General features: G+C 32.7%; 7 protein-coding genes, 1 long non-coding RNA gene and 1 pseudogene across 11 annotated transcripts in view; 4 read left to right on the forward strand and 5 right to left on the reverse strand.

The window, feature by feature from the left end:
• Positions 1-296: 296 nt before the first annotated feature.
• LOC11414076 (pentatricopeptide repeat-containing protein At1g12300, mitochondrial) lies at positions 297-1,983 on the reverse strand. The gene has a single exon (XM_003620100.4). It carries the CDS (start codon positions 1,906-1,908, stop codon positions 511-513), a length of 1,398 nt encoding a protein of 465 aa, XP_003620148.1. The 5' UTR covers positions 1,909-1,983; the 3' UTR covers positions 297-510.
• A 3,450-nt stretch (positions 1,984-5,433) lies between these two features.
• LOC11414653 (succinate--CoA ligase [ADP-forming] subunit alpha, mitochondrial) lies at positions 5,434-10,543 on the reverse strand. Its single transcript, XM_003620102.4, has 6 exons — positions 10,032-10,543; positions 8,062-8,232; positions 7,280-7,403; positions 7,050-7,111; positions 6,407-6,488; positions 5,434-5,889 (listed from the first exon to the last, which is right to left on the reverse strand). Exons 1-6 carry the CDS (start codon positions 10,422-10,424, stop codon positions 5,750-5,752), a joined length of 972 nt encoding a protein of 323 aa, XP_003620150.1. The 5' UTR covers positions 10,425-10,543; the 3' UTR covers positions 5,434-5,749.
• A 792-nt stretch (positions 10,544-11,335) lies between these two features.
• Positions 11,336-18,507, reverse strand: LOC11414654 (plastid division protein CDP1, chloroplastic). The gene is made up of 12 exons (XM_003620103.4): positions 18,045-18,507; positions 16,661-16,774; positions 16,409-16,546; positions 16,187-16,291; positions 15,970-16,092; positions 14,719-15,087; positions 14,461-14,556; positions 14,172-14,288; positions 13,617-13,682; positions 12,765-13,538; positions 11,839-12,029; positions 11,336-11,718 (listed from the first exon to the last, which is right to left on the reverse strand). The coding sequence occupies exons 1-12, from the start codon at positions 18,300-18,302 to the stop codon at positions 11,637-11,639; spliced, it is 2,433 nt and encodes an 810-aa protein (XP_003620151.3). The 5' UTR covers positions 18,303-18,507; the 3' UTR covers positions 11,336-11,636.
• Positions 18,508-22,998: 4,491 nt separating this feature from the next.
• On the forward strand, positions 22,999-23,301 carry LOC11420193 (auxin-induced protein 15A). Its single transcript, XM_003620104.2, has one exon. The coding sequence runs from the start codon at positions 22,999-23,001 to the stop codon at positions 23,299-23,301; it is 303 nt and encodes a 100-aa protein (XP_003620152.2).
• A 1,203-nt stretch (positions 23,302-24,504) lies between these two features.
• On the forward strand, positions 24,505-33,660 carry LOC11422248 (DNA-binding protein RHL1). 3 transcript variants are annotated; one of them, XM_003620105.4, is made up of 12 exons: positions 24,505-25,039; positions 26,968-27,078; positions 27,456-27,542; positions 27,626-27,855; positions 28,367-28,479; positions 28,774-28,931; positions 30,392-30,431; positions 30,518-30,567; positions 30,676-30,724; positions 31,810-31,844; positions 32,955-32,999; positions 33,151-33,660. In XM_003620105.4, exons 1-12 carry the CDS (start codon positions 24,710-24,712, stop codon positions 33,175-33,177), a joined length of 1,275 nt encoding a protein of 424 aa, XP_003620153.2. In that variant the 5' UTR covers positions 24,505-24,709; the 3' UTR covers positions 33,178-33,660. The 3 variants fall into 3 exon arrangements, with proteins under 3 accessions (XP_003620153.2, XP_024641905.1, XP_013452845.1); XM_024786137.2 differs by having other exon boundaries at positions 30,395-30,431; XM_013597391.3 differs by lacking the exon at positions 31,810-31,844.
• Positions 33,661-34,356: 696 nt separating this feature from the next.
• On the reverse strand, positions 34,357-40,211 carry LOC11415075 (probable metal-nicotianamine transporter YSL7). 2 transcript variants are annotated; one of them, XM_003620106.4, is made up of 6 exons: positions 39,678-40,211; positions 37,382-37,536; positions 36,762-36,859; positions 36,527-36,661; positions 36,141-36,330; positions 34,357-35,665 (listed from the first exon to the last, which is right to left on the reverse strand). In XM_003620106.4, the coding sequence occupies exons 1-6, from the start codon at positions 40,132-40,134 to the stop codon at positions 34,562-34,564; spliced, it is 2,139 nt and encodes a 712-aa protein (XP_003620154.1). In that variant the 5' UTR covers positions 40,135-40,211; the 3' UTR covers positions 34,357-34,561. The 2 variants fall into 2 exon arrangements, with proteins under 2 accessions (XP_003620154.1, XP_039682600.1); XM_039826666.1 differs by lacking the exon at positions 39,678-40,211 and adding an exon at positions 37,926-38,399.
• An 11,061-nt stretch (positions 40,212-51,272) lies between these two features.
• Positions 51,273-52,845, forward strand: LOC11417669 (probable pectate lyase 16; annotated as a pseudogene).
• A 5,906-nt stretch (positions 52,846-58,751) lies between these two features.
• Positions 58,752-66,734, reverse strand: LOC11417286 (uncharacterized). The gene is made up of 7 exons (XM_003620112.4): positions 66,458-66,734; positions 64,333-64,461; positions 64,184-64,230; positions 60,712-63,372; positions 60,172-60,276; positions 59,853-60,027; positions 58,752-59,339 (listed from the first exon to the last, which is right to left on the reverse strand). The coding sequence occupies exons 1-7, from the start codon at positions 66,458-66,460 to the stop codon at positions 59,136-59,138; spliced, it is 3,324 nt and encodes a 1,107-aa protein (XP_003620160.1). The 5' UTR covers positions 66,461-66,734; the 3' UTR covers positions 58,752-59,135.
• A 2,775-nt stretch (positions 66,735-69,509) lies between these two features.
• LOC11417287 (uncharacterized) overlaps positions 69,510-71,443 on the forward strand; it is a 2,789-nt gene continuing 855 nt past the window's right edge. The window contains exons 1-2 of the long non-coding RNA XR_003012886.2: positions 69,510-70,592; positions 70,872-70,922. This is a non-coding gene — a long non-coding RNA (uncharacterized lncRNA). The remainder of the gene's footprint in view (positions 70,593-70,871; positions 70,923-71,443) is intronic.

Consider the following 71,443-nt stretch of genomic DNA (forward strand, 5'->3'; position numbering starts at 1 on the left):
GATTCTGAGGGGACAACTATATTTCATGAACTTTCTAGCTCTCAATACTTCTTTCAAGGCATATTTAAGTTGATTATGAAGTTGTAATGAGGCCATAGATACTCATTATGCAGCAATTTCATTTAGCTAAATGTGCACACCAAGTCCTTCTTACCCATATGCTGGCTATCAAATCATTTGTTAAGGCAACCTTCCATTGAAATTAGTCTATATAACAGTTCAGATCATTCAAAGTTTCACTCAAGATAAATAAATAAATGTAATTCAAAGCAGAAAGGTATACTAACATCCAAATCTGCAGATAAGAGGGTGCACAACTTTCATAATTGATTGATGGAACTCTCAATGAGGTAAGACAATATCATATAGAGAAATCGAAATGGAAGATATACGAGAAGTATAAAGGTTTTGGTAAACACAGTAAACAAAAACAATAAAAAAGTTTATTTTCCACTAGCAGAGGCAAGTACATAAAATGAAATGATGTTATCAAATAGTTTCAGTCTTACATTAGATCTCGCACTCACGATGAAGTTTCTCTGCCATATCATTTTCACCTTTTTTGAACAGAGAAAGCTTAATTAATTCATAAGTTTTAGCATCTGGAATGCATCCATTCTCTTCCATTTTTGACAGCAAGGCCGATGCTTCATCAAACAAGCCCTTCTTACAAAACCCATAGAACATAACGATATATGTGACGACAGTTATATCATAGCCCTTGACTAAAAGATCCTCAAAAATATTCCGTGCATCCTCCAGTTTTCCACTTGTACACAATCCATCAATAAGAATAGTGTATGTGTGCATATTTGGTCGAATACCTTGGTCTTTCAATTTTGTTAATAATGCAACTGCCTTGTCAACCCGATGGGTTTTGCATAAAGCATCCAATATAGAACTGTAAGTAACTATATTAGGTGGTTGACCTCTATCATGCATCTCATCCACTAGCTTCAAAGCATAAGAGATTTTCCCCGATTTACAAAAAACATCAACCAATATATTAAAAGTATACACATCCGGTTTGATGTTTTCCGATATCATTTTATTAAACAGATCAACTGCATCTTTCAGTTTACCAACAGTGAAAAACCCACTAATTAAAGCACTGTAAGTAACAACATTGGGAGAAATTCCCTTAGAAACCATTTCAGAATATAAATCAAAAGCATCATTAACATGTTTATCTTTACACATACCATCGATAATGGTACTGTACATTACCACATTAGGCTGAACCAATTTACCATCAACTCGTCTGAGCAAGTCAAGGGCTGCTCTTGTTTCTCCTACCTTACATAAGCCATCGATCAAGGTCCCATAGCTAATTTGGTTGAATTGAAATCCAAGCGCTACCAGCTTGTCATGAAAGTTCAATGCTTGATGGATCTGACCTTTGAGACAAAGACCCTTGATGAGTGTAGTGAAGGTTATGGTATTGGGATTATAACCCATTTTGAGAATCTTTGCGAAAACAGAAAAAGCAAAAGGGATAAGACCCAATTGACAGAAACAATTGATGAGAATGTTGCAATTGACTAAGTTAGGTTTAATTCCTCTAAATTCCATTTTTTTAGAAAGGTAAAGAACAGTGTGGTAATGTTTGGATTTGACAAGGGAACCTAAAATCTTATTGAATTCGATTGCGGGAGGAGTGGGATTCTGACGAAGCAAGCAATTGAACAAAGAAACAGCATCATCAACATCATTATTACTATGGAATGTGGTTGAAGTTGAAGAATAAGGAATCAAATTTATTTTTGAAGAAGAACAAGGAATGAAATTGAAATGGGTATTTTTAAGAAATTGAAAAGAAGGAAACTTTTTTGGAACAAAGTGAGAAACAGGAACAACATAGTAACTCGGCAACATCGAAGAAGAAGAAGAAGAAGAAGAAGGAAACATTGTTGGATGTGTAGTTGGTAACTAGGTTAAGCTCTGATACTTCAAATTCAAAATGAATCTGGATCCCATTTGTATTTTGCACCGATATTTATCCGATAGTTGCAGATACGTTCAAATTTCATTATAATTTTATTAAAAAATTAGCATTAAAATATAATTTTTTGTCATAGTCTAGTATGAGTTTTTTTTTTTTTTTTGACGAAATAGGTTTGAATTTTTATATTCTTTTTGAAATTGAAGTAACACTTTTATTTGTAGATTATTATATAATAATATCAAAAACTTAATTTAAATTAATAAAATTTACAATTTTTTCAAAAAAAAAATGCATAAATACAATTACAAACAACTCAAAAAAGTTAAACTCAAGCTTACTATATGTAACAAAAAAAAAAAAGTAAATAGTCAATTTCCCCCATGAAATTGTAGGTTTCGTCAATTACTCCCTCTGAAATTAACAAAACTTCAATTACCCTCTGAAATTGCATAATGTTAATCATATACCCCCTCCGTCAAATTTTTCTGTTAACTGTTTACGGTTATGATCAAATATCCCCCTGAAATTTTGCACTTATGTGCAAAATGCCCCCTAAACTTGAAATTTTTTTTTTTTTTATCCTTGACTCAAAAGATATTAAAGGCAAACAATTAACAATTATTGATCATATAAATCTTTATGGAATGTATGTTTATGCATCTATTTTTTTTAAAATTTAGAAAAATCCAACTTAATTGTTTTATTGTTTTTTTAGAGAGATTTAGTTGTTTAATTGTTAGTCGTCTTATATTTTTCACCCTTGTCACAATGAATAATTTTGATTTGATAATAAAAATATCTGAGGGTAGGGAATACATAAAAGTAAACTATGTTACGATAGTAAAATAAATAATCTAGCAAATAGTTTGCTCTTGCCGTTGTTGTTTCAATTAAAATAAAATTAGAAAACAATTTTTAAAAACAAAAATAAACCAGCAAAATATAATTCAATTTTTTTTTTGAAGACATCTATAAAAAGAGAGTTTAATTAGTAAAGCATATTTGGTAAAAGCTGAAATTGCTTTATTGTCATCACTGAAGGAATATTTGGCAAAGCATATTTAGAGTTATTTGATCTTACAACATAAAAACTTGTGCGTGTGTTTAGTGGAGCATGGAAAAATAGTTTATGACATACCCCCATAAATTGTTTTCGAGTTCCAATGAGCTTATAGAAACATGTTGTATAAAGCTTATGCAAAATTTACCCTATCAAGTATCAATATCATCCTTGATTGTAAAAACAGTTCATAAACTCCAATAAAAACAAATGCTAGACATAATTAAGTTGATTAATGAAGAGATTAAATTAAACGGCGAAATTATCATATATTTATTCAGTTCAGTATGCTCGACTAATGATCCAATAGTTCGATCAATGACCTTATCAGATCAATGATTGGTCCAATTTTTAAACAATGTTAAATGTTTTAAACATAACTGTAAAAAATTATTCAAAATCTTAGAATGTAATAGATGTATTTTATCGACTCAGCAATACACATCTACGTTGTTTTCGAGTTCCTTTAAAATGTTTAATCAGCATGTTTTTTAAGGATAATATAAGATGTATTTTATCGACTCAACATCTACATTTTTTCATTGTCAGGTCCCACCAAAGACCAAAAGTGAAGAAATTTGAAATAATTGAGGTTGAATACCTTTTTTTTTTTTGCATAAAAACGAATAACATCCAAAAACTAAAATTTAAGATAAAAAAATTAAACTAAATATACCTAAAAAACTAGCAAAATAAATCACCATAATGTTGAGACTTTCGTGTGAACCTACATTGAGTTGTATCATTACATTACGCTAAGAGCAACCACATAAGTGAGATTATTATCACATCTTCATCCAAAGTCTTAAGACAATAGGTATATGAGTCATCTCACTTGTATGTTGTTCAACAATTGCTTTTTCATACAATGTGGAATTTTAACTTAAACTTAACTCGTTAACATATCTTCATTAAGTGTGATGCTCTCCGTGTGGGTGATCCACCACCAAGAACCACTCCGCTCCCCCACAATGTTGAATAAGAATATGACATACTAGTAGAATTGTGCTCACAAAGTCATTGTTCTTTACAATTTTAGCCACACATATGACAAATGTTTAAATCCGCCCATGCATCCATCTAAAATCTAAAAAGATCATTAAACTCCTTACTGTCAACAAAGATATTAATTTCGAAAAATCCAACTTAATTGTTTAATTGTTTTTTTAAAGAACTTAATTGTCGCAGTTAATATTAATTTTGATAATGATAATAATTATTCCATTTAGTTTTTCAATCCTTCTAACCTGCAATACAGTTTCTCTTGCATGAAAATATCTTAAGGAAAGGAATAGAGAAAAACAAACTATGTTACGATAGTAAATAACGAGATCTTAAAGATCAAAAGATTAAAATTAAAAGTATTAATGAGATCTTTCGTGGATCATCTATGATATTGGTCCACCTTAAATATTTTAAATTAAAAATTAATGGAGGACCATCTTTATTAACAGAATTGAACTGGTTTGTCCACCATGAATGAAAATCAACGAATTGAACTGGTTTGTGACCCTTCAATCATCACCATGAAAGAAGCTTGACACACTCAAATAGTGGAAGCAGAGAAATTTCTCTATTATTAAAAATTCTTGCATTTTGCTCTTTCCAAGTAAAAATCATTTGAGAAGAAGAATCGATTTAAAAAGTAAAATGTCAAACACATGTTTTTACTATTAGACTCGTTTTTAGATAAGTAAACTCATCAAACTAAAGGGATGCGCAAAATATATGGTTTAGTGGATTATGATATCGATAAAATAAACTAAACTTCACTGGAAAAGACCCAAACTAATTAAACAACTCATGATTTCAATTAACCAAACTTAATTTAAAAAGCCGGTTTGAAGTTTTTTGAACTCTCATTCCAGTAGCTAAAATCATAAAACTTTGAAATGAATCACATTAATGATTCAATTCAGCATATGCTCATCAACACTTCTAAACTTCTATGCAATAGCTTATAAATCAAAAGCATTTTTAATTATTTTTAATCCTAAATATTTTAATAAATTATTTTTAATCCAAATGATTTGTCTCTTCAACCCAATCACTTCTTTATTATAGACCACATACATCACTTAATAAATGAATCTAAAATACAAAATTTTGCTTATAATAGTGACCGAAGGGTGTATACTCGTGTGTATCCGTGAAATATCTCATGCACATCCAATAAAATAGTTTCTAAGGAAAAAAATATTTACATTATACTTCTAAGATGTTTCACGGATACATTCCCACTTTTAGAGTTATCTGAGTATCATAGAATAAACACTTCAGAGTAAATAGCTCTGGAATTTCATTGCTGGCTCATCTGTCACAAGTTACTAGCACGTACAAATAAAATCATTGCGGCGTGTCGATCAACTATGTCTTAAGCAAATTATTATAGTACATGTATCTATAACAATCAACGGGGACCCAAACATTGGTCGGACGAAAATATGTAGATCAAATAACTGACCAACCTTGCAGACAATAAAAATTTGAAGCTGTTTGAAATTCATTGCAAATTAACTACACATGTTTACAAACCAGCGCCACAAGCTGGAGCTCAATTGGAATGTATCGAATTTCCGGAAAAAGCATCTTGAATTAATTTTATTCTAAGGCGCTTCTCATATCTTAGAAAAATAAAATAGAAAAAAAAATATCCCATTACTATCAATGGGAATCAAGTATTTTGACCATGTTGTAGTCAAATCAAAACCGAAGTGACTTGATGAAATTAAATTAACCTCAAACTATTGCACTAAGCCCTTCTGCTTGAAAATTTCAAACATGGCAGCTCCAATTTTAGCTGGGGACTCCACAACTGTCACTCCAGCTTCCCTGAGGGTGCTGATTTTGTCTTGAGCAGTACCCTTGCCACCCGACACAATAGCTGCACAAGCAAACCAAGGTTGCACAATTAATATCAAATGAATCTATACATGATCTAGGGAGAGCCAATACAAAAGCTGAAAATGCTTTATTGTTATCACAAAAGGAATATATAGTAAAGCTTATTTAGAATTAGACTTGGTATCTTATTATAACATAAAAACTTGTGCAAGATTTTAGTAGAGCTTAGAAAAAAGTTTATGACATGCCCATAAAACGTTTCACTCTCCAAAGAGCTTATAGAAACAGCATGTATAGAGCAGAGCTTATGCAAAATTTACCCCCATATCATCCTTGATTGTAAAAACAGCTCATAAACTCCTATAAGACAACTGCTAATTGGAAAAGGACATAATTAAGGTGTTCATTCAAACACCCATAAACATGATCAAATATATATGCAATCTTCCCATGCTAAAATTCAAGATCAATACTGTATCATATGTCAAGCAACACAATCAAGTGATATTTTCTATGACAGGTCATCATTTCCAAAACTTTAGAAAATGAAAATTTACCTCCAGCGTGTCCCATACGACGGCCAGGGGGAGCAGTTAATCCAGCAATAAATGCAACAACAGGCTTCTCAGTCCCACTTTCCTGAATAGTGAATCATAATATATTAATATCAATTAAAACTCTAGAAATAGTCTTTTGAAAAGACAATATGATACCATGAGCATGTGTTTGTTCTCTGCTTTCGTATAGAACATAAAATATCCAGCACAAATAAATATCACATTCACAAGATAATAACCCCTAATGAGAACTTAAATTTAAATTCTCATCCACCAAAAGAAGATTAACATCTAAATATCACATTCACATTAAACAGATCTTTTGCATGTTCATAGCCCACTACAATCAAACCCAGAACTAAAGTTGGGACCTTTAACAGGCACACTTACAATGGATCACAGTTAATGAGCATTATGGAGAACATATGTGAGAACAAGATCAAATGATCTAATGTAAAAAAAAACTTATATCCAATTTCTCTGTTTGATGAAAAGCTTTATATCCAATTTTTATTTAAGTACCTCCCATGTAAGACAACTTCAGGGATATCCCTTCCCCACAAGACAAACTTAATCAAATTTTTATATACTGATAATCAAGTAAAAGACAGAAATTTATGCACAGCTAACAATTAAGAGGGACCTTAATTAGAGCAGCAGCATCCTCTTCTGCAGTTCCTCCTATCTCTCCTATAAGAATGATACCTGAATTACAAAAACAAACAGTAATGATTAACGACCATCCCATTAATCCAACAGGAATAATTCATTAGGAAAATAAAGTAAGAAACTATGGACAGAAATCAACATTGTTTCATTGACTAATATAATAATATAGGTAAGGTGACACAATAAAATGCATCAAAGACGTACCTTCTGTTTGAGGATCTGCTAGGAACTTTGTAAGACAGTCAACAAAGTTTGTTCCATTGAAGGGATCTCCTCCAATACCCACACATGTGGATTGTCCAAGGCCAACAGCAGTTGTTTGGTAAACCTGAATAGTTATAAACAAATACATGGCTTATCCATGGGTAACCATCGTACGGTATGCATCAAAAGAACTTCAAATTTCAAATGGTATTAACTCCCAAGATAAGCCTGGTACTCAATAAAAGACAACAATAAGTTTTTTACTTTTCGAAAGATGCAAATAAATTTGAATAGATGAATGAAAGTTGAGGTTTTCTTTTTAAAGCATAAAACTATAAATTGATCGAGGGAAAGAAAAACAAGTTGGTAATTATGTTTGAACTCTGCTGTGGAGGAGAAACCACACAGATGATAATATGACAAGTGCACAAGATTCACAGGGATGTGTGGTCACAAATTCATGTAAGAAAAGTGGCTTAACGCAGATAGAACTAACTCCAGTGCAATGCAATATGAATGTGGCAATATTTTCCTTGATATATCATCAAGGCATCATCACCAATGAGAAGAGGCAATCTCATTCTAATGTTATCAATGGTGGATGGCTTAATATGACAAAATGCAATTGCAACCTATCGTACTGCCATGGTAGGCGTTCCTTCACAAGTTGCCTATGAAATTTGGCAAATAATCCCAACACAACATGGCCAACATTTAACAAAACTGTCTGGCTACTATTAAAAACTTCAGTAGTCTTCCTAACATGAAAAACAAGGACTCACCGCTTCATATGTCAAAGTTCCGGAACGAGAAACAATTCCTATGCGTCCAGGTTTATGAATGTAACCTGGCATGATACCGATTTTACATTCCCCAGGCTTGATGATACCAGGACAGTTTGGTCCTATCAATCGAGTTTTGGACTGTCTGTTGAGTGCTGCTTTAACTCGTACCTGACACAAAAAAACTTAAACTTCAGCCACTACATTGATATTAGAAGCAGAGGGCCAAAAATAAATTAGACAATCCATGCCGCAACTGGCTAGAGTTACATACATGACATACCCAAACTCATTTACAAGGCACTATGAAACAAACAAGACATTAGACATTGGTCAATTTTATCAAAAGCCATACATAAATTAAAGGTTCACACATGACCAATCTAATCCCAGTCTTCCACGAATAGACAAACAAACATCAGACCATAAAATATGGAACCAAAAAAACAGGTGTTTAAGAGCTATTCATTGAAATTTGAAAGTAAACAAATTTTGCACAGACACATTATAATTCAATATTTGTCACATAAGATTTCATGTTAAACTTTGCGAACACCTTGGAAGTAAAATATGATTGAATGTTTTAGATTGTCACTACACCATAATTAAACTAAAAAATAAAATAAGAAAACAGAAAACCTTCAATCCCATTGCACGTTTCACAAAAAAGTTCGCAACTGAGACACAAATTTGTCTTTCCCATACAACCCCCACCCACACCATTCAAGTGAAACTGAACGCTTTAGCCCACCCTATCTTGCAATTGCAACGTTACTATCACCATAAAATTTATGTAGCACCTACACTCCATTGAGTCTATATCTCCAAATGGAAGTGTCTATTAAATGAAGAGGATATTAACCCTGATCCGTCACCCTAACACTTTCTTTCAATAGATCAAACAATACATATTAACATATAATAACAACAGATTTATAATAATTGTCACATATGGTTACGTTCAATCACTTCCAATTTCTCAAATTATTGTAGATGTCTACGTGTAAGTGTTGGTACCAGTGCTACATAGCACAAAATCCACTGTAGTCACCCCAACCCTATCTTGCACTAGATCAATCAACACATATCAACCAAAGACAATAACAACATAATTATAACACCACCATTACCAACAACAACAAAAACAACCAAGAGAGTAACCATTTCAATTACTTCCATTTTCTTAAATTATTACTGACGTTTACATGTCAGTGTTTCATTGCACAAAATACACTCTAGTAACCCCAACACTTTCTTTCACTAATCAATCAACCCATAATAATTAAAACAACAACAAAACCAAATCACAATTCCAAATAAATAAATAATCTCAAAAGGAGTAATCATAGCTACCATATTGGTATGTGACAGAGACATGATATTGATACTTGTGGTCACATTCAACCACTTCCATTTTCTCAAATTATTATTACTGGTATCTGTGTCGTATATACGTGTTTGTGTCATGTCTGTGCTTCAAAGCTCAAAATGCAACTTAGGTCACCCTAACCCTTTCTTTCACTAGATTAATCGACACACAATAATTGTAACAACAACATCAACAAAAAAAAAAAATCATAATTCAAAATAGATAAATAAATAAAAAAGCTCAAAAAGAGTAATACATGGTTGCATTCAATAACTTTCATTTTCTCAAATTACTACCGGTTTCACATCACAAAATTCATTTTATGAAGCAGGGATACGAACACGGACACCTGACATGACACGGATGCCGACAACGCTAATAATTTGAGAAAATTATGTAATACAGTGTAATTACAAGCGTCGGTCGGACCCGGGACACGCCTAATCCAAGGATTGTCCGTGTTACATAGCTTTCACTAGATCAATCAACACATATTAACCTATAACAACAATAATTACACTAGCAACAAATAAAATAAAATAAAATAAAAAAATCACAAAATCAAATAAATAGAAAACAAAATTCATCTCAAAATAGCTACCATATCATGTTGAGGAATCCCTTCAGTAATACAAACAACAAGATCCAACTCAGCTTCAACCGCTTCCATAATAGCAGCAGCAGCAAAAGGAGGAGGAACATAAATAACAGAAGCATTCGCTTTCGTTTCAGTTTTCGCTTCCGCAACAGAATTGAAAACCGGAAGCCCTAAATGTTCCGTTCCACCTTTCTTCGGAGTAACACCACCAACCATATTCGTTCCATATTCGATCGCTTGTTCGGTGTGAAACGTTCCGTTTTTGCCTGTTATTCCTTGACAGATCACGCGTGTGCTTTTGTCGACGAACACCGCCGGAGAGGGGGTTGATGAGAAGTTGCGGCGGTTGTTGGAGGCGATTGATGAGAACAGTTTTGTTACGCGGTGGAAAGTCATCGTGTGTGAAGGTGAGATTTGAGATCAGAAGTGAAAGTGTGATTTGGGTTTGTTTTTAGGGTGTTTTGATTTTGTGAAAGAAACCCTGTGCCTCCTTTCTGGACTGACTATCTATTTTTTTGGGAGAATATTGAAAATATGTAATAAAACGCACAATTAAATATATTTTTATTTTTATTTTTTTGGTCTAGAATCAATATATAAACTAATTTTTGGTATTGCTTAAAAGAAAATCCCGTCAACTTATTTTTATAATTTAAATTTTTTGCATAGAGAATAAAATGTCACCTAGTTGATATATATTTGTACCAAAATATTCTCATATTTTATTATTAACTTTTTCAATGAAAGTCTAAATACGTCGCTACAAATACATTCCTACATTCTATAAAAAAAAATAAAAAATAATGCATTCCTACATATGTTTTTATATTAGTAACAAGATAAAATTAATGAATTGGTTTTTGAAGGATAAATTAATGATTTTAGTACTTTGTAGCATGCAACTAAAAAACTGGTGAAAATTTTGTAGACTATAACGGACTGGAGAGTCAATGTGGTGTTGGTAAGTGAAAGTAACTCGCCCTATGATCAATTTTCCGTAGAGTCACAGACTCACAGTTTGAATCCTAGTGTAGTCACCAACATTGAAAAGACTAAAAATCAAAGGATAAAATCATGTTCAAACAATCAAAGCAGAGATTATTTCCATAATGAATCAAAAGGGTAAGAAATGTGAGATACATGTGAGGATCGCAAACACGATGAGAGAGCAGGTCCTTAACGCAACACAGTTCGAAATAGACACCAAATTTTCTGACACCTCAGTATTGGCGCTAGCTTGGTGTTAAATAAGAAAAAGACACGATTGTGGACGCTCTTAGTGCACAATGGACTCTTAACTAAATAAATAAATAAAAACGAAAGTGGGAATACTATTGACATTGAAGAAAGAGACTTGCTCAAATTCCTTTTGTTCACTTTTCACACTACAAAGAAAGAATTGCTAATCACATAATTTTCTGGTGAACATCTACAATTATGTCAATCAATCAGTTTTTTACAGGAAATAATCAGAAAGAAGAGTGTTATCATCTGCCTATACGTAGAATGCTATGAATTTAAGGTTCCCACTTCCCAGAAAATAAATTTAGGAAAGGAACCAAGTTAGCCTCAACTTCAGTTATCCTGGACCTGGTGTGTGTGTATATATCATCGCGTTTGAATATCAGCTTCACAGAACTTCCATGATCCATCATCTTGCCTCTTCACAACATACTTAACTTTGTAAGTGCTGCAATTAATCATTAAAAAAATGGTTAATAAAAACAGTAAAATGCATAAATGATATTATTAGTGTATTAACAATAGACTACTGTTCAGTTGTTAGTTAAGCAAGAGAAGCTTGTCTTACCTATAGTAGTTTGGGTTCTTTTGCTGAGAACTGTCAACAAGTTCAGCTGCTTCCTCTAAAAGGGCTTCTATCTCTGCTATGTCTGATCCATTTCCATCTGATAGTATGTCGGCTCTAAGGACAGACAGTTTTAGCAAAAGAAATCTCCAGTGACAAGATTTTTCTATTGCAGCATCTGCCAAAGCTTGCCACTGTCAAAGATAACATAAAAACCAATAAGTTTTCTCCATGTGATGCATAGTCAACATGAACATGAAAATTCTCAAGAATTAAGTCATATCAGCAATCAATAACTATTGACAATTCTTATTTCCAAATGTTACTTTGTGTGGGAGTCTTATTATTCAAACCCTCCAATAAGATTGAACACGCTATTGAGTTGTCTGTCTATCCACAAGTTTATTAGCTACAGTGTAGGAGTCAAATTTCTCTAATAAGCCATCTATAATACCAACAACATTAATTTTCTAAAAATATGATCATTCATATTAAAGTTTTTTGTGGTGATTAATTTAAATTGAAGACATTTTTTTGGAAGCAAATAACAATCAAACTGCCAATGAAATGGACCTGCATATAGCTGGTTTGTTATGATTTTCCTTTCATAAACCAACAAATTTTAAGTATTTCAAAGCCCCAGATAATCATGTATGTTATAATACTCATCATAAACAAACAAGAAACCATATGATAGCGTATAACTTGCTCACTTAATAGTTAAATAGTCTATAGATTGATGAATTTGTTATGTTACTCATCATAAACAAACAAGAAACCATATGATAGCGTATAACTTTCTCATTTAATAGTTAAATAGTCTATAGATTGATGAACTGAATGATCGAACAATAGACGGTTGAAAATTGAAATGATAGTTGATTATAAAAAAAGTGGTTAAAGAAGACTGCAGCATCAGCATGCATTACCTGAGCAAGCATAGATTCGTCAAGGACATCAGTTAGGCCATTTACTTCATGGCTAGGCCCCAAAGCTTCAGCTTTGATTGTTTGCCATTCCCTAATAAGGGTTTCCGCTTCTTCCACAGGCATCAGCCTCCTATACACATTAATAGGGGAGGATGATGAGGTAAGAGTGCTGTGTAAACCACTTCGGCTTTCAGCATCTGGCCGGCGCAAAAACTGCATCTTAACCATTGAAATAAGTCCCTTCAGTTTGTTGCCAACAGAACTTCGCCTAATATAGGTAGGGCCTACAGTGTAGTTAGCAGATGAATTTGTAGTCCAAGAAGTAGAAGTGTGGGCTTTTTTGAAAGCCAAGTTAGAACCATTCTTGCCCAGGTTCATTCCCAACAACTTCATACAAGCAAATGCAATACAACCCAATATGGTAATGTGTGTTATTCTTTCAAATACTTGAGCACGAGTGAAGTGATTATTCCAAATTCCATTGTGATGAGTGCTAAGGTTCCTTTTCACTTTAACAGTTTGCTCACTTTGATTGACTCCGTTTTCATTTTTGCCAGATAGCAGTGAACCCTGCAAATCAGTAGGAGTCAGCTGCTTGACAGCAAACCCCAAATTTGAGGAAGAACTCATATATGAGCGAGGTTCCTCAAAATCTTTTCGTTCTACAGAACCAGATGAGGATAGAGGCCTATGACATATAGTAGGAAACATTTGTGGAGATCCTTTAGAATTCTTGCTTCCAGAAAATTTCTTTTGAGCATTAAAGAAATTGGCCTGCAGAGATGAACATCTGTAAGTAACATGTCAGAATCAAAGCAACAAATTAGTTTCGTTCACTATAGTTGATCTTACCAAAGCTGGAGAACAACCTTTAGTATCTGGATATAAATCAAGCGCAGAATCCTTCAGCCACAGTTCCTGCCAATTCAGCAAAAAACTCAAAATTATATCATAGAACCTTAAAATAAAGGATAAAAAGAAGTTCTTGAGCCATCGAATTTTAGCTGTTATCTCATGTAAGAATATAATATACACTGAAGAAATATTTCCAGAAGCTAAATAAAAGCTGAGGTATTTTCTCTCAACAAAATCTCATTTTCAATTGAAAAACTAAAAAGAAATGAATCTTAGCATACGGCGTTTAGGTTAGACTTCACTGTCTTTACATAAGCATAAAACTATTCCAAAACACACTAATTTTGAAATCCATGCCTCGATTAATAGCACACAATGAGAACATAGGGCGCTAGGGTCCTCAAGAGAGTCAAGACTAAAAAATGGGAGGAAATGGCATCACTAAGGTCAGTCAAGAAATTTGTGTAATAAAGGCACCTAAGCATTTTCAACCCACGTCCTGAAGGAAAACAAAAATAAGAAACTGAATGAACATGATGACAAGAGAAATACCAATGATGGGTTTACAGCTGAAGAATCCATTATTGCCTTCCCCAAGACTGAATTACGTTTTGGATTTGAGTTCAGCTCAAGCTGCTTGAGCTTTTCAACTGCCTCTTCCTCTGTGCCCTAGATTGAAGATAACATTAATGAAGCACGATGTTGTAGAATCTCGCAGAAAATTGGAAAGTTGGAAAGAAAGAAAAAATATTGCTGCAGGAAACCAAGATTCAAATACAAAATGTCTAAATACTTCATAACAGCAGCTCCAATAATTAAGGTTAAGACGATAAAAACATACCAGTCCAAGAAGGAATAGGCAAAAAGCTTCTTCAAATTTTAGATCAATGCCCTCTGAAGCTATCAAACATTCGCATATGCTTTTTGCTTTGTTAATCTGCATATAATTTATAAAAAGACTTGGTATCAGGATGAAATTAAGAATGTCACTGTTTGAGTACGTAAGCCCAAAAAGAGTACTTATGATACAAGGAGTATAGAAGGGATATTAAAATGCTTATAAGCTTTGAAGGAAGGTATTATTGAAGAAGGTTATTACCAACTCTTTTTGCTTGCTGGAAAATCCAAGTGCCATATGAGCTGTAAAAACTCTATAGAAACAATTTGAATCAATTACTATCCTTAGATTCTGTGATTCAATTGTCTTCTTATTCTTTCGCATCACAGCTAAGCTATCCCAAGGAAGAAGATCAACTATCTCATTAGCCAGTAAATTGTGAAATGCTTGGCTTAGAAAAGAAGGCCAGTCCTGTACTTGGCATGAAGCTTCAACATCAAGACCCTGTCTAAGCAATTCGCGTAAAGCTGCAATTGCTCCTCGTCTTCGTTCAACATTTTCAGGGGTATTTGGCACACTCAATAGCTCCAAGGTGCAGGCGGGGGCCAGCTCTTCAAGAGATTCTTCAATCTATACACCATTAAAAGCATTCTCAGGGTTGTTCCATGCATAATATACCGACATGGAATGTGATAATACACAAGATGGATGAGGCTAAAGTCTTTTAAATTGAATGTGGTTTCCAACCATAATTGCACAATGGTAAATTCTCCAGCCAAAAAGATGATATAAAATATGAAAATGACATGAACATAGAATTGATAGAAATACGAGATAAGTATACGGTGTTCCATGATAAGGTTGGATATTCAGGAAGCTGATTTAAATTATCTGTTATCGGAGCTTTTTAAATTATAGAAGCAATAAATCTAATATTGAAATAGAAATGATCATCTTCACTAAATAAGTACACCACATTATTCCTAGACTTCATGGAAATTCCCAATGTTCTTGAATTAGAAACAAAAACTAGGGATTACAACAATTTTACACCTGTTTAATTAATGATTCCTTTTTCTTTGTAGTTGAAATGAGAGGTGGAGTTTACAGGCTTATAGCCTAATCTTTTCCTGGTAAAATACTACATTTGTCCCTAAATACATAAATATTAGACCCTGTTGACTAAATCATGAAGACTAAGAAAGTTGAAAGTAGTATTAAATTAAATTTATTAACAATTGGTATAGTTTTTCCAAGTTTACCCTTTATGAGAGAGGGTGAATTTATCTTTCCCATGACAGTATTTATTGTTTATTAGTTGGTTCTAAAAAAGGTGGAAAATTAATAAGAAGTATTATGCTGATAAAGAAATAATTAATACACTTCAAAATTTGAAGGGGACCCATAAAAAGGGACATGATAATTTCTCAAGAGGAGCCTATGTTTAGGGTCTGAGGTAATATATACTAAGCAAACCAGTCAGTGAATATACACTTAAAAAAAGTTTCACACCTGAGATAAGAGTGTCATTTTTGCAAGAGATGGTTTACTTCTTAGAAGACACTGGGCACGAGCAAGAGCTTCGAAACCTTGAGATACTTTGTTCTTCTCAAAGCCAATTTTCGCAACTGTACACTTCAATAAGACACCTATGATAAGAATAGGGTATATAAACAAGACTGTTTTAAATTCAGATAGTAATTTTCCAACCTCTGTCCATATGTCTTACCTCAGCTAGTGCCATAGAAAGAACTAAATCATCTGCATATGGCTTCGCATCTTGATGCTGAAGACTCGTTCTTCCAATGTCCAGCACAAGCTTTGATTCTCCAATCTGAACAGAAGGAATAGAGAAGTAGAAGTCAAATATTTCCAGAAAACAGGGAGAAATTAATACACGGTCATCGGGAAGAAAAAAAATTTAAAAAGACCAAGTATGTGCCAAGTGTACCTCTTGAAGAAGGCATAGAGCACCGGGCAACCAAGACCAAGGAATACGAAGGGAAGGTTTAGGGGGAATCTTTTCCTTCAGGTTACCAGCATACTCTGGCTCAAAAAGGAGCTTATCCCTAACATCCATCAGAAGATCCTGCAAAGTAATATTAGATGAGAGCAACAAACAACAACAACAACTCAGTTACTTTATCTGCGTCTCTAAAACCAATTTTAGCAAAACATAATTAGTTAGTGGTGACATCTATACCTCGCGAGATGCAACAACGCCCATTGTGTAACCTTCGTCAATTTCTGCATTTTTTAAACTCATAACTGCCTTAACAATTTCATCTTTCTCAGCTCGATCAGGAACGCCAATAAGCTGCAAAATGAACCAAGTGGTCTAGAACAAATCTCAAAACAATAATAAAACACTCATCATAACTAATGAATCGTCTCAAACACCAACTCCTTCATAACATGGAAAACAAAAATGCAAAGGGTGGATATGTTCAAACTTAGTTGATGATATAAAACATATGGAGTTATCCAATCATATTCAACGAGCCAAAATTGCAGAATAAAACTACCCCTAAATCTATGTTTATAGCTTGTAACTTTCTTTGGTCTCTCCTTTACCTCTAATTATAAGACTATGCACGCTCTCCTCATCTACTTCTAATCTACAGGTCTTCGCCGAACACATCTCCATTTTTTCTCTAATAATTTCATTTCTAATCCTATCTTGTCTAATATATCCATTTCTTCCTCCATTGTAACATTCTCATAATCTCATCACTGCAGCAATAAGTTTACTTGTTAGGTATTTTACCATCCAACATCCAATTTCATAAAACATCATCCGTCTTATTATAAATGAATACCAAAGATTTCTTTAAGCTTAGAGTTATTTCTCTATCACATGTCAGTTATCACCTATGTAGCACCAACACTTCAGATCAAAAACATGCACAAATATCTAACATGTGTCAGTGCCTGCGCTGACAATCTCATCATTACAACAATAAGTTTAGTTTCTTGTTAGTTATTTTACCTTCCAACATTCAATTCCATGCAACATCCTTTATCTTATGATAAAATAAAGAGAATTAACATCAAGTTTTATTTTAAAGCTTGAGTCATTTCTCTTTAACATATCAAATATCACTTATGTAGCACCAACACTTCAAATCAAAAACATGTACCGGTATCCAACATGTGTCAGTGTCCAACACTAACACGGGTGTTTAAATACAATCACTTCTATTTTCTTAAACTATTACCAGCGCCTACATGTCTGTGTCTATATATGTGTCATTTCTAACATTTCAAATTGAAGACGTGTATGAGTATCTAACACGTGTCAATGTCTGACATTGACGCATGTGTTTAGATACAATCACTCCTATTTCCTTAAATTATTATTACTAGTGCCGTGTGTCTGTGTCATGTCTAGGGTCTGTGTCAGTGTTTCACCGGGGCGGTCATCACTCCCAATCATTCCTCCAATTCATCAAACTCACTAAGATCCTATCATTAACATCTAATTACTTCGCAAAAATGGCGATGATAATTACAATGACGAATGAATAATCAAACAAATTAAACACACAAACACGCAATTAAACTAACAAACACCAATTTGCAATCACCTGATAACACGAAACCGGAATTTCGACTGTCGATTTCAACACTTGATTTTCAACAATGCGATTATTATTACTATCACCAAATTTCAACTTCCTCCGTTCAAGAACAACATCACTTTTCCCAGCGTGAGAACAAACACAAAACGCAGAACCACAAAATCTAGAACCAATTTCTCCATGTGAACCTGGAAAAGGAGCTTTCGTGATGCGAGCAACGCTATACAGAGAAGGACCGATCACTGCAGCATTAGCCAGTGCCATGAGCGAACTCTCATTCCCCTTTCTTCAAAACCCTAATTGTTCAGTGAAATTTCAACATTGTTGAATTGGAAATTCGTAACACATTGGTTTGAGTTTAGAAATTGTGAAAAGTGATTTGGAATTTTTGTTATGAAGAAGAAAAGAAGAAGTGAAGAATTGGGGGAGAGAAGTGTGTGTGAAAAACGTTGGGTGAAAAAGAGGGAGATTACGACAAATTAAAACAAGTAGTAATAATTATTGTGGATTTTTTTTTTCTCTTTCGTCTTAATTAAGAGTTAAGATCCTCTCCATTTATTATTCTCTCGATTTCATCCATTCGAAAAGATATAGATAAAAAAAAATTCAAAAAATTAAAAAGTAATTAATGATGGTGGGATCCACTTAAAAGTAGGACCCTGTGTCTATCTCTCTCCAAATTGCATACTCCATTTATTATACCAAATGGAGAGGATTGTCGAATTAAATTAACTTAATACATTGGCACGGGATATCTAAGATCAGTCTCGCTTAAGTTGTGATTTTGTGTTATTATAGATCACTGCTACAACTAGACTAGTGTTATAAGCGGCCCAAAGATAATCGTGCTACTACAAATCATCGTTGTAGTTGGACCATGGCTATAAGGGGTCAAAGAGGATAATGTTACACAATGGTTGAATTAAATGACCATGTAGATTGTGTAATAATGCATTAGCACACACGATATATTATATCTATTGCACTTAAGTGATGATTTTGTGTTACTATGGATCACTATTATAACTGGATCAATGTTATAAGTAACCCAAAGATGATCGCGCTACTACAAACCACCGCTATAATTAGACCATGGATACAAGGGGCCCAAAGTGGATTGCGTTAGACAATGGTCGAATTAAATTAGTCTGTAGATTATGTAATAATGTGTTAGCACACGATATCTCACATCTATCGCACTCAATTAATGATTTTGTGTTATTATCATTGTTATAAATGGGATTTTTATCTTTTCACTTCAAGAATTGTTCCCTCACACCCCAAAAATACCGAAATACCTTCAACGACAGTTAACTGTCGCTCTCTACTAAAATGCCTTTCAACGGCAATTAAATTCGACTAATTCATTGAGCAAACGACATTTAGCTGCCGTTTAGGGTATTTTAGTATTTTCAAGGTGCGAAGGAGCAAAATTTTATGTAAGATGACTAGAATCCTTGTAATTGGAGCAATGATATAAGCGGCCCAAAATAATCACATTTTATAAAGGTTGGATTGGATAAGCTTATACATTGTATAATAATGCATTGGCACACTATAAATGCATATGATCTGCAGAAAAATGAAGGACATGATAGCTCGATTTGTGCAGTGTTTGATTGTTAAACTATTTCAAGGACAAGACAAATTGGGGTCAAGGGTAATGACATGTCATCTTACGTTATTTTCAACATATTTTTCAGTCATTTTATTTAGGTTTTGATCCAATTTAGAGGATATTTATAACAATTGTCTATGGTTTTTGGAACTTTTTGTAACGTTTTCATTTTGAGTCAAGCAATTCTAGTTTCCCCAAAACCAAACAGTTCTTAGGTTTCATGATGTAATTCAATGCAAAATAATGCAAATTGACAAATCAAATCATCTCAAGAGAATTTGGGAAGACAATGGATGATGATTCAAAAAGCATCTGAAGACATTACAAAGAGAATAAATTCTACTTCGAGTCTCAGGACAAGTTACAAGGAAGAAAACACTCAGAAAGACTAAAAAAAACCCAAAAACACGCTGTTGAGTGCTGATGTGACACCCAGGGTGTGCGAAAACTGCACTAGCGTGTGAGGTGCGCCTCTAGGTGAAAAACAACAAAAAAGACACAAGTAAAATACGTTTATGCCCCCAGCGGCAGTTAACAGCCGTTCAAGAATACGCCGGCAATTAACAACCGCTGGAGCCAGCGGCAGTTAACTGCCGCTCTCACTAGTTAGCAGAATCGGTGCAGCCTGCACTGGTTTTTTCCAGGAAATTTGTCTTGTTTTACCTATAATTTCGAACGACAATTCAGGAGGAAATCAAACCGAAACAACAACATCAAGCAATCACAAACATCAATATTTCATAGTTTATCAATTATTCGGTAACATTACACAAAACCGATAATGCGTTAACGTTTCACAATTGTTTGAAATCCATCAAATTTTTCACATTGTGCAACACATTACACGTAATGTACATTAATTACTAATAAATGCGAAACTCAAATATATATATATATATATATATATATATATATATATATATATATATATATATATATATATAGTTAAAGGTTATTACATATCACCCAAAAAATTAATCATTACATTATATATCCAAAAAATACGTCGGCACGTATCGACTAAAAAACAGATTAACACCGACCAAAAAGTGTCATATTTCATCTAACAAAAGCAAATAATCTAAATGTTCCAGAACATCTTCAAATTCTTCATTTTCTTTAACTGGAGTGTCATCAAACATAATTGGATTGTCTTCATTTGTTGGTTCTTTTGGTGGAATCGGTCTCTCTTTGTCCTCAATCTCCATGAGTGCTCGGAAACGATCGTGTTGATCCAAGAATTCATAATCCCATGTTTTTGCCTCATCGCTCCTATGATTTCTCCACTCCGTGGATGATGGAGGTAGTGGACAACCAACGAAAGAAGGACAAAATGATTTGGGATTAAACCAAGGCAAATCATGTTTCCACACATCGGGTCGAAAATAAATGAGCCGTGTCCACTTCGTTGTCACGAAGTTTCCACACATCGGAATTGACGCTTGAAGCCTCAACTTTAACGGAAGCTTCGACCTTAGCGAGAGCTTCAACCTTAATGGAATCGACAACTCTAGGTTTTCGATCACCCGCATTCTCAACCTTATCTATAAATAAACAACATACAATTACTAAACTAATTAATAAACATGTATCTAATATCATATAATAACATAAACAAAAAAAAAACAAAAGGAAAAAAAATTGAAATTTTTTTTTTGGGCAGTAGCACTGCCATTTGACAATTTTGAAAAAATTTCTAAGTTACCAGCGGCAGTTAACAGCCGCTCAAACCCAACGGTGGTTAACTGCCGCTCAAGCTTGTGACAGTACAAAACAAAATAACCAGAAAAATCAATCAAATGTAATGGATTTTAACGTTGTAATACCTGTTATTTGATGCATATTGTGTGTAGAAACGTCATAGCAATCGATCAGCAATGATTTGGAAGCAAGATTTTGACAAAAAAAATTTGATAAGGGGATTTTTTTTTTTGGTATGGTATTGGTGGTGTAAGGTGATGAATGAATAGGAGAGGTAGGGGTTTTCTGGTTTTTGGGGGAAAAACCAACGGCAGTTAACGACTGCTGGGGGCATAAATGTATTTTACTTGTGTCTTTATGAACTTTTCTATGTCAAGAAAACACTTTTCTTTTCTCTTGCAAATTTGAGGAAAAGGCCTAGTTTTTTTAGCCCAAACCCACTTGAAAACCAGCCTAAAAATACAACTTTTTCAAAACATGAAAAATGTATTTAAGACTCTTACGAATATGAGTGTAAAAATGCATGGTCATGCTTAACTAAGTTAATACGAGATATTGAACTTCCTTAAAAAAAATGAGATATTGAATTTATTCTTTACTCAATATATTTCAAAACCAAGAAATATAAATATTGAACTATACATAGATTACACAATCTATATGTTGTTTTTTGTTATAGGCATAAAGGGAAAAGAAGTAATTATATCCATTATAGTTATCACATAAAAGTGTTGTCAGGTCACATGACATTCTTGTCACTTGGATGACACTTATGTGTCGATAATTCCTATTTATTGTATATAATATTAACTTAAATATGTATTATTTAATATGATTACAAATGTTACGAGAACATACAAGGTCTAGCACAAAATACAAATAGATGAGAAAAAAAATTATAAATAAATAAGTCAGCCTTTTTTTTTTTGTCAAAGAGGCTTATTAATAAATTAATAACAAAGATATAATGTTGAAATTGTTTGAAAACACACACACACATATATATATATATAAATGTGTGTGTTATAAAATGGTTTTAAATAAAATTAATGATTTTATTTTGAAATTGTTTCAAAAAGAATGTATTTTGGATTCAAATAAAATTAAAGATATGATTTTGAATTTTTTTTAAAAGAAATATATTTCAAATTTAAATAAAATAAAATACATGATTTTGAAATTGTTTTAAAAAATATATATTTTATTTAAAATATTGAAAAGGTGCACATAAGCGAATTTTTTCAAAAAGTATATGTTTTGGATTCAAATAAAATCAAAGATATTATTTAAAAATTGTTTTAAGAGAAATATATTTTAGATTTAAATAAAATGAAATATACGATTTTAAAATTATTTAAATATGATCTTGAAATTGTTTCAAGAGAAATATATTTTGGATTTAAATAAAATGAAATATACGGTTTTAAAATTATTTAAATATGATCTTGAAATTGTTTCAAGAGAATTATATTTTGGATTTAAATAAAATCAAATATACGGTTTTAAATTATATAAAAATATCTAAGAGATGCACATGAGTGAGTCTATAAATAGAATTCGCAGGGTGTTTAATATCATACCACTTTACAAAAACCATAACTAAAATTATAATCTCTTATATTGTCACACGAAATCCACACAATGGCTCCAACAAATCCCATCAAAAAATTTCTTAAGAAATTTTCATGTCTAGGCAAGAAAACACAAGTTAACAATGATCGTCAATGCCTTGATTCAGATATTTCCCAAGGCTACATTGCTGTGTATGTTGGAGAAAACAGAATCAAATATGTTATTCCAATTTCTTTTCTACATCAACCAGTGTTTCAAAACCTTCTCCGTCAAGCTGAAGAAGAGTTTGGTTTTGATCATGATCGTAAGGGTCTCACTCTTCCTTGCCGCCAAGATGTTTTTGAGTCCATTGTTTCTAGTTTGGATAGATGAAAAATGTTGTAGCTGCTTCGTAACTTTATTTTTTTCTCTCTCTATATATTAATATTCAAATAGATGCAACCTTAAAATGTGTGAGGTTAGTATTTTAGAATAAATTTCCCAAAGAATGAATCTTTGTGGTTTTAGATTGTAATCTAATTTCTATCAAAGATTACTAGTTAATTTCAATTAAAAAAATATATGATTTACTAAAATACTAACCTCACACATCAATTATATGATTTAATACATGGTTACTAGTTAATTTCTAATTTCAAGAAAATATATGATTTACTATCAAGAAATTACTATCAATTATATTGCTAGTTAATATCAATTAAAAAAAAACCTCTGGTTAACCCAAACAACACAAATTTGGCTCTTTCTTACAAAGAGAATCATGTTGTCACAAAAAAAAGTATTATTCTTTCCTATGTTTTCTTAGTGTACCATGCACATATTTATATTTCGCAAGTTAGTTTTTAAAAAATTCTTCTTCTTTCCTAACGTGTTGAGCTTTTGAGTGAGCACCAAGTTATTATGGTATTTTTGTCATTAAATAAATTTGTGAATAAGCAAAGAAAAACAATCGTAAATCATCTTCTATGTGTGTCCTCCTTCTCTTATCGTCAAAATTAAAGGAAGGAAAACAATCATAAAATCATTATATGTTTTCGTCACCTTCATTTCAACAATCATAATAGGAAATGAATATGCAAGATGATTTATAATAAAATTTATATAATAAAAACAAAAGTACACACTTCTTATTTTAAATTATTCGACATGTCTCCTTGCAAGCTTAACTCTGTTAGTAAAAACAATATATTGTATATGTAAGGTCTGAGATTCAAACCTCAACTACCAAAATAATTATTCAACATGTCATTGCAATTAAAGTTGATTATAAGTTATAACCATCACCCTAATACTAATAAGAGTTGTTGTTTATTATTACAATACAATTTATGAGCCTACTAGATTGGAGATAATATAATCCATGTAAGTGGTTTCATTGTCATACAAACACAACCTAATTTATTTATTTATTTTTATAAATTACATTGACTGATAAGCTTATAAATAATAAAAAGGAATTTATTTATTTGCATAAACTATATTGTATAAACTCAAAATTAGCATAATCGAAACAATAATCCAAATTTATAAGTTAAATTAAAACATAACATTAATTACAATCATTTTGCACTTTACTTCTTGTTCATAGGGAACCCGGTCTATTTCAAGCGAACATACTTGTCTGTTTTTTCTTCCTTCTTCTTCAGCTGAGTCGAGTGGAGTGCAACTGTCTCGTCTTGACTAAGTCATTTCCCTAAATCTAAACCCACTCTTGTGTTATTAAAAGAGTTCATTCTCATTCCCGCGCCATATCACAGAAGAAACAACGTTGAATCCAAAAATGGCACGACCAAAAACGAAGAAGAAAACACGCAGCGACGAAGAAGCCGACGCAACAAACCCAGAAACCATAGAACGCAAGAGACTCAAATCCTTAGCATTTTCAAACAACGTGCTTTCAGAAACCAAAGCTAGAAGTTCAATTCACCTTAATCCTTCTTCCATTGTTGCTAAACATCATGGTAAAGATATTATTAAGAAGTCTCAGAGGAAGAGTAGTAGATACCTTTTCTCGTTTCCTGGTTTGTTTGCTCCTATTGGTGGTGGGAAGATTGGTGATCTTAAGGATTTGGGAACCAAAAATCCAATTCTTTACCTCGATTTCCCTCAGGTTGTTTTTTACTTTTGTGTTTTAAAAATTCAATTTTTCAGGGTTTTTGGTTGTGGGTTTGTTTTGTTTTTGAGTTTTGAAGTATGTATTACAAGAAAATTGGGTTTGGTTTATTAATTTTGTTTGTTTGTTTATGATTTGATTGTTTTGAGCTATAAACCACTGACACGGATATTGGATACGATACTGACACGTGGACACTGATAATAATTTGATAAGATAGAAGTGATTGAATGTAATTGTCTATGTCAGTTGTTGTGACAATCAGAAATTGGACACTTTCAATTTGAAGTGTCAGTGCAACTACTACATAGGTTTAGAGTGTAACTCTACTTTCAAATCAAGACTAGGAGATTTTGTCAGCTTTATTAATTTTTTGAATGAGGATTTGATTGTTTTGAGATATGAATCACTGACACTGATTGGACATAGTATAGACATTAGACACTGATATGTGGACACTGGTAATAATTTGAGAAAATGGAAGTGACTGAATATAACCACTTGTGTTGTTATGGTGTTAGTTGGGGACGCCTTCTATTTGAAGTGTTGGTGCTACATAGGTTGAGTGTAACACCACTTGCATAAGCATTGGGCACGATGTAGACACTGATAATGAATTGATTGAATGTAACCACTTGTGGCATTGTTGTGTCGGTAAGACACTGGATACTCCTTCAATCTTAAGTGTTGGTGCTCCTTAGATTTTGAGTGTAACTCTTCTTGCACATTAATGCACACGACACAAACACTTATATGTAGACACTAATAATAATTTGAGAAAATAGAAGTGATTGAATGTAACTGCTTGTGTCGTTGTTGTGTCGGTAAGACAGCAGACACACCTTATGTCTGAAGTGTTGGGGCTTTATAGATTTTGAGTGTAACTCCTCTTACACATTGGACACGGCGTAAACACTAATAACAATTTGAGGAAATAGAAGTGATTGAATTTAACCACTTGTGTCGTTGTTGTGCTGGTCAGACACTGTACAAGTCTTTAATTTGAAGTGTTGGTGCTACGTAGGTTTTAAGTGTAAATCTACTTGAACAAACATTGTACACCACGCAGACACTGTACACATCTTTAATTTGAAGTGTTGGCTACTACGTAGGTTTTGAGTGTAACTCTACTTGAACAAAAATTGTACACGACACAGACACTGACATGTAGACATTAATTTGAGAAAATAGAAGTGATTGAATGTAATCACTTGTGTCGGTTAGACACGAGCCACACTTTCAATCAAGTGTTGGTGCTACATAGGTTTTGAGTGTAGCTCTACTTGCAATTCAGTCATTTAATTTGACTGTTTTACCGGCAGAAATTGTGAGCAACTTATGAAGTTGTTGTAATGGATTTGACAATTTTATTTTGAGGAATGCTATTTCCCACAAAATGCAATTCCACGAATACCACGATCAAGTACAAATTTGCTATCACAATTTTTGTTTAATATAAAAAAAAAAATACACAAAAAGCGGATTTTGTGGAAAACATGGGGGTGGTAGTGTTATTCGCAGGTTTCGTTTTTTGTGATTCGTAGTAAAAAGTATTTCCCTTTTATTTTTATTACTATCAGTTAGCGTGTCAACTGGAATTGTAACAGGAGAGTTGAAGGACTAATAAAAAACCAAGTTTGCCGGTGAAATATGGGTTTAATTTGACTTATTGCAGGACTTTCTGACTGTTGTTTAACGCAAGTCCTACACAAATTTGGTTAATTTGCCTTCTCTGTTTGTTGTCAACTAATCTGACAGGCTCACCTGCAAGTGGCATGCATACCTGGCTGCAATTAACAAAACTTACTTAACTCAGCTAAATGACAACTTGTTGATCTAAATCTTGTTGAACAGTTTCACTTCGTTTGTTTTGTTATGTTTTATATTGGTAACTGACGATGTGTGTTTTCACTTTCCCTCTACAGGGTCGAATGAAGTTATTTGGGACTATCTTGTATCCAAAGAATAGGTACTTGACTCTACAATTCTCCAAAGGTGGAAAGAGCGTGATGTGTGAGGATTATTTTGATAACATGGTTAGTTTTTTTACCATTCATGTTTTCGTTATTATTTGTTTTTGAGACATGAACTAGAAGAAGGTATATTAGTATTCAAATTATAAGGGGACTTGGTGAAAGAAATTTCTTGTGTGCATATTGACTTTCCTTTTAATATATTGCGAATGTAACTTCATTACGGATTTCTTTCTCCTTCATATAATATGCATATCTAGATCTAACAATGCTTGTACTCCTCCCATTCCTTTTTATCCTAATTTCTTGTTGGTCTAGGAATACATACTTTTTGCATTCTTTTTGCTTCTTCATTTACAAATTTGTATCTTCTGGCACTGAGCTTTGTGAGTATGAACACCCACATTCCTTATTTACGAGCAATGTCTTGATTTTACTAGATTGTATTTTCGGATGCATGGTGGATTGGGACGAAAGACGAGAACCCAGAAGAAGCCAAACTGGAATTTCCCAAGGAACTGTATGAGGTTAGGAACTTTTGGAATGTAATAGTTACCTAGTCATAAGAAGGAACATCACTTAGAAATGAAGTCTATATTCTTGGTTTCAGGGAAAACAAACTGAACACGACTTTAAAGGGGGTGCAGGTGCAGGTGCAGGTGCAGGTGCAGCTTCCGTAGTTAATCATGGTGTTTCCAAAACCAAAATAAAACGTCCAGAGCCAGAGTCACCAGAAACACCTCTTGAAGAAGATCTATCAGACAGTGAAATCGAATTAAAGGATACAACAGAGTTGGTTCCAGTTCGCCAGTCAGCGAGAACTGTAAAGAAATCATACAAGTATAAGCTTCTTCTATTTCGTTTACTTGAGTCTGTTGCTCTCCAAAATAAAATCATGAAAAATTAATTTTTGTGCAACAAAACAATATTCTTGCTTTTTAGTTGTTGTTTTAAGGTTATCTACACATACTATGAAAACCAGTACATTTTGTTATTTTTAATGCAATTATTTGTCTTTTTCCATTAGTCTCTTTAACTATCTATTATATCTTCCACCTATTTACCTCTCTGCAATAAATAGTTAAGAGAATTCTTGACAAAACAATAATTAATGTTACATTGAACTTTGAAAAAACAAGTAAAAAGATACCAACATTTTCTATAAAAGTGACATTTAAAACACGCATTTCTCATTTGCTGATAGGGCCAAAGGCCCATTGTTCCAAATTTTTTTAATGTTTAGTTTTTGTGTGATTGTTTTAGGTTTGCGTTATTTAACTTTAAGTGGAACGTCTGATGTAACTAAAAGTTGTATCAAAGTCATACTCATATAGTTCTTTTGTTTGGCCAGATTTGCAGAAATTTCTTCTGGTGATGATTCTGGTAAAAGCAGCCCCGACCTTTCTGAACATGAAGAAAAAGCGGTAGAAGTTGATACTGATGCAAATGATCATACTAGCTCAAATATCCTTAGTGTCATTTCGGCATCCCCGTAATACTAGTGTTGAAAAATGCAAACTGTACCTTTTCTTGCATTTTTTATGTAAAATCTATCCTTGAATTTTGCATTTATTTTTACAGGTACAACAAAAGGACCCTTACAGTTTATTAGTTGATTGGATAACAATTTCAGTTTTATTTTTGTTTTGATCCTTTTTTTTTTGTTACAGACAATCAACCTGAAATTTAGAACTTCATTGATCTTATATTCTATATTATCAGGAAATTTATATTTTATCTTCCTTAATTTAAGAGTACAGAAAGAAACTGCAGTTATTGACATTGACGATGAGGATGATGCTCCAAAAGATCAACTCCCTGTGGAAAATAAAGAACCTGCTTCAGTGTCAAAAGCTAAAAAAGGGTTACTTGTGCAGGCTACTATATCCTCATTATTCAAGAAAGTGGAAGTAAAGGTATGCTTTTGAAACTGTTTGTGCTAGAGTTGGGACTTAGTAACTCCGAATAAATATTTTTACAGCCCATATAATTTTCTAAAGGGTTAATGGTGCTTTACCCCCCTTGTAATATAAGTCATTTTTGGTTTTCCCCCCTGCAAAATAATTTTTTTGATTTACCCCCCTGTAAAATATATATTTTTTGGAATACCCCCCTAATAGGTCATAAAAAAACGACTTTATTTTTTTTTTTGTTTTTTTATGACCTATTAGGGGGTATTCCAATTTTTTTTTTTTTTTTTACAGGGGGGTAAATCAAAAAAAATATTTTACAGGGGGAAAAACCAAAAATGACCTATATTACAGTGGGTAAAGCACCATTAACCCTTTTCTAAATGTATAACTCTTTTGTTCATGCCAATATTAGATTCCTTTCTTTTAGTACATCAAAAGAATTATGTTAAATTGGGGTATCTAAGATATGGGATGCTTTGAAGTTATGTGTTGGCTGTATCGCTAAGAAAAAGTTTATCTTGATCCATTGATAGTCATTGAGAGATGCAGATATAATACTGCAGAGAGTTTAAGAAAATCTGAAACGGATATTTTTGAATTCTGAAGTGCTGGCTTCCAACCAATTATACGAGTATAGTACTTATAGACCAAGTTATCATTAGAACTGTAACTCGCAGATTCTGTTACTAATAGAATCCAATTACTAGGTTGCAGTATGATCGATCATTCTAACAAGTATAAAGGCCCAGTCTGCAAACCAATGAGCCCAAGGCCCATTACTACATAGAAAACACCAGAAATACAATTTCACAAATATACTTCTGAGGTCTATTGGTGTGCTAATCAAGGTGTGATAGAAGGAAGCATATTTAAAACACAACGAGTCTTTGCTTGCCAAACCTGCCAGTCATTAATATCCTTGAAATCGGACACTCTGCTATCAATTTATTGCGTGTACTTGGTTTTGTGGTGTCAAAAATTGATATTGAAATGAATTGATTATGCAAAATTGATATCTACTAAAAGTGAGTTGAATGTAAATTCATTTATGTTTGGATGCATTCATGTATAACGGGTTGGTCAATAAATTCGAGGCTAAAATTCAATTGTAGGGGCAAAAACTTCAAATTTTAGCTTCAAGTTAGAATCAACTCTGGAGGTAAAATCAATTCTACTTGAAAATATCCTAACATGTCAAAATCAATTTTACACCTCTAGAATCAATTTTGATTCCCCCAAAAGTGGAACCAAACATACACTTTATCTATTTGATCAAACCTTTCTAAGGATAAGCATGTGGTTCATGATTGTTTATATCTACCAAGTGTTACTATGATTTGGAAGACCTTAGTTCCACTTTAGTTTTGCACCTTATTAAATTGAATCTAAATCATTTAAATTTGCTTTCTTTAATGTTCAATACCAGTCAAATTAATCATCTCACAAAAATCTTATATTTTCAGAAGGCTGCAGCCAATCCAAAGAAATCTCCATCATCAAAAGGTTGTTTTTTGTTCCCAGTCTCTTTATATTATTATGAGAATGGTTATGAGAATTGAATATAGTTTTATTTTTTTTTATTTTTTCAGCTTCTGGCCAGAAATCGCAGCCTGCTGGTTCGAAAAGAAAGATTGAACTGGTTGATTTTTTTTAATTTGATTTTCTTAATCTCTTTTTCTTCATTAATTGGCTACAAGCGCTTCGTGTTGTAGTAAAACACCAACTGATTTATTGTCTATTGTTGTAGGATGAAGGACCCAAGAAAAGGGCAAGAAAGACCAAGGACAAAAATCCAGGTGAATATACTTCTTTTCTGTTTCTTCTAATGGTTTTGTGGTGTTATCATTATAAAAGAGCAATTCAATCTAGATTATTTTATGCATCTTCGGATCATTGGTCAGACTACACAGGGCAAAAATGTTTGCCCCTCATTGTACCAAAACAGAGAGAACACCATGAATTTGGGCTAACAGTGAGAAGGAGCCAACCAAATATAAGCTAGATACATGATATTGGAGCTGTCTTGTGCTAGAAATAATCTAAAACTTGCGAATGAATTCACATTTGTTTGGATCAGTGTAACATGCCTCAAGCATCAATACATGATACTTAATTTTATCGAGTTCAAGTTACCACAGCGATTGATTACTTTTAAATTTGTTTGCAATATTATGATCTGGTAAGGATCAGTTTTAGGCCATTATTTTAGATATATTTAGAATAGCAATTGGGATTCCTCCTGGGACTTCTTCTTGTAGTTACTTAGGCTTTGTTTGGGAGTTTGGAGGGGAAGGGAGGGGAGGGCTTTAGGGGGTTGGAAATATGTAGAAAAATGGACAAAAAATTCACATTTTTTGAAAGAACAGATTTTTAGAGAATGATAAACTAATACTTATGATTAATATACTTTTAATTTTAAGAATATTATAAGAACATAGATTGAATTTGAAAAATTCGTATAAACCCTCCATAACCCCCTAAAACCCTCCCCCAATACAATTTTTGAGTTACCCCAAATGAGGGGGATTTTTTATTATGAGTAAAAAATTATCCTCCAAAGCCCTCTCCTCCCAATGTCTTCTATTTCTTCCATTTGCTCCTTCCTTTTTTCCAAAACCCTCCCCTCCAAACTCCCAAACAAAGCCTCAGTCTTTCATATAAAATTGTGTCTGGTAAATGCTGTCAGACCTACACAAACTTCTGCCTTTGTATATCATCAACCTAGTTGTTGTCATACCTCATTAAATATTTAAAATAGTTGAAACCAGCCACGTGTTCTCTTTTCAGTTGATTATCAATCTACATTAATTACTTCTTTTTTTCTTATTAAGCTGTTGCATAAATGAAACTTGGAAAAACTTACCATGTGTGTAAATTTTAGGTGAAAAAAAGAAGGCAAAAAGCAAGGATAGTGAGGTAAAATTTTTTCATTCTTGGAACTTTATGCCGTTTTGTCTGTGTGGGTTTAGCGATTGAATCTTCTTTCACTGTGTTCTTATGTTTCATGCTTGATCAAAATGCTACACGACCCAACAACTGATCTTAAGGAAACTTGTGAACTCTTTGAACATAATTGCTACAACTAAATTCTCACATTTTTTTTTCTTAAAGTTTTCTGTTTTAGTTTACCTATAGGAATTGGGAACATTCTTAAACTGGTTTATACATATTTTAAACCAATAGCTTAGTTCAATTTGACCCCTTGGCAATTTTGTACCTTTACTCACAGCTTGACTGTTTCACCACTCGAGTTTTAATCTGTACGTCTGTATTGGCTTTCTATTCTCTTTCTAACATCCTTGTCTGGATTAATGTTTTGGTCCATGCTTTTTATACTGTTGTTCAGTTGAGCTTCCAAACTCTTAACTCTGTATACAATTCTGAAAATTAACTATTCTTAATGTCTCAAGGGTCATGAGTGGAAAGGAGACAATACATTATACATTAGTGTAATAAAAAAAGAAAGCAAACATAATGTTTATCTTTAGTTTTCAATTTATATCAAGATCATACAATTGTTACCAAGTTTCTATGGATAAGGTGGTTTCTCACAAGTGCGACGCCCCAAATTTCTATGTATACATGTATCAATAATACCTGGAGAAATTATACTGTTTGATTATCTGTATTGTCAGTCGTGGATCAAGGAAAATAGCAGTTTGGTCAAATTCCGCCACACAACAATGCTATAGCGCCACTATAGCCGCAATTTGACTAGATTTTATATTAAATAGTGTATCCCAGAACAATAGAGAATTGTTCAAATTCCACTACGCTAGAGCGCTATATCTGCTATTTAACACAGTTGATTATGATTGTGTTATATGTTCCATTTTAGATTAGCAGTGCTATTATGTTACAAGTAACCCTATATTTCCATTTTCCATTTCATTGAACTCTTTACTCTAGAAAAAACTATCATCTGTCTTATACAAGCTCTTAAATTTCTTTAGGAAATATGAAATGTTAAATCAGTCTAACAGTTTTCTTTGAGCCGGGAGTTTGACATTTACATTATGGTTGTAGGTTGAAGACGATGATGACATTGAAGAGTTTTCAAACGCTTCAGAGGTATTTCTTCCCAACTTAACACTTACCTGACATCGCATACATTTAATCTCACAAATATGATGCTGTTTTTTTTACTGTCACTAGATTATAGCTGGTACGGAGTTGAACCTTTTGATGTTACTGATTATGTTTGTAAATGTTCTATTTTTAGGATTCTGACGAAGATTGGGCTGCTTGAGAATGTGATCTAGGTTGTGACTACTAAGCACAAAGATGACAAAGCTTTGCATAGACACAACCTTCATGCATGCATATATGAATGAGAGAAGATATTCCATGGTTTTATGATGGGGAAAGAATGAAAGTTTATCAATGTTTACGAAACTCGATCTTTATCTCACATATGATGGTTCAGTTGATTTGGTGATATACTTTCGATTATCTTGTGGAGAGTCAAATGCACGCTACTCTCAAGAACTTGTTTGATTAATACTTCATTAGATAGCATCCTTGAATTTTGATAAATTGATCTCATAATTTAGTCTCCATAACTGCGCATGAAAAATACACGGTATATTTTAAAATATACTGATTGCCTGAAGTTATATGTAATGTCTTGTAATTTTTTCAAAGGGTGCAAAATTTGTAATAGTTAGGTTTGATTCATATAAATTAGTCATGTCTTGGACAATTGTGAGCTTATGAATTCCTTTGCATATAATTTATTTTGTGCTTCCTCACATCAAATTTGATGAATAATCCAGTCAACTATCTGAGAAACATATGAAAGCTATGAAGATCCCACCAAAGTATATGTACAATACATTGAAAAATATCACATGATCATATGAAGAACATTTGAATTAATGACGTTTTGTGAACCCAAAATGGCAGTCAAACATGCAAACATATAATTTATTTCAGACCAACTTGGTATAACATCAAATTGGATCCTCTCCTCCACAGTTCTCTACTCTCTTCTCTACTCTCTGACTCTCTTAATCTCACTCTCTCTCGATAATTTTATTACTTTTTAATGAAGATAGTGAGATTAAGAGAAAGATAGAGTTAGGAGAGAGATGTAGAGAAATAGCGAAGGAGAGGATCCAAACCTGTATAACATACATAATACTCTTCCTTTGGAACATAAAAAAGTTCTTGAGATACCACTAAGGTATATTCAGTACATAAAAAAGTCCACTAAGTGATTAATGACTTTCAACATACTGATCGGAAGAACCCGAGTTCCAATCTGGATGGAACAATTATTGTTTAGACTTTATTCACCTCTAATCATCCAATTACTCAATTCTCATTCCCTTGAGAATTGGAGGTTTAAGACCTAAAACAAAGTACATTGAAAATTTGGTGTTCAGAGGAATCATATCAGAAATAAAGATGTTTTAGGAACCCCAAATGGCAATCAAATCATGCAAACATATTTCTTTCTAATATCTCTGATATAACATTCATTCAACAAAAAACAATACTTTTTCTTTTCTGTGATCTATTCAACTATATGACTACTGAAAGTTAAGAATTGCAAACTTAAAGTATAATTTGGCAGATTTACAATGCATCAACAAGCTTTCAAACTTTCACAAGATAACAAGCCTAATTAATTAATTTCCTAAGAAAGTATCAACCCTATCATTCGTGGACCTTGACAAGAACTTCATGCAAATGGGAGGCTTAACTCCAAAAAGAGCAAGTATTGAAGCAGGAAGAGTCCAAATTCCATCACCACATATCAAACCAGAAGCAACAGCAGGTGCAAAAGCATCAGCCTTAGCCTTGTCAACCTTTTCCCAAATAAACAATATCAAACTTCCAACACACATGTCAATGGCAAAATAAGGTCCTAAATAGAAAGGTATTGCCATAGCCATTGGAAGTGGTATGAACCTCCCTACCTTACCAACCAAATCCTTAATCAAGTTTACAACAATCGCGGCACCAAAGAATATATAACAAAGCAAGAGGCAATTATCCGGTAAAGAACTGAATCCTTGTACTCCAAGTATCGCCATGTTGCGGTACACAATTGCATAGGGAGCAGGGTATTGACTTTTATGTGTTCCTAGGTCAGGAAATGCTTTGTAGAAAATCCAAAAGACACAAGGTGAAATTATACACCCCATTGTTGTGCCGATTATTTGGCTCACAAACATAGATCGCGGCGAAGCCAGGGTAAGGTAGCCGGTTTTGAAATCTTGCATAAGATCAGAAGCTGTCGCAACGATGTTCATCATGACTCCACAGGCTGCAAGACTAGCAAGAACTCCACCATGTGATGCACCAGCCCATGCTCCGATTGAGAAAATGGCTAGTTTTCCATAGGTTGATGCTAGGGACCAATCTGTTAGTCCACAACCATAGGCATTGCAAAATGCTAAGGTTGGAGCAATTAGGTATATAACAAGTATGTAATACCATTTTAGTTGAGGGAAGATGTATGGCAATGTGGCTGTAGAGATTGCAGCAATAGCAACATATCCACTAACTGCAAACAATGTAGGAATCTGATCTTTAAGAAAGAGTTGTTTCCGGCGCTGATCGTCGTAAGATAACTCAGGACTCGAGGGAGAGTCTTGATCCGCGACAGGTAGAGCATCTTCCCTTCGTTTGTCCCGGAGTTGACTATACAAACCCAATAAGGTATGAGTTAGCACCTTAACAAAGTTGTATAGACCATCTCCAAGGATCATGGCTATGGCTATAAATACCTGCAGAACTCAATGGTGTAAGGTGAAACAAATTAACCGGTAGACCTTAAAATAGTATGCAAATTAACACACAAATTTGACAACAAATTAGATGGTTCGCACAGTTAAAATACGCAATTAATTACATTCAATGGATGGTTAATGAACATATCAACTAGCAAAACGTCGCAAATTATTAACCAGCCACTGAACACAGTTAACCACGATTTTCATGTGTTCAAATAGACATGATATTCATTAGCCATGATTTGTAATCAAATATGCACTTACACATGAAAATCTTGGTTAATTATGTTCAGTGTATGGTTAATGAGTTGCGACACCTTGTTATATTCATTAACCATCCACTTAACTTAATTAATCACATATTTAAACTGCGTCAACCATTTAAAATTTTGTTGAAACTTCTGTATCAAAATATCATTTCTCATGCCAAATATAGTGGCACTGGAAGTGCTTTGCATATGAAACTTACCCTGTAACCTTGGATTCCTTGAAGGTTGCTGGGACCAAGGCCTTTTTTGTACCAATGACCCTCTCTGGTTTCTATGAGAGGCCACATTACTCCCCAAGAAAGAACTCCTCCAAGGAGAACTGATACATTAATGATATATGGACAAATCATTCCCACACCAATATAAAGTGTAGAAAAATCAAAATAAAACCTGCAAATAAATAAATTTAGATTAATACCCCAAATTAGAATGAGACAAATAGTTTAAACGAAGGGTAAAACTGAAAGAAAAAAAACGTCACACGAAAAGTTGATATTCCCTTTCTATATAGGTATAGATTATGCAGATTTTCATCTCAAGATGAATAAGTTTGATTGAAAATGGAGATGTGAGTGTGACAACATACTTGTTTTCATATGCTTTGAGTCCTAATGAAGGGAAGGCTTGAAATCCACACCCATCAGAAGCTGTATAGAACCATTGAAAGAAACCCCATAAGAAACTAAAACTGAAGAATTTTCCCAACAATTTCACTTGCTTCCTGGAAAAGTAGAAAAGGAAAAAAAAAATTAAATTAATTGAAAAGTCTAACATATCATGAAGTCACTTATAATGAACATTGAGTATGGTACAGTGGTTACTTTGCTAGTTTGGCTCCTTGAGGAGTGTGGAAGCTGTTGATGAGATGAGCAGTTGCAGTACCACTTGGATATGTTAATTTGAAGTCAATAACCATTATCTACATCCATTAACATAGGCAACATTTAATCAAGGTTACTGATAGTAATTGCGAAAGAGATTACGAAGCATCGACACGGACACAAATACGACACTAATAGTAAAATGTCGACACCAGCAATAATTTGAAAAAATGCAAGTAACTCAATGTAGGATTTGAATTGTCTGTAATCAGCGATTGACACATTCACGTAGTTAGTACATTGGTGGTCGTTGAATCAATATTGGATGGTACAAATTCCAATCTTAGTATTTCAGTTTTTTTAAAAGAATCAAAATCTGCATTAAAACTTAAACCGTCTGATTTTGATCCAACTGTCACCTTCGTGTTGACTGCATAAATGCGTAGGATTACTAACTGCAGACAATCCAAATCCATATAATTACAGGTGTCGGTGTCACATCATTGTCTAACGGGCAATGACACGTGTTGGACACACTTTCAATCTAAAATTTCGACTTAAAATCAGTTTTGAAATACTAACAAACAATGCAGAATCAATGTTTCAAGAATATTTTATACCTTTCTAAGAGGCACAACTGAGAAGAGTCCCAAAAAGCTAACAACAAAGAGAAAAGCAATTATCCATCCCAACTTAGGATCCTTAAAATCACTAGTGTCTGAGGATTGAGTGGCTACATGTTCACTCATACCAAATAGGTAACTTCCAAATCCTCCTGTTCATACAAGTGAATCACAAAATTAATTTCATCAAATTAGAACAATGATGAGATCAACAAAACATAAATATTTCTAGATTATTACAAAATTAAGTTTCCTTTCACATGTATAACATCAAAATCTCATTCTAGAGTTTTTGTTTGTTTTTAAATCCTATTTTTTTAATAACTATGACTATGTTGTCAATTGCGGATTGCGGAAAATAGCCATTATTCAAATTCTGCTATACTGTACTATAGCCATTATTTGAACTTATAGGAAAACAATAGCGATCTGTTCAAATTCTGCTACACTATAACGATATTTGCGTACAAGAGCGTTATTGCACCACTAAAGCCATTATTTGACAATACTTTGTACTGAAAAGCATATAGGGAGACACTACCGATATCTTCAAAATTCTGCTACGCTATATCCATATTGCGCCTCTATAGCTACTATTTGATAACACTGACTATGGCATAACATTTCAACCGGATTAAACAGTTAATAATACTTCATTCCAAGCTATATTTTTTTTCTGTTCAAAGTTCCACAGGATTTATTTTCAGTGGAAGTGGAAAAAAATTCCCTCATAAGGCAACCAGGGCAGATATGTGATACCAAGCCGCCTACCCAGCCGGGTCCTCCTCCTCAAGAAGATTACAGCAACACCCTCGTTAATATATATTGCTACGTTGGGCTATGAGGGGGAGCCTCACTAGGTTGGGTCAAGACATTGGGTTTAGGAGTTTTATCACTTATATGTTAGTGGTCACCGCCGAGATATGAGGAGCTTCACAGAGAAGAAAAAATCGTTGTGGCGGTGAGAGAAGTAGAGAAGTACTCCCTCCCCAGCTGTGTTAAGTTGACATCTCTATACACATGCCAAACCACTTTTTTTAAGTCAAATTAGTACACCGAAATTGACACTAGGAAAAATCGAAATAAGACCTGAAGAGGAGCACAATCCAAGGTCCCAAGCAAGCCAACACCACCAGATCAACCCAAACGGGTTACATCATACATGCCAAACTATTAATTAAATATAAAGAGTAGTTTTAATTATTAGTGCTAAAAGTAGTATAATTTGACTTCTATGCTTCCTTCTACTCCTGTCATATCTAGCAAAATTAAATTCTGTCCAAATTGGACTAATAAATATAGCCACATAAATTTTCAAAGTTCTTGGTATACGTTGAACCATGGAAAATATAGAAAAATCTGTATTTTTGAAAGTATGGACAAAATTGATGACTTTGAAGCATCTTTTTCCTGTTGCTATTCCAAGGTTCATATATTCCAGACACTGAAAGATTGTGACTAATTGTTTACAATAACACAATCATTAACCACTGTAGTGCATAATTGACTAGCTGGATAAATAAAAAAATTAACCAAGTTTTTATAGTGTAAATGCTTATCATATAAGTGCTTATGTATCAGCTATTTCTATAACAAAATATAACTATATTAATATAACCTATTAACTGTTTTCATAAGATCTACGAAACAGTCTTACAAGTACTTATAACAGTAAATAAGCTCAAATAAGTCAATCCAAACATGCCCTTATTTTCTTTGAAGAATTAGATTAAAATAGCCAAGTTCAACACTAAACCCCTCTTATCTCAAATCCTTATCTCCAACAAATTAGGATACTGTAGAACCTAAAAAAACTCTGCCGAAAATCTTGACTATTCCTTATCATTCTCAAACCTAACAAACATACTATCAAAATTAATCACAGACTAAACCAAGTGATTGAATTCAAGTGATTAATAATCTTCAGTAAAGGATAAATACTTTGTGATAACCCGAGTTCTAATCCTGACAGAAACAATCATTGACCAGACTTTACTTGCTGTCAAAATCCAGAATACAACAGCCCTTCTCCCATAAAACAGGAGGATTAAGAAAAAAAAATCACAAATCAATTTTCAACACAGAAACTAAAACAAGTGTCACAAAATCACAATAACAACTTAAAAAAACATTAAAGAAATATATCAAATGGTAGTAATTAAGGACAGATTCATAAATAAATACAAAGAGTGAAAATAAAAAAAAATGCTTATTATAGTAAAAAAAATCATTGCATATCATAGTAATAAGGACAGATACATAAATTGAAGAAAGTGAGAAGAAGAAAATTTACCACTAAAAGCAATTCCGGAAGAAGCAACAACACAAGTCTGAATAACAGTATTTTCTTGTCTAGTAAAAGGTTGTTTCAACATATCAGATTTTTCCAAAAACTTAGTCCAAGTTTTGACAAAGAAAAATCCCAAAAGACCAGCAGAGACATTAAGTGAAGGTATAATTCCAGTAGTAAGATTAAGTTTCATAACAATGAAACTAAAAAGTACACTAAGAAAAAAGCTAACTACAAAAGCTCTTATAGTTAACTGATTCCTCCATGATGGTACTAACAAGTGCTTAAACACTTTCTCAATAGAAGCTTCTTCTTCTTTCAACAACCTTTTACTAGAACCTTTTTGTTGTGACAATTTATGTTCATCATCAACATCATGAACATGTTGATGATGATGATGTTGTTCTAACTCAAAACCATTGTCAACTACCCTATCTTCATGCTCATTATTATGTGCCATGTCTTTAGATCCTTAAGATTTGGTTCGGATGCTCCAAGGATTATGAAATGAAACTTTTGTTATATATAATATATATAGTCTATAGTTTTTTTGAGAGAATATATAGTATATAGTTGTACTTTGGTTAATGTTGATGTTTACCTTTATTTCCAAGGTGATGTTGAAATATTGCATAGTTTATTAATTTAATTATTTCATTAGCTTAGTCTTGATAGTAGTGGATACGGCGATATAAAAAAATAATTAAATTATTTCATTAGCTTATGAATTTTATTAATTATATGAAAATTATATGATTTTCTATTATCCCAAAAATAATAGAAAATCATCTATCCCGTGCGTATCGGGTTATGTATTTTAAACGTATCAGATAATTATTTTTTTTATTTTTTTTTTAAATTAAAATTTAATTGTCGAATACTCCCCAATACTGTTGGGGAGTCCGGGGAGCACCAAGAGCGACAATAGACTAAACGTCAATGACCACTAAGAGATTTAGATACCATATCTCAACTCAAAACCTCAAGGCATCAAGTATATGAGCCCCCGTCTCTTATATATCTAATGTTTACTCTTATTTCTAATCGATGTGGGATATAAATACTCACACTTGATTTTCCTACAAATACGTATTGGGGCGTATCGAACTCATATCGATAAGATCGTATCAGATACCGGTATATCATCTATTTTGAAGTATATGAGTTTCAGAGAATATATCCCATGATTTTATTTAAAAGTATATAAAAATAATTTTTAATCTATTTATTTTGATATTAATATATTATTTAGCACATAATTAGCAATATTGATATTAATCCTAACTATTTTTTATAAGTCAAATAATGATTTATCATCGATTGGTACTTTAGTCTTTATACAATGTGGTCTGGATACAGATAGTACATTATATTTTATTTTTGTATAAACGATTTAATTTATTTATGAATTGGCATCAATATCAACATCAACATCACTGCAGGATAGTATTATACAGATAGGAACAAAGAGCACATGTGAATGTGATTACAAGTTGGGGTGAGTGTGAAATAATGGAATTGACTAGAATATAAACAATATTGGTAACCTTGATGTTGGTGCCATTTCGGATATATTCAAACCACAATACAATAATTTTTAGCAAGAATTTACATTTTAAAATGAATAATTGAAGTGTTTGTGGTTCAAACTCCGATATCTATATGGAATAATGCATTATCTCACTCAATTGAGCTATGATGATATATACTTTTTTTAATTCTTTCTATAAAATATTCTACTGAAATTGATTAATTAATCTTTTTTGGTACAAATTAGGGATACATTTATTAATTGGTTAACCAAATTTTTAGGAATATGAATTCTAATTTATTTTTGTCAAAAAAATGTGAATTCTAATTTTTTATTTTTAACAAACTAATTTATCTTCTTTTTTTTTTTTTTTTTTTTTTTTTTTATCATATATACATCTATATCTATAATAACGTGTGCCAAAGAGAAGTCTACCTGTACCTATTGGCACGCTAACAAAGGATGAATTTTGTCTGTTAAGAAGAGTGGGAGCATCTGACAAAAGATGATTCAAGGGATGGATCTTAAGATATTTTTGTTTGATCAAAGAGCAAACAAGTCTTCCATTATTGTCATACAACTATTGTAAAAGTCTTGGACACACTAAACAAACAGAAAAATGTTGTATACATATGGTGTTTTTGACTGAAAAACACCGGTAATTTATTAATATAACTCCATCGGCAGTTAACTGCCGATGAATTTTTAATCAACGGTAGTTAATTGCCGATGTGCATTTTCGTCTCTTACTTGTGTTTTTCAGCCAAACACTATATATATACATTATTTTTCAAACAAACAAGAGCATCTACATTGGAGAGATCTATTTGGATTCACATGTATACATTATTTAGTTATAAATTTTTAATAATAATATCTAAAAAACACTTAATCTCTTCAATCCAACATCTCATATAATTTTTTTAAATAAAATTCTTTAATTATCTATTAATAACTCTATATCATTAAATTTTATTTTTTAATATTAAGAATGTGTGCTACTGCATAAAAAGAGAGTGCTTATTTGAGACTCTTCTCATTAAGCACTTAAATTTTTTCCATTCCAATGGTGGGATCTAATAGGCATCAAGTCTTATAAGTTAATATCTTACTATTGAAGATGATCTTATGCTAATTAGTGTCCCATGGAAATTAATAAAGGAAATAAAAAAGGAAAAATTACATTGACAACATCATTTTTTACACTTTTAAGACTTTGACTACACAAATTTCAAGATAATTATTATTCAATCTTGTGACCATACTGTTGGGTATTTATATTGACTGTATTGTTGCTAAAACAAATATCCATGTTTGTGATGTTGGAACCAATGTTCCAACATGGTTCAGGCATGTCTTTAAGATGTTGGATACGACGATGTTCCAACATCCTGGCACGGTTCAGTGTGCCATGTATCTTGCTTGTTATGTACGCGCGCCTAATATTATTTAAGGAAACCGTATTTTCTTATCTTATTGACCAAGCAACGCGCATATCTTTACATGATCAGTTGTGGAATATTCCTAAAGTAGTGATTATATTTTAGGAAATATTTGAAGCTGTTTTAGACGTTCCTAACGATGTTCCTACATTTTAGGACTTTCCATATTTGTCTCTGATTCCTGTTTTGCAGATCAGCTGGACGATCTGTTTTGTTTTGAAGCCCAACAAGAATATTTGACCCGAGCTGCTTCAGTATAAAAGGAAGACAACAAGACCTAATTGATCATCCAAGCCATCATTCTAAAAAGTTTAGCTTTTAGGATTTTGAGTCTTCATGTGTTCTATTCTTGTATCATGTTGATGCAAGTTTAGTACCTTTTATTGTGAGCCTTTCTTGTATCATTTGTGATACATGTTTAGGACTGTGTGTAGAGTTGTAAATGATGAGTCAATAATGAGTCGTTAATTAGTGTCTTAGATTTAATATGTTTTTATTTCCTACTAGAACTATTTTATTTCAATTGCAAGTTATTTTATTTTAGGAACAAATATTTGAAAGATGGAGTCTTGGAGCAAAAGAAAGGATAATTGGAGCTGATTCGTGCCAAAAATATGAAGATCTCGTACAAAAATATATGGTGCAAAGATTCATGTCAAAAATATGAAGATCTCATACCAAAATATCTTGTGCAAAGAATTTGAAGATCTTGTACAATAATATGAAAGTGGCGCGCCACATTTTACCTTTTTGCTTCTTCGACAAAGCTGCCTATTTTAGTATTTCTGACCTAGAGCCCATGGTTTCTTGTGCAACACTTTAGTGATTTATTCTTGGGGCTCAAGTCAATGTTAAACTATAAATAGAGCAGCCATCGAGTTTGTAAAAACATCTTTTGTTCTTAGAATTCAATAGTGACAATTGTTTTCTTAATAAAAGTTCTTCCTTTATTTTCTTGTTATTTTATTTATGTTCTTCTTCTTCTCTTCTATGTCGACGATGAACATGGGTGAGTAGACTCTTCATGTCTTGAGATTGTTGGATAAATCTAATGACGTAATCCTAATCAAACCAAACCATAAACCCTAATTATATATAAATATACTTTCTAATCTAATTTCACCGTTTCTATAATGAATTAACAAACACCAAACTCATAAAGCGAACGCAGAGGGTTAGTATTTGTTAATTTATCATCACAAATATCAATTCATAAAGCGAACACGGAGGTTTGATATTGGAACAAGTGAAATTAGACAAGGATTGAGAAACATGAGAATAGTCTAGCAAACCTTGAGACACATAAAGTTTCGTTCTTCATGGATTCTAATAGCAATCAACCATGAAAATAGGCGTGGTTGCTAGAGGAACACACTCAATGATTTCGAGAGAAACTTTGATACGCTTAAGAGAAACTTGTCTTTAGAAAGTAGGTCCAATATAAAGTTTAGGTTGAGGGTTTGTTTAAGAAGGGTTTGTCATTAAGATGAACCAATAATCCTAAGGCTCTTTTATTATTTATTAATTTTCAACCGTTTAAAAATCCCAACTTTGCAATTTAAACTCTTTCTAATCATCAATTAAAGCTAATCAAATTGAACAACTCCCTGTTGGAACGATACTCTCTTTTTACTACTTCGGTAGAACTGTGCACTTGCGGTTTTACTCATCAGTAAACTCTTGTGTTCTATGCCAAAGCTTTTAAGTAAGGTTGTAGTTTTTGTTTGAAGGTAACTTCATCTTTGTGTTTGTTGTTTTTAGTCTGATAGATCACATGGGCTGTGATTGACTATAGGATAGTGAGATGGGATCTCAGATCTAGGAGTTCATAAGTTGAAATCAATACGGGTAGGTCCTAGGTCTTTAGTGTAAACGAGGAGTTTGCTGAGAGCTATAGAATAAGGACTACACTAGTGGATTTTCTTCCTGGCTTGATAGCCCTAGAGTAGGTGTGTTTGCCACTGAACTGGGTCAACAAACTCACCGTGTTCTTTACTTTCTTGTCATTTACTTTCTTGTTTTTATTTGAGTTTAATTCGTGATGTTGGAACATTGTAAACGTTGAAACATCTTACAGAACTTTTTAAAACAAGTACGCTAAAATTTCACATACAAAAATAATTCCTATTTTTAGAAAAACAAAGCGATATTCATTCAGTCAAATTGATGGAGTACATCAAATACAAACATCGCTAAAAACGTAATGGGTGAATCTGTGAACAAACTCACAACACCCAAGTTAATAGCATACAACAGTGAAATGCCTACAAATAATATGATAAAATCTAAGTCACCGAAATACCCATGTTTCCGGATCTGTAACGTTGACGCCCAAATCATTGATTGAATTTGTAATTGACTGATGAAGATCTTTCAATAGGAACTAAACGAACACCGCGATAAGACACAAATCAAACGTTGCACAAGACGACGAACAACACAACGCTACACTTAGTCGACAAAATTACAAAAAACACCGAAAAAACTTGTTATATAAGAAAACCACTTATTTAGATTGAAAGAAAAGGGGGAAAAAGATGTAGATGAATGATTTTAGATCAAAGAATGACATAAAACCACATCTCTTCGATGAACGAAGGAGAAAGAGAGTTTGGAGAGAAGTTGGAATTTCTCTCACTAGAAAGTTAGGGCCGACTTCCAAAGTTTATACAAAAATAATTCTATCACCAATGTCTTTGGCTCTCTTGTGAATGTCATAAAGTATCTCAACAATTTCTTTTTGTGTTAACCTTATGATTTTTAAGAGAATGAAACTTGATAATCCAGAGTTTAGTCGTAAAATAAATATAATCTAACAGATAATCATTCTATCCAAAAATTAAACTCGAATTTTCTCAAATAAATCGTATTTTTAAGATATAAGTGTAGCTAACAAGACACTTGTTAAAGAATTAAACCCGAATAATAAAAGAATACTTTACTGATTACTCATTTTATATTTATTTTATAGAATCAGAAAGAGAGTCTTAAAAAAGGGATCGACAGAGAAAATGTTTTTTAAGTACAATGTTTATCACCTAAAAATTCCCATTACCATGTTGTCTCGATCATGATTATCTCCTAAAAAAGTACACTGAGAAAGGGGTGAATGAAAAAAGGGAAAGGATTTTCTTTTCTCTATATAGTTCATACCACGTGTATTTTGTGCAACCAAAAATAATAATTATGTTAGTGTAAAGGGGTTGAATCCAAATCACTTCACTTTTCGTGTATCATGTGAAAGACAGGTGGTTATTGTGATTGATTTTATGATGAGTGGTGATATTTATTTTTTGTTTAATTGTATTTTGATAATTATTTTTGTTGAAATTTGGGGCCTAATAACTCATCCTTACAAAACTGATTTGTAAGGTGAGGATTGTCTCATCTTTATAAATTTTTCTGAAGAGTCTTATCTATTTAAAGTATACGAAATTTTTTTGAACTCTTTGATCTTTTAAGTATCACATTTTATTGCAATTTAGGTCTCAATTCATATTTTTCACTCCAAAAGTTATGATCAGTTTTTCTTATCATAAGATATCCACTTTATTAGCTTGTGTTTGAATTTTCTTTGAAGCATTCTCTTCCTCATTCATTCTTCTTCTTCTTTCCGTTTCTTTTTTAAAATATTTAAGGTTTTCAGACACGTGAGTTTGTTTAATATCATGCTATATCACCGCTTTGTAAGCAAAAAATTTAGGTTTAGACCAAAACTATAATATAACTATATAAGTGTGTTTGATGACCAAAATGTTGGACTTTAAATAAGGAGACAATTTTCATGATGCCTTTTTTTCCTACAACAAACTCAACTCACCGTTGGGACTTTCAAGGGAAACATATTGAATTGAATATCATATTGGATGAAAAACAATCATAAAAATAAAAATGAGTTTGAACATCCTATCTTCACCCCAAACTTTAAGACGTTAAGTACACGGGTTTTTTTTTTTTTACTTTTGCTTAACATCTGCTCTTTTATCAAACGTGGAGACTTACGGGGGAAAAATATTGGGTTGAATAATCACGTTGCACTAAAAGCAAATATACAAGTGAATTTGAAAACCACATCTTTACCAAAAAACATTAAAACAATTAGGATAGACGAGTCTTCTCACTTATATGTTACTTAACATTTACTCTTATATCTAATATGAAATTTCTAACTCACATTTAATACTTCAATACTCATTCAATTAAAACAATAGTAGCAATACATGATGAAATATAGTCGAAATTCTAAAATTCCAGTGACTAGCATACAATCTAAACGTCTAACAAATCAAGGACACAATTTGCTTGTCCATAAATAAAACGTATCCACCTTCAAAGCACATAATATATACCTCGAAAATGTAGCATGAGGTCGGAACAATCTTCTTATAACAAATTAATCCCTAATATTTTTCCAACATCAAAAGCCGCAAAATTTTAAGTGTCATCGATATTCACACACATTAACTATAGAGAAGTTGGAAATTAGGGTTCAAACCAACAACTCAAACATATCAAATATCTATTCAGTCTTTAACTATCTGAATTGTATTTACATGACTATATATATATATATATATATATATATATATATATATATATATATATATATATAAGCAATTGACGTTTAATAAGTTAAGCTAATGTTAGTGATAATTTAATGTGGATCACATTCCACTTAGATTCCAGCAATTCTTATTTGTTATCCTTTCCTTTTCATAGATACTTCATTCATTTTTCTTATAGTTTCGACAACTTCGTCGTCCATCCACCGAAGACTCCGCAACATCATACTCACTGTCTCACATCACATTAGTGAAGTTAAATATTATGGAAAATGACTTTCACTTATAATAATATTCTTTACAGCCTGTTACAATTTTTTTTATATAAAAATCAATTTAAAAAGTTTGTATCAGTTTGTTACAAATTTAAAAAAAAATTTATTTCATTTTTATAATTCGTAACAAACGCACCTTTAATCAAACCAAATCATTTCTTTTATATATAATTACTGAATGATAATTTTGTAAAGTAGTATTTGATAATTTTTCTTTCTCACACAAAACTAACAATATTTTTTATAATGAGAAATTTTTGCATGATCTATCACCTAACGCCACATATTTAATCTCAACCAATGAAAATAGGATACATCATTTAAATTTAAAAAATTGTAAAATAAAAAAATCAATTTCTTTTTGGTTGTCTCTCTAGAACATGTTCAACCATTTTTTCAAGCGGTTCTATTACCAAGATATGCAATTGAAAGTGCATCTTCATTAAATTTAAATGACGTGTCCTATTTTCATTGGTTGAGATTAAATATGAAGTGTTAGATGAGAGATCATGCAAGAATTTTTCTTGATGTTATATGCAATAAATTTTACGATATTGATTGTCCCAAACACATAATTTGTTTCATTTTACGTGACTTTCTTTATCACAATTACGAGAAAACAATGGACAATCATTTTGGAATTGAAGGCGGTTGGTGGAGACAGAAAGATATCTAAATGAGGTATTGTGTGAAGGGGTTAATAATGTGTCACAATTATAAGGTGGATGGACATAAATATAGACCAGAAAATGACAAGCACACATCAAACTATCTTAAACTTTGCTTTGTCTTGTAGGATTCTTAAGGTGCATTCATATGTGTTTTCACGTTCATACTATTTCGTAAGATCTTAGACCATCCACAACACTGCTTGCTGATCCATGATTATTCATTCATAGTTTTCTAATATTAGAATCTCACAAAATTCTTTAAATAGGTCATAATAACTCTCTTTTTTGTATGCAAAAGAAAAAGAGGGCACAGTCTAAGAAAAAGAAAAAACTACTGAGTTAAACGAATATTTTGAGGCATGAAAACGTTGAATATGTTGTCTTCTTTAGGTTGGATGTTGTCTTCTTTTTTTTTTCCTTCTTTAATTAATATTTTTAGTATGAGAGAGCTTTGATTTAGACATTAAAAAAATTATTTTATATTTTATTAGAGGTCTATTTTTATATGAGAGCTGAGTCTCCAATTACATAGGAACGACCATGATGTCCACCAGTAGTTTCGAGTCATTGTCAACTTGAAGATGGATAACCTCTTCTCTCCGAGCCCATTCCATATTGATTTAATACATACATACCTAACAATAACTTTATATAATTAAATTTCTCATTTATATAATTAAATTTCAATGAGAAGAGAAAGGGAGCTTATATAACGAGGGACGACCCCAAGTAATGTCTTGTATGTGTCATGGCCTGCACTTTGTTTTAATTTTTTTTTTTTTTTAATTTAATGCTTGATAGCATAAGAAGGAGATCAACAATGGATTAGTCCAAGTGGTAAGAAACTTTAGTCTCTTAACACTTAAGTATGTAGTTAAAAATTTGATTCCTCGGTAATGTGTATGAAAAAAATTAGGTTGGAGGAAAAAACTCACCATGTTTGCCCCACAGGTTTTTCGATGAAGATTTGTCACTGTTAAACGACAGTGTAAACTTGGTATTAGTATTATGGTACCCTTTAATACTATTTACGCGTAATTACGTTGTAGATGTTCGTCATTTAAACGCCATCCCTTTACAGAATCTCCACATTTTAATGTAATTTATGTGGTTTCTCATTATAATAATTATGACTTTAAATGTCTTTTATGTGCATTTCTATTTTCAAAATTATGCACTTCAATGTCATTTATGCGCTTTTACAACATAGAATATTTGTACTTGTATATTGATGACAAGATAAAATTGTATATTGGTTTAAAACTAAAATTTAGTTTTATCATTTTTAGAATATATAGCGATGTTTCTTTATTTTCAATTTAATTATATGAAATTAAATAAAGTTAGAGTGGAAACACACTTCTCTCTTCTATTTATCTCATTCCAAATAATACACCAAATTAATCCATGTTGTTTGTCACCCATATACTAAATAATCCGCTAAGCCATTAAATTAGTTTTAAAACATTATTTAATTTTTATATTAAATGTCATCCAATGAAAACATCGTTGTTTGTTTCATTTGGTGTACTTAAAAATATTGTTGCGTTATGTTGGAATAACAAATTTTGCTTATACTCCCTCCGTTTCAAAATACATGTCCATTTTGGAGAAATTGCACTAACCAAGAAACCAAATAAATTTTGTTATTTTTGATGAAAATATGTGTGTGTTTTCTATAATACCCTTAATCATTTATTATTTCATTTTATTTTTTTCTCTCTCTACAATAAATATGTAAGGGTATTATTGACAAGACAGTAATTAATGTTGCATTGAAACTTGAAAATGACAAGTATTTTGAAACAAAATTATTCTCTAAAATGGACAAGTATTATGAAACGGAGGGAGTAGTTACTACCTAAATTCAGGCAACTTTCACAACATAAGGTTAAGAGTTGTTAGTTTTTTCTAAGCTAAATTACCTTTCTGGTCCTCTAACTATTTAATTGGTATCAGATTGGTCCTCAAACTAAAAATTAATTTATTTCGGTCCCTTAAGTTTCTCACATTACTACATTTAGTCATTTCCGTTAAATTTAATTAAAAAACGTTAGAGTTCATCAATTTATGGAAAATAAGAAGAACACCATCAACAACAACAAGAACAAAACTCAGCAACATGAACAAACAACAACAACAAAACCCTACAACAAAAAATCACAACAACCCATTAACCACAACAACAAAATCGAGCACTACCAACATAAAATTAGGGTTCTAAAAGGGGGGAAAACAAAAAGGGATAAAATTGAATATGATAAATCTGCTTTGCTTGAATGAAAGAAAACGAATTCTATACTCAATTGCTAACCTTTTTTCGATTATGATTCCTTGTTGAAAGACAAATTAAATTCAAAATTGATATGGGGTTTCTTCTTGAATTTGATTCTGAGTTTGGGGGTTTGAGATTTTGGTTGATTTGGTTGCTGGGATTTGATGAAGATGATAATGATGTGATAAAGATGATGTTGAAGAAGGGGAAAAGATGCAGAAAAATTAGGTGTTTATTGAGTAGTGATTTCAAGTTGTATGAAGAATTTTATTTTATTTTCGAGATTTTTGTTTTGCTGTTTTTTAATGAAGGCGAATGAAGAAGATGATGAAGAAGTTGAATGAAGATGATGATTGTATAAAACCTAACGTTTTTTTTAATTAAATTTAACGGAAAGGACTAAATGTAGTAACAGTGAGAAACTTAAGGGACCGACATAAATCAATTTTTAGTTAGAGGACCAATCTAATACCAATTAAATAGTTAGAGGACTAAAAATATAATTTAGCCTTTTTTCTATTATTTCTATTCATAACTTTTGTTTAGCCCGAGACACTCATTTAGCCATAGCCTCTAAAACAAATTTAACCGACTTGAACATATATAATCACTTCCTTATACTTCTACTTCTCCAATATAAACAAAAAACATTTCTATTTCTCATCTCTCTCTTTTTCTTTCAATCGTTCGAAGTTTGTCAAAAATATTATTTATACTACATTATGGTATCTAAGGGTCCCAGTTTCATCAGATGACATTTTGTTTTGGCCAAAGTGATTACCATACTTTTTACTTCAAAATTTAGTTTTGCCAAACAATTCAAGTTAATGGGATTGAAAATGAACATGATTGATCGATGTTGGAGACCAAATCCTAAATGGAGAAAACATAGACAACAACTATGCTGGAAAGATGACAAACAACATTGGTAAGGGTTTCATCCATTATAAAGTTACTGACCCAAATGACGATCCTATAAATCCTCAATCTGATACGTTGAGATATGGAGCTTCTGTAATTCAAGGTAAAGTATGGATCACATTCAAAAAAGACATGAACATTAAACTCATGAAGCCCCTTCTCATTAGCAGTTTCACAACCATTGATGGTCGTGAATTCAATGTGCACATTGGTGATAATGCATGCTTGATGATATTCAAGGTAATCACCAAATACAATTAATTAAGCTTTACAAGAAAACTACTAGAAAAAATATATAATTTATGGCGAGAAAAAGAAGAAACCTCTATAAATTTAGTAATGTATTTAGAGAGGAATTTCATATTTTTTTTCTCTCTAAATTTAATTTGCTAACTATAGCTATTTGTAGTATGAACTCTATTTCACTAATTTGTAACAATTTTGTAGGCCACCAACATAATCATTCATAGCATTCGAATTCATCATTGCAAAGCTCAAGCCCCGGGGATGGTGATGGGGCCAAATGGAAAGGTAATTTATTTGGGCCAAGTAGATGGAGATGTAATTAATTAGACTAGTCACCGTTTCAAAAATTTGGATTGATCATAACACACTTTATAATTGCGAAGATGGTCTTCTTGATGTCACACGAGGTTCTGCTAATGTGACTATTTCCAATAATTGGTTTAGAGAACAAGATAAAGTTATACTTCTTGGGCATGATGATGGGTATGTGAGGGACATAAACATGAAAGTTACTTTTGTGTACAATCATTTCGGACCTAATTGCAACCAGCGAATGCCAAGGTAATTGATTACTGTTTATGAAGTTTTCTTACAAGAAAAATTGAAGTTATACAATATACAAATGTGAATTTATTAGACGACATTGATTTTTTTTTTTATCGGTAAAATTGCATTTCAGGATTCATCACAGATATGCACATGTAGCTAACAATCTTTACTTAGGATGGATGCAATATGTCATCGACGGAAGCATGGGGCCAAGCCTAAAAAGTGAATCTAACCTCTTCATAGCACCTAAATGTGGAAGTAAAGAGGTAAGGATATTTAGCAAATCCATTAATTGAAACTAATTAATGACTAATGAACATCAGGTTACCTAATTAAAATAAATCACACAATTGAGTTCAGATGTTTATGTATATAAAATATATTTGTTCCACTTTCAAAAAATTTACCCACCTTTTCTAAACTTTCTTTATTGATTATATAATGTGTTTAGGTAACATGGAGAAAAATTGGTCATACAAATGGCGACAAATGGCAATTTCATTCGGTAAGAGACGCTTTTGAAAATGGAGCCTCCTTCGAAGTTACAAAAGGAAGCGTGTGCCAAAGCCAAATTATAGCAAAGAACAAATTTTTCAAATTGTTGATGTTAAATCAGTAAGATCTTTAACAAGATCATCAGGCGCATTTCATTGTAGTAAAACCTCCATATGTTGAACTAAAAATCATATAGAATATTGATCATGAATCATAGTGTTCATCATTAGTATGTCATTTAACCTAAAAAACAAGAAGGTTTCACCTTGTTGTCGAGAAAATTCACCTTGTTGTCTTTGTCTTGGGGTAGAAGATAGCTCTCTCGACTCAAACATGTATACCTCATTTAAAAGCTTGAATTCAATTTAACTTAAGTACTTCATTCTTATCACTATTTCACAAAAATTTTGAGCGAAATTATAATTTTTTTTTTTTGAAGAAGAAGCGAAATTATAAATAAAAAGAGTAAAGTACACATCACATCTATGAGAAGTTTAAATTATGTTCAATTATATAGAAATAATTATACTCCCTGTCAACTATAAAAGTTTAGGAATGAAGGGATTACTTGTGATACTTTTGGTGATGTTCTCCAATCATGTCATAAAGTGTGAAACTTTTATAAAGAAAAAAATAGCTGAATGATAATGGGATGACGGTTTCTTTTTCGATCTTATGAGCTTCTTGCATGCTCTATGTGGTTTAGATTATAGAATCTGAACGACATAAACACCCAATAAAAATCTTCAAAAACACATTGAAACATTTTCGATTTTAAAATCTGAATAAGACGTGCGAGAAACTCGTAGAATAGAAAAAGTAACACTCTAATGGGAATATGAAGAAGCAAGCCCACATTTCATGCTGTGATCATATAACAACCCAAACAGAAACTTGGATTTTCCTTTTTTCTTCTTCTCATTATTGTAATTATTTGTTTAACACTCTCTAGAAGAAAAGCCCCTATCCTTAACAAAATTAAGTGAATACTTAAAATAGTAGTAATTTTATTTCTATCTTTTCATACATAATTAAAGAATGAAAAAGATTCTTCAAGAGTCTCAGATCCCAGAAGTGCATGATAAATACTGTCAAAGCCCAATACTGCAGAAGAAATTAAGTGAAGTACTCCAGTGACAAAGTATGGAAAGGTGTCGATAACTTCCCCTCCAGGACCTACCCCCCAACCTAGAGTAGCTAGATGGGGAAGTAAAATTAATCCTTGTTCATACATGGGCTTCTCGGGTACGAAATGAGCGACTTCAAATAGGTTCATTGCCCATAATACTATAAATGGGCTACATGGGCCCCTAGTAGTTTACCGGATAAATTGATAAGTCGGCCATTCCCGGCCCACCAAGCAAAACCAGTAGTTTCTTGGTCACGGCCAGTTAAAGCTAAAGTTCCATTAAAGAGCGTTTCCACGTGGTAGAACCTCCTCGGGGAATATAAGGTTTTCACGAGGATGATCTTGAGCCGCCATCCACGCACGAACACCTTCATTTAAGAGAATATCTTTGGTGTAGAAAGTCTCAAATTCAGGATCTTCCGCTGCGCGGATTTCTTGAGAAACGAAGTCATAGGCACGTAGGTTCAGGGCCAGACCGACTACTCCAAGAGCACTCATTCATAAACCAGTTACTGGTACAAATAACATAGAGAAATGTAACCAACGTTTATTGGAAAAAGCAACCCCAAAGATTTGGGACCAAAAGCGGTTAGTGTAACACTTTGTTATCCTAACAATTAAATATTAAATAAAATAATCAGAGTTCAACAACAAACGGGCATGTCACACTGCTTTTCAAAATTTCTAAATAGAATAAAATACTATTTATTAAAATCAACTTAATAGTTAAACCAATACTTTGCAGCGGAATATTTTTCAATCATTTAACATCAACATCCAACAATTAATTCTCCAATAATAAATCCTGGCACAAAGACCCCAACATAAATAGTCATCAACAAATGTTTAACAAGCAACAATAAAGAGGCTCCAACAACATGTTCCAAAATTGATACATAAGGAATGAAAATAAAATAACTATTTCACATCCCGTTACGTATCAGAGCCCTAGACACTTGAGCCACCACTTCTACTATTTTGGATCCCCTGCAAGTTACCCATACGAAGGGCAACATTTCAAGCAGAAGGGGTGAGATTCACAAACAACAATAATAGATATAAAATTCATCAATTGAATCTAACACCCTAAACAACAATAATTCTTCAATATACATATATATTTCATAATCAACAACATCATCAACATTTGGCAATTTCAACCAACAACAACGACTCATGCAATGACATGACAACTCCACTACGACTCAATAACAAAATGCGACAATGCACATGCATGTGGTACCATTTTACGCGTTTGAATGACAAGGCATTCCAAGGCATAAGCCCTCACCGATTTGAATGGTTAAAGCATTCACAGGGCATAAGCCCTCACCAATTGAACGACAAGGCGTTCCAGGGCATGAGCCCTCACCACTTTATGTTTATGCAATGAACTCCACTTATGTATATCAACATACAACTCAACGACAACATGATCTACGACAACGACAACAACAACTGCTACACAATGATGCATATATGAATATGACTTACTCATCAATATGGTCAACTATGACACAACAACCTTCGACAATGAATTTCAACAACTTGTATAATTTGTTTAAGTGTAATTATACAACAATCAACAATCATTCATGTTCTTGGTAAAATAATGTAATCATATATAATCATTATTGCAACCAAAAGAATCAATCAAAACAGTGCGTACGACTAGGTACACAAAACTCAAAAATGGCTTCAGCTACTGGGCACTTTCGCCAGGCAAAATATACTGCTCGCCCTGGCGAACTCAACAAAAAAAGGCAACTCGCTATGGCGAGCAAAAGGTGAGTGGCTACTGAGATGTTTCGCCAGGCGAACTAATGGCGAGGAAATGGCGAAAAGCTACTGGAATGATCCGCCAGGCGAAATATCTCTCCGCCATGGCGAATCGCGACAGACCAGACTACGTGAATTCTACAGTTTTTCACCAAAAGTCCCAATTTTCCCCAATTCAATCCCCAAAACTGATTACAGCATTGCTATATGATTATACCTATGATCTGTACGCAATCTCTCATCATTAACATGGTTTCTACTCTTTCAATTCAAAATCTAATGATCAAAACCTAACCCCAAATCCCAATTTAACCAAAACCCTCATGTTATAATCAAAATTAGAATTCAATCTATACTATTGAGAGTAAACCTCACCCTTACCTTAATTCAGACGAACAAACTCTACAAAATTCAGAATCTTCCTCTCTTGGCTCTTCTAGGCTCTTCTCCCTTTTTCTCCCAAAAGCTCTGTTTGTACGTGAAATACTTCTGACTGACAGTTTCTATATTTTTTTAACTTAATGTAACCTCCCAATATTACTTAACTCCTCATAAACTCTATTAATTCTTATTTAACCCCCAAAACTCCAAATAATTATATTTCTCACATTATTCTAAGTAATACCAAAAACAAATCATATAATAAAATATAACACACCACATAATCAACTTAGTTAAGCATGACCATGCATTTTTACACTCATATTCGTCAAGAGTCTTAAATACATTTTTTATGTTTTGAAAAAGTTGTATTTTTAGGCTTGTTTTCAAGTGGGTTTGGGCTAAAAAAAACTAGGCATTTTCCTCAAATTTGCAAGAGAAAAGAAAATTGCTTTCTTGACATAGAAAAGTTCATAAAGACACAAGTAAAATACGTTTATGACCTCAGTGGTCGTTAACTACCGCTGGTAGATGCGTCGGCAGTTAACTGCCGCTGGAGCCAGCGGTTGTTAACTGTCGTTGGTTTTTTCCCCCCAAAACCAGAAAACCCCTACCTCTCCTATTCATTCATCACCTTACATCACCAATACCATACCCAAAAAAAATCCCCATTTCAAAAATTTTGTGTCAAAATCTTGCTTCCAAATCATTGCTCATCGATTGCTAGGACGTTTCTACACACAATATGCATCAAAGAACAGGTATTACAACGTTAAAATCCATTACATTTGATTGATTTTTCTGGTTTTTTTGTTTTTTCGTACCGTCACGAGCTTGAGCGGCAGTTAACCACCGTTGAGTGTGAGCGGCTGTTAACTGCTGTTGGTAACTTAGAAATTTTTTCAAAATTGTCAAATGGCAGTGCTACTGCCCAAATTTTTTTTTTTCAATTTTTTTTCCTTTTGTTTTTTTTTTGTTTGTTTATGTTATTATATGATATTAGATACATGTTTATTAATTAGTTTAGTAATTGTATGTTGTTTATTTATAGATAAGGTTGAGAATGTGGGTGATGATTCGGGTGATCGAAAACCTAGAGTTGTCGATTCCATTAAGGTTGAATCTCCCGCTAAGGTCGAAGCTTCCGTTAAAGTTGAGGCTTCAAGCGTCAATTCCGATGTGTGGAAACTTCGTGACAACGAAGTGGACACGGCTCATTTATTTCGACCCGATGTGTGGAAACATGATTTGCCTTGGTTTAATCCCAAATTATTTTGTCCTTCTTTCGTTGAAAGATGGTTTTCCACTACCTCCATCATCCACGGAGTGGAGAAGTCATAGGAGCGATGAGGCAAAAATATGGGATTATGAATTCTTGGATCAACACGATCGTTTCTGAGCACTCATGGAGATTGAGGACAAAGAGAGACCGGTTCCACCAAAAGAACCAACAAATGAAGACAATCCAATTATGTTTGATGACACTCCAGTTAAAGAAAACGAAGAATTTGAAGATGTTCTGGAACATTTAGATGATTTGCTTTTGTTAGATGAAATATGACACTTTTTGGTCGGTGTTAATATGTTTTTTGGTCGATACGCGCCGACGTATTTTTTGAGATATATAATGTAATGACCAATTTTTTGGGTGATATGTAACTAACCTTTAACTATTAGTAATTAATGTACATTACGTGTAATGTGTTGCATAATGTGGAAAATTTCACGGATTTCAAACAATTGTGAAGCGTTAACGTATTAACGGTTTTGTGTATTGTTACCGAATAATTGATAAACTATGAAATATTGATGTTTGTGATTGATGGATGTTGTTGTTTCGGTTTGATTTCCTCCTGAATTGTCGTTTGAAATTATAGGTAAAACATGACAAATTTTCTGGAAAAAACTGCACTGATTCTGCTAACTGGTGTGAGCGGCGGTTAACTGCCGCTGACTCCAGCGGTTGTTAACTGCCGGCGTATTCTTGAACGGTTGTTAACTGCCGCTGGAGGCATAAACGTATTTTTCTTGCGTCGTTATGAACTTTTCTATGTCAAAAAAGCAATTTTCAAAATCAAGTGTGATTCTTCATACCAATAATCCCAAACAAAAAATGCATTGACATACTGAAATAAATATGGACACTTTAAAGAATAGAGATTATTACATTCCAAGTATATTCTTCCTCCTCTCAAGAAAAAGTATACTCATTTACTTCACTATGGTCACCTTTATTCCTTCTCACATTATACATTACTAGATTTTTAGTATCTCAGAAGTAGGAAACACCTTCTCAAACTCCTAAATGGGGTGTGTGGATCATCTCAATTTATTTGATACTTCAAGTAGGAAACAGTAAGACTCAATAAATATAATAATAATAATGTTTTGAAAGGATGAAAGAGTGTGAGAGGTGCATGAAAGAGTGAAATGAGGGAAAAGTAGAGAGACTAAAGAACTTTGACAAAAAAAGTTTTAGACAGTACATAAAAAACCCATCCAGTTTTTTATACATAGTCTTGAATTGGTTTAAAACATTCATCCTTGATTTGTTTTGCACTTAAGATAATAAAACACTATAAATCCTAATATGGAAAAAGGATCAAGATGCTTAAGAAAAAAAAGGCCTCATCTTCAAATTTTAGCCATATTGTTCGCTTGGTAATTTCTGTTATACTCGATTAATTAGGACACCTATGGTAGCTCAATTGGTGAGCTAAGGGACAATGAATGAGTTTTAAAACGGTGCTCCACGATTCAAACTCGAGAAACTAACATAACCACTAACTTCCTGATGTTTGTCTATAAAATAATAGGCTCATAAAGAATTGATTCCCTATGTTTAATAAGCACCTCAAATTCGACAATTAAGTATTCACTAACTTCAAGCTATGAAAACTAAGAATCACCATATTCATAATTCTACTAATATCTCAAAATCAGCACTACATATTCCTTGTTCCTTTCTACCAAGGAACAACACTGAGCTAAAATTGTGAGTAAGAAAATAAAAAAAGGTACTGCACAAAGTATGTACAAAAGATATTAAGTTCAATAACTAGGACCTAAAAGACACATGCAATATAAGACCAGTAACACTTTGATCCTCATTGAAATGTGACGTTCTACCTGAATGTAGCCAAAAATTATTTGTATCTAGTTTGGCCTACTCATAATTTTTTACTGTGAAACCTTTAGGAAAATCTCAATACCGTCGCCTCGACAGGAAAAACTCATAATCTGGATGTCTGTTTGTGCAGGTTTGGTTCCCCTTGTTGACATCAGCTCTTGCCATAAGAGATGCTGTTTCTTCAAGTGTCCTCAAACGCTCTTGAAGAAAAACTGAGGGATTTATGCCTAGCATTTCTGTTCTCCGTGTAGATTGATTCAGCTGAAACCAGCATTCACCCTGTTCATAACATAAACCTTATCATATAAATGCTTGTGTATAAACTATTTCTATAACAGAAGATAAAATAAAGTCAAATTGTTTTATATAATAAGTTTTAGGTTGTTTTCATGAGCTATCTTGGAGATTGTATGGAAATATAAGTTGAAAACAGCTTATGGACATATCATCAACTGTTTCCACTAGCTTTCTCAAATAACCTCACAAGTGCTTATCTCAACAGATAAAGTCAAATAAGTCAATCCAAACAGACCCTAAATCAATTTTACAGTGATATCCAATGAAAACTAATTATTTTTCCACTTTATTTCATTAATTTTAAGATTCAGTTACAAGAATATCCTGTATCCCAAAATAGTTGATTCTTATTGGATGCATATTTAAACTAATGTGCATCTACTTTGAACTCATAACAGAATATCCTATATCCCTCAAGCACACAGTAGCCTCTAAATAAACATTGATCTAGAAAGCCAAGATGTGAGAAAGAAGTTGAAGCAACAAAACACATACCTGTGCATTGTAGCTTTGAAGGCCTACAGCTGGAGAAACTACACAAGAATCCAGAGTTGGCGAATCAGAATTTGAACTTCTACAAACCAAATGCCCAAGTGAATGGTAAGTCAGAAAAGATGCGCGAAAGTTGCCATCTGGTATACGGTAAATAGGATACCATGCAACCGAGTACCTGCAAATCAGGTGGTCATAAAATTGCTATCATTTCAACTTTAACTTGAAATTAAGACTATGATAATAATTGCTTCTGATATTAAGACATAAAATGTACTTTTTTTTCTTTCAAAAGTGAAATATAATTCAAATGATCATTTACCAAGATCTAGGATGAAGATCCCGCAGGTTTATAGATTCCAGTTTAGTTGCGTCCCCATAAGTTTTCGACTGGATTTGTACATCGCCTCTAACTAGCTCTTGTATCCTGTGTGAAGATGAAATTCAAATCATAAGTACCTGCTGACTGATTTTAAAACAGGTTATTCTGATTCACACACTTATTTTTTTGCAGTTTCATTAACTAGCTTATGAAAGTAATAAATTTTTTTCGAATCATTCGGGAGAACCGGTGTTTGAATCATGGCCAATCTCCGGATGACCGGGGGCCCCTTCTCCTGAGAACAGGAGGGTTAAGACCAACAATAAGTAACACAATTTCTAAGAAAAAGGAACAAGGTATGAATATCATATATAACATGTCACACAAAAGATAAAATGGAAAGCATTAAAAATTTGAAGATTTCTATCAATTAAAATCAGTCTACTCAGTTATGAACAGATGAAATGGAAAGCATTAAAAATTTGAAGATTTGCATATTGAAAACACTACATTTGATATAAAAGTGATGAACAATCTTACCTTTCATATAGAGGTCGCCTTTGTTGAGGTTGTTCGCATTCAAAATATTCGAAAAGAAGTTCTGAATCACCAGAACAGGTTGAGTCAGTAGATGGATTAGAGGCATTACTAAAACGACCTATAAACGAGTCTTCTGAATTGTCGATCATTTCACAAGCCTCTGAAACCTTACAATTCAGAAAGCTGACACTGTTGTTCACACATCGACTTTCACGGTTCTTAAACAGCTGAACTGCTGATAAAGAAGGGACAAAATAGGCACGGAACGGAAAATGACCAACACCACCTAATGTCTTCGGATCTTCATAATCCCAAGCCCTTATCTCTAATCCATAGCTCCCATGTTTCTCATACCACTCCCACAAGCATCCCAAAGATACTTCAGGTATCTCATGTCTGCACAGTGGGACACCAATCAAATGGTTTTTTGCACAGGTGAAACAACCAAGTGAATCGGGTGATCGACAAATAACAGGACTACAAAAATGAAGTAGTTTTTCAAATTCTGCAACAGGGGCACCAGTCACCTTGTGTACTACATCACAAGCTAATTGAACTCGGCAGGCGTCATTCACCGCTTGAGCTATTCTGTAGGAATCATTTTCTAACAAACATTGACTCTCACATTCATAAATTATGTGATTATCTACTTGATGTTTGTCCATACGCTCGGTCAATGAACCTGCAATCTCCTCACCTAGTTTATGATTTTCACCCTCGATTCGACCAATGGATGTAGTTCTTGTATCTGGTGAAGAATCCTGATTTTGAGAAAGAGAATCTGATTTTGGTTCCAGTCCGTTTTCCATGTCAATAATTTTACTAGTTGGTTCATCAGAATATTGTGATGATGAACTATTAGACTCAGATTTTGCCATTCCAGCATCTTTTTTCCCAACTGGTATCCATTTCCATAGGGCTGTAGAGCCAGAACTGTGGTTTTGTCCATTGTAATCTGCAGAAGAAACTTCTTTCACTGTTTGACCAACTTGATTGTCTAAAAGTTTACAAGAAACTTGAGATTGCTCATCAGAACAAGAAACTTGAGATTGAATGTCTATACTTCCATTCTCTGTTTCTTGTGAACTTTTCAGGATATCGGACTCATCCGCATGAAATTTTTCGCTGTGAGCTATCTCAGATGTTTCCTGTTCAGCTCCATTGGTCTGAATCTCCATTACCAATCCTTGTTGATTATTTTCCTGAGATGAGATAGTTGAAGAATCATTCTGTTGAATACTAACCTTCAAGTTATCATTTAACACAGTCCTGTTAAAATTGGAACCCTTCCTAGAATAGTTGCAGGCTCCTTTTCTTGGAACTGAATCCGTTTTACCTTTTGATTTTCGACTGACTTTATTTTTCACATTTTTTTTATCCTCTGGTCCTGAAACAGCATTGGCACCAACAGAATTATTACAATTTTTTATGGCTGAAGGATCATCCTTTTCGGTAGCGGAAACGGATTGTGACAAAGTTGTGTTTACTTTCTTCAGATCACCACCACCACATTCACTCGAATTGTTCTTCTGAACCTTTTGCCAGACAGAATGACTGTTTTCCTTCCCTGTTCGACCAACACCCGAAAATTTGTTGAAACTAGAACTCTTCGACATATTTATCTTTTGCTGAACTCTCTTATCATTGACAATGCAATTTTGACCACTGTTCCGCGTTTCCTCGTTATGTTCATAGTTATTGCGAGAACCTGATGTTAAGCCTTGACAAAGAAAATACTCATCTCCTGAATTTGAAGTGACTCCAGAACTTGCTTTGTTGAACGATTTTCCTATATGACCATCATTGACACTTTCATCACTTTTCGATCCAATGGAAACTGAATCCAACACCAAAGAGTCTTGTATATCATTAAAACTGCATAGCTCAACGTGTTGAATATCCTTTGTTTCTCTATCATGAAGCTGATTCATTGATTCATCTTTTGACATCACTGCCTCATCGATACAAGAGTCGCGGCATTTCAGTGCATCCACAACATTGCTTTTGTCATTCATCTCATTCCTTTCACAATCAATTTTCATTAACCTATCGTCGGAAGATGAAAAATCCGGTGCAGTCGCATCCACATCATTGCTGCTGCAGGTTTCAGAAGCCAAACTTACACAGCCATATTCCTCGGTACGAAGTTCTCTTTCACTAGATCCGCTTTCACTTGACTGCTTCTTCATTTGTTTAGCTTTCTTTCTTGCCCTTCTTCTCGAGTTTTTCTGCAGAGACTTATCCTCCTTGGTGTTACTCATGCAATTATCAGACGAAATACCGGCGACAGAACTTTGAGGGGACAAGCTAGGGCTACTATTAACTACCGAACTTCCTGCACAAGAATTCACAGGAAGTTCATTCAGCTTACAAGCTTTGTTAGCTACTTTGTTTTGACATCTACGACGAACATTTGAACCAGTAAAACTTCTTCTTTCATATGATTTAGCTGAATAAGCACTCGGAGGGACCTGTCCTCTAGGTCCCTTACATTGATCAATCTTCGGTCTATTAACAGTTGTTGGAGGGAAAAGAAGTTGCAGACCATCCATACTTATGCTGCCAGAAGCTAGGTTAACGTGATTGAGACACTGCACTGGAACGGCAAGAATTCTCCAGGTTCCATCAGGCTCAAAACTAAGGAAGGTAAGGATGGCAAGCCTGATAAATAATTAACAGAACTTAAGCATAGTGACTACAAAGTTTCAAATTTCTTCTGAACACAAGAAAAAATAAACAAAGAAAGTACTTTTGAAAAATCGGGTCAGTGTAAGCATTAAGAAGCTTGAACGTAATGCAAAGAAAGACTAAAGCACTGCTTGGAAGTTTTTGCATGGATAAAACATGTGAAACAAGTCTCTACGGCACAATATCATCAGTTAAAATAAATAAATTAGTTAATGTTAGAAAAATGACAACGAAGATAGCAAGAAGAATAGGCATGGGAGTTTTTACGTAGATACATAACCTGTTTGGATTGGCTTGTTGGAGCTTATCTACTGGCAAAAACAATTGCGAGATTGTTTGAGAGCTTTGTGAGAAAACAGCTTACGCCATGTTAGTTTATTAGCTGTTTTCTGCTCATTACCATAAGCTCGCCACAATATCTTATGAAAACAGTTTATAGCTTATATGAAAACAATTTGACTTTATTTTATCTTTTGCTATAGAAATAGCTTATACATAAGCATTTCTATGATAAGAACTTGTGTTGTAAGTGCTTAATTAAGCTGTTATCCAAACAAGGTCATAGAATAAAGTGTGCAATGTAAAATACACTATGAGCTTTTGGCTAGCCTAAAAGTTATTCTATAATGAGTTGCAGAATTCTAAGAAATGTAATTAGAAGTCTAGGTGTGCATGTTCTGTCATTAGAGACAACAATTTCGATAACACATGCTAATGACATAACTATATAACTATAAGAACGAAAAGAACATGAATGAAATGATAAAGTAACAAAAAAATTTACCTACTATCAGAGTTGATCGTTGAAACAGAAGATCCTTGTTCAGAGTGCTGAATAAAATAATTATATGAAGAAAAAAAAGAGAGATAAGGACTAACTTCTTAGCCAAAATCGATCAAATAATTAAGAGAAAAAATAGGACAGTAATTTACTTTTGCGAGGTCCAAAGTTGTAACTTTGTTGTGTTCCTGATTTGTCGTTGATTTGGAATTCTTTCCTGCTTCTGAAACTTTTGGACTATCTTTACCTTTTGACTGAGGGGCACAACGCATCTTCCTTGCCTGTCAGAACCATTGGCCAAAAAATAAAAAAGGAAAAAAAATAAGAAAAAGAAACGGCACTTTTCAAGACAAGGATGAGCAAGATAGTAATATAGAGAATTGACATTCAAATATTTTCACTGTTTTCACAATTAACTTGCATGGATTCTCAGTGATCTAAACTCGTCTATAAATCAATAAGTTATAAGCAGATCATGCTCACTTGTAAAACTTGCAACCTAAAATCAGAACAAGCATAGAAAAATCGTAGGCTTCTTTACTTTCTTATTTGTTCATCGTCGTTTCTTTTCATAGTTCTAAATGATGACATTTACCAAACAAGCATAGAACAATTTAACAACATAGTCCAAATGGTATAGATTCCAAACAATACAAACAACCTACACAGATAAGAATTAACATTCTTAAGCCAATTTTAATCAAAAGTACCTTGAATTCGCAATCTTTGAAGGCAATGTTTTTAATTTTAACATAATAAATGGCAACTAAACCCAACAAATTTCAATCTCTTCGAAATTCTCAGCCAAAAACATCCTAACACATTTTATCAAACATTAAAGACACGACGAAGCCTTTACCAAACACGGATGATCGAGATACTGTTTTAATCAACTTGCACAGATTCTCAATGAACTAAAGTCATCTATAGATTGGTAAGTTATAAGCAGATAATGCTCACTTATAAAACTTGCATGCTAAAATCAGAACAAGAGGAAAAAACACCTAAACATTACAGAAAGAAGCACTCAAAAAACCGTAAGCTTCTTTACTTTCGTATTTTATAATCGACTTTTCTCTCCATAGTTCTAAAAGATGACATTTACCAAACAACAAGCATAGAACAATTTAACACCATAATCCAACACAGATAAGAACTAACTTTCTTATGACAATTTTATTGAAAAATTTCAGGTCCCTAATCAGCACAATACCTTGGATTCGCAAAATTTGAAGGCACCTTTTTAATTCTAACATAATAAAATGGCAACTAAACCCAACAAATTTAAATCTATTTCTTCTCAATTCTCAGCCAAAACAATGCTAGCACATTTCATCGAACATTAAAGACACGACGAAGCCTTTGTTCGACCAAGTTGCAAATAACACATACCCTCCGCAATTCTTGGTTTTCATGAACAAATAAAGTTTATAGAGCGAAACTATGCAATCAAGAATAAAGAATGCAACTCCAAACACACAATAGAACAGTGCAGGAAAGGAGAAACCTCAACTTGGGTTTCTCCATGATCAAAATCAGGAAAAGATTAAATTATCCACAAATGAAAGTTGTTCCTCGAATTTAACCAAAACCTCACTAAGCCTTGGATAAATTTAAACAAAACCTCTCTTAATTAACATAAATTACATCAAAAAGAAAAATGAAACTTGAAATAATGACTTATATAAACCATTAGTACAAAATCTAGAAGCAAAATTTTACTAAACCACAAATCATAATCTTAAAATATCTAAAAGAAAGAGCACCGTATCCTTAGCCATACAAATCTCCTTAGATTTAGGTTCATGTTACAGATTACAGCTAAATTAACCAAAGATTTTCCTATTTTTAAATTTCATCCACCTCATAAACAAGATCATTATCCACACACATGAACAAAAAAAAACACTAACATTTTTTAATATTAATAATAATCATAAATAAACAACTAAAAAGAATGGAACAAAAAAATAATAATCATCTTTCAAAAAAAATTAACCATAACCCATTATTCATAAACCAAACTTTTCATGCAATCAAATATCAGAAAACATAAAAAACACAAAAAAAAAACTCAAATGGGTCATGATCATGATAATAATAAATAAAAAAATACTGAAAAAATAATCATAGCCCATTATTCAAAAACCAAACTTTTCAAACAATCAAATATCAGAAAACATAAAAAACACTAAAAACTCAAATGGGTCATTATCAAAACAAAAAAATTCAAAAAAAAAAAAAAAGATCAAAATTGAAGAGTGTAAAGAAACAAACCATGAGAGAATTTCCAAAGGGGATTGAGTTGTTCTTCCAAGCCTGGATGGCTTTCTTCTTTCTGACGAAATCACCCGTTGTGATTTCTGAGATTGATTGAATTTTTTTTGCTTTGTGTGTTGTTTGGTTTTATTGTATTTTTTGGGTGAAAGAATCAAAGAAAGTGAGTTAGTGAAATTGCTACAAGTAAGTTGTTGAGTGGCCACAAGACACTATGAAAGTGAAAATGGACAAACAAGGAAAAGGGAAGAAAAAGGAAAACGTTTTGAATTTGTGGAAAATGATTTTGACTACAATTTACATTATAAATGTGTGACTCAATACAATTAATCTTTTAATCTATATATATATATTTTTATTATATTATATATTTTTATTTTAGTTTCTAGAAAATGTTGTTTAATAAAGATAATGACATTTGACTTGAGGTGTAGAGACGTTAAATGTTTGTTTGATATCACGGTAGGTATGTCAACATTAAATTGATCCACCGTAATTTTACAGAAGTTACAATATAATATGTATGTCAGAATCATGGTGCGTCAACATGATTCTGACGTACACACCATGATATCAAACATATGTTATACGTATATTTTGTTATGTCGTGACAATAAGTGATTTAAAATTTATTTTCTCTAAAAGTGGATTGAAGATAAAGTGATTTGTGTTTGAATATATTTATGCAAAAAAGTTCAACCGTAATTTTGAATGTAGAAATTAATTATAGAATCAAAAGATACAAATCATATCTTACTATAATCGATTCTAAAAGCAAAACCAATTATTCACCAAAGCATGCTAACATGTCAAGATCAATTATACATCTTTAGAATCAATTTTTGCTCATGCGAAAGTGAAATCAAACATAAATTAAACGTTAATACATCTCTTAGCTTTCTTAACTGACATTCAAACTTTAGTTTGTCGTATTGTATAAATTTAACCTCTTCGACTACGCTCAATAATTATTGAACTTTGATTTTTATTTGCTTTTTACATATTATTGAATATAATGTACTAATTTTTATAATAAAATATTTGCCATATTCGTTTTTTATAATCCATTTGGGTTGGTTTAGTGGTGTTTGTTTGAGACTTTAGAGTGTGCTCCTCTCAAGGTCTCAAATTTGATTATATATGGTGTCAATTTTGATAGGCTAGTCAATATAGAGATTTGACATTGCTATAGATAGAGCCCATCCAAGCGAATGGTCGAATTGGACCTCTAAAATTAATCGGTCGGTAAGCTAGATATCTAGTTTTCAAAACGTATTTATACTTAAAAAAAAACTATTGAATGGTTGCTTAAGTGCAACATATGCAATAAACTTTTGCCAAAACATTTGATATGTTGAGATATAATTTTATCTCATACTACTCTTCTATGCATTTTGTGTATTAGAGTTTCATTGTTAGGAACTTTGAAAAAAGAAATGAATGCATTGTAATTTTTTGTATGATAAAATAACTTTATTGTTTGAGATACTTCATTAATAAAATCATTAAAATGGAGTGCATTTGATTCTCAAAATAATAAGTATTGGATAAAACAGGACTCTCTCCGGTCACATTTATATGCAAAAAAAAAAAAAATTAGGTTCATTCAATACCTAATGTATTCGGTCTATATATATATATATATATAGAAAGAACCAAATTGTGTAGTCAAAGAAAAAACGAAAGAACAATTTCTATTCAGAAAAAAGAAAATTTTGGTTGTTTTCGTAGCAAATATTTATGACAAAAACGAAAATTGTGATTGGCTCATTGGTTTTACCGTCTAGAACACATGAAAGAAACACAAAATAAAGTATTGACGAGTATCGTTGAGCATGCAACACACGTAATGGACATGGATAAAATTGTTAACAAATATATAATTTAAGCATGACACTTAACATGAGAACAATGTGATAATTGATTTATTTTGCTAAGCAGTATCATTATTGATAAATAACAAAGAACCGATTTTTTTAGAGGAAGAAATAACCAAATTGTGTAGTCAAACAAACAACGAAAGAACAATTTCTATTCAGAAAAAAGAAAAATTTGGTTGTTTTCGTAACAATTATTTATGACAAAAACGAAAATTGTGATTGGCTCATTGGTTTTACCGTCTAGAACACATGAAAGAAACACAAAATAAAGTATTGACGAGTTTCGTTGAGCATGCAACACACGTAATGGACATGGATAAAATTGTTAACAAATATATAATTTAAGCATGACACTTAACATGAGAACAATGTGATAATTGATTTATTTTGCTAAGTAATATCATTATTGATAAATAACAAAGAACCGATTTTTTTAGAGGAAGAAAGAACCAAAGTAGTCAAACAAAAAAAGAAAGAACAATTTCTATTCAGAAAAAAGAAAAATTTGGTTGTTTTCGTAACAAATATTTATGACAAAAAATAAAATTAATATTGGCTAATTGATTTTACCGACTTGAAACACATGAAAGAAACACAAAATAAAGTATTGACGAGCGTCGTCGAGCATGCAACACATGTGATGGACAAGGTTAAATTTATTAACAAATAAATAATTTAAATGTGACACTTAAGTGGGACCATTTTACAAGAAATTCACCATTAAATATTACCAATTGTCATAAATGCATTATGAAATATTATGATTTGAAAGTTCTGTAGCCAATATTACTTAAAGGTATAGTTAGAATAAGTTAATAAAAGTTGTTTTGAGAAAGAAATACAATACTTGTATTGAAAATATTTTATTTACGAAAGCGACACTTATTTTAAAATAGAAGAGATAAATAAATCATGGTAAGGATTGATGTATTATTTGTTTGTGAGAGAGAGATTTTCTTTTATTTAAATCTAATCATACTTATTTCTAATATGAATAGCATTGTTAACAAATTGTGCCAACCCTAATCCTACTTAATTTGGCGCCAATGAATAATGACCATTGATTTATGCACCAAATGCATCTCCACCGTTATTTCTAAGCCATTTAATTATTCCTCTAATTATGTACTACTTCTTTCAAGTGCCCTAGGATATTGTTCCAATGAAAAAAACGGCCCCCATACTTTTAGCATTTTCCGATGACATTTATTTTACTGGCTTATGAGAAATTAATTTTCCTACAGTTCCAAGATTGACATTGCACTTATCGATCCCCCACCACTTTCACTATTCTTCTCTCTTCTTTCATTATGCTCTAAGTTTGAACAACTAGCTGAATGTTTGCAATTTTCAGATGGACGTTGCATCAGTTTTAGGTAGTCTCTCTCAAATGGTTTACAAATCTCTATCACAACTTTACCTTTAAAAAAAAAAAAAATCTGCATATGTTTCTCTCAGTTTCATCTTGAACTCCTCTTCTATTATGTAATTAAATTTCATACAAAGTGGTTATATCAAATTGAATTTAAAACCAGAGTTTTCTTTGGGAAGAAATGGAGCTATTTGACAAATACCAGAATAGAACAATTGGGGTTTTCAGATATTGGAGTTTTTTAATTCAGTTGTGTTCTTTTCAACCTAAAAATTTGCAAGAAATATGTTAATTTTTTTTTCTAGATGAACTTTTTCAAATCAAAATTGTTAGTTTTTCTGTTCATTTGTGAAATATTGAACCAACCCATTTGCTAGATTTGCTATAGGTGTTTGTGTTTTTTCGGTTACCTCATCTGTTAGTGTAGGTTTTTTATTGTTGGTTCGGTTTTAAGGAGTGTCTGTGTACATTTGTTTTTTGGAGTTGTTTGGTGCTTCTTGTTGCCGTATTTTTTTTTCTACACTGGCCTATGCTTTTGCTGTTTTGTGACAGTGGACAGTGGCTTTCTTTTGTATTGGAGCAGCTTGCCTTATTAGCACTTCTGTTGCGTGGCTCTAATTTACATATGCCGATTCAAAAAAAAAAAAAAGACATTTGCTAGATCGGTTAAAATTAGTTGAAGAACTAAGTGGGCTTTTGATCTCTATTTTATAGAATTTCTAATATGTGATGAGGCCTTTTTTTGTGAGTTTTCTCACAATGTTTTGCTTTTTATTTTACTTTGATTTTGTTACTTATAGTGTTTTGGTTTTTGTTTCATCCTTGATAAATACTCATGAGAACAAGCAACAACTACTAGATGTGGAAGACATAAGCAACAAAGGTAAAACAAATTTCTCTCCACATGACTCTCATGGAACACCTACTCTTTGTGCCATTAAAGTGCATCAAGTTTTCTCTAAAAATAAAGGCTATGATAAACTATGTAAATAAATTAAGTGCTATCGTGAACTATGTAAATAAATTTTATTTCAAATTTTCTTCTCTCTTAGGTATTGATAAAAATCACAAGAACATCTAAGTATGCTGACAATTGATGGTTTGGTTAATTGATTGTTTATTAGTAATGTATTTCTTTATTCTTTTTTTGTTGTTGTTGCAGTGATGTTTACTTGAAGCTACAATGTCATATAGCTATTGTTGAGTGATGATAGTAAGTCGTTTTCTAACAATTTTCAACCTCTTATTAGCATCACTGTTTACGCCTTGCTGCACTTCACAGCCACATCTAAGCAACTTTGTGTGTTACTAATATTTTAGCTTACTTGCTGCCTTGGATCAAACACCCTTCGCCTTGGGATTTTCTATTACAGTTATTGTTTGTTAATTAGGCATTCGCACCATTTTAGATCCAGTGTTTTTTGTTCAATTTTCACACCTATTTCAATTTTCACACACACATGCAAAAAATGAAGTATTGTTGATGTTTATGTGTGAATCTGCAATATTTATTTTTTGAATATCGATGTGATTCTGTTCGATTTTTTTCCTAATATATTGCAATTATGTTTCTTATATCATGGTGAACATTGTAGCAAAAAATTAAGCAAGATTCCTTCGGTAGCTACAAATGTTAATGACAACAAGGAGTCTTTGACTGATCCCATTCTCCTATGTTTTACTTTCAAAAAGCACAAGATTTACTTATTCATGTATATGGCTTTTAAAACTCGA

The sequence above is a fragment of the Medicago truncatula genome, chromosome 6, assembly GCF_003473485.1.
Source record: "Medicago truncatula cultivar Jemalong A17 chromosome 6, MtrunA17r5.0-ANR, whole genome shotgun sequence".
Classification (NCBI taxonomy): Eukaryota; Viridiplantae; Streptophyta; class Magnoliopsida; order Fabales; family Fabaceae; genus Medicago; species Medicago truncatula.

Excerpts from the sequence above, each read along its gene's own strand:
- LOC11414076 (XM_003620100.4), bottom strand. The coding sequence starts at position 1,908 with ATGTTTCCTTCTTCTTCTTCTTCTTCTTCTTCGATGTTGCCGAGTTAC.
- LOC11414653 (XM_003620102.4), bottom strand. The coding sequence starts at position 10,424 with ATGACTTTCCACCGCGTAACAAAACTGTTCTCATCAATCGCCTCCAAC. Across the intron at positions 8,233-10,031 it reads GGATTCCTCAACATGATATG|GTACGAGTTAAAGCAGCACT; the intron begins GTAGCTATTTTG and ends TTTTTGTGTCAG. Across the intron at positions 5,890-6,406 it reads TCGTATGGGACACGCTGGAG|CTATTGTGTCGGGTGGCAAG; the intron begins GTAAATTTTCAT and ends TTGCTTGTGCAG.
- LOC11414654 (XM_003620103.4), bottom strand. The coding sequence starts at position 18,302 with ATGGCACTGGCTAATGCTGCAGTGATCGGTCCTTCTCTGTATAGCGTT. Across the intron at positions 15,088-15,969 it reads AAATGACACTCTTATCTCAG|ATTGAAGAATCTCTTGAAGA; the intron begins GTGTGAAACTTT and ends AATGGTGTATAG. Across the intron at positions 14,557-14,718 it reads CCAGCAAGCAAAAAGAGTTG|ATTAACAAAGCAAAAAGCAT; the intron begins GTAATAACCTTC and ends AATTATATGCAG.
- LOC11420193 (XM_003620104.2), top strand. The coding sequence starts at position 22,999 with ATGGCTCCAACAAATCCCATCAAAAAATTTCTTAAGAAATTTTCATGT.
- LOC11422248 (XM_003620105.4), top strand. The coding sequence starts at position 24,710 with ATGGCACGACCAAAAACGAAGAAGAAAACACGCAGCGACGAAGAAGCC. Across the intron at positions 27,079-27,455 it reads AGGATTATTTTGATAACATG|ATTGTATTTTCGGATGCATG; the intron begins GTTAGTTTTTTT and ends TGATTTTACTAG. Across the intron at positions 31,845-32,954 it reads CAAAAAGCAAGGATAGTGAG|GTTGAAGACGATGATGACAT; the intron begins GTAAAATTTTTT and ends TTATGGTTGTAG.
- LOC11415075 (XM_003620106.4), bottom strand. The coding sequence starts at position 40,134 with ATGGCACATAATAATGAGCATGAAGATAGGGTAGTTGACAATGGTTTT. Across the intron at positions 37,537-39,677 it reads TTCCGGAATTGCTTTTAGTG|GAGGATTTGGAAGTTACCTA; the intron begins GTAAATTTTCTT and ends TTGTATGAACAG. Across the intron at positions 36,662-36,761 it reads CAAGGAGCCAAACTAGCAAA|GAAGCAAGTGAAATTGTTGG; the intron begins GTAACCACTGTA and ends CTACTTTTCCAG.
- LOC11417286 (XM_003620112.4), bottom strand. Across the intron at positions 64,231-64,332 it reads CAACTTTGGACCTCGCAAAA|CACTCTGAACAAGGATCTTC; the intron begins GTAAATTACTGT and ends TATTTTATTCAG. Across the intron at positions 59,340-59,852 it reads TTCAAAGCTACAATGCACAG|GGTGAATGCTGGTTTCAGCT; the intron begins GTATGTGTTTTG and ends TGTTATGAACAG.